At 34.6% G+C, this 72,089-nt stretch overlaps 1 protein-coding gene across 1 annotated transcript; it reads right to left on the reverse strand.

Annotated features, from left to right (window-relative positions):
• Positions 1-15,159: 15,159 nt before the first annotated feature.
• Positions 15,160-36,565, reverse strand: LOC107968061 (uncharacterized). Its single transcript, XM_063792646.1, has 7 exons — positions 36,283-36,565; positions 32,582-32,654; positions 30,998-31,057; positions 25,312-25,374; positions 24,580-24,711; positions 19,083-19,140; positions 15,160-15,289 (listed from the first exon to the last, which is right to left on the reverse strand). Exons 1-5 carry the CDS (start codon positions 36,325-36,327, stop codon positions 24,617-24,619), a joined length of 336 nt encoding a protein of 111 aa, XP_063648716.1. The 5' UTR covers positions 36,328-36,565; the 3' UTR covers positions 15,160-15,289; positions 19,083-19,140; positions 24,580-24,616.
• Between the last annotated feature and the right edge of the window lie 35,524 nt (positions 36,566-72,089).

Here is a 72,089-nt window from a genome sequence, read left to right on the forward strand (position 1 = left end):
ATTATCTTTTTTCCATTGAATTTCCTTTGCTCTTTTAAAACTGAATTTTCTATCATATACACACACTGTAATTCACACTAAACCACATCCAAAATACTCTTTAAATTGTTGAACATCAATCCAGATATTTTTGTGTGATGCAGTAACAAAAATGAAATAACAGATGGATTTGTAAAATGTGAGACTACTATTAATTCTCTAATATACACCCATGCATCACTCCATCACTTATCCTTAGGGATACTTTCTGAGAAAATGTGTCCATAGGCAAATTTATTCTTGTGTGAACATCACGGAGTGTACTAACAGAAACCTACATGTTACAGCCTAATAAATACCTAGATGCTATGGTATAACCTATTACCCCTAGGCTACAAAACTGTATAGCATGTAGGCAATTGTAACACAGTGGTATTTGTGTATCTAATCATATCTAAACATAGAAAAGCTACAATAGAAAGATGGCATTATAATCTTATGGGACCCCTGTCATATATTTAGTCCATTGCTGGTGAAAATGTCCTTATGCAATGCATAATTGTATAGTATTGTGTCAATTAATAACCATATGAAATGAATGAAGGTGCATCTCTATCCCAATATTAACTTAAAATGAATTCTGGAAGTATCAAATTTGCATGAATTTTTGACAATAAAAAATTCCAATAAATATACTTTAATTATATAACATATATTATGTTTATAACATATATAATATTTATATGCAAATGATATATATTATTATAATTTTACTCCATATTTATGACATATTTATTCAGTGGTTACTTAGCTTCTATGATGTGTAAGGTGCTCTGCTAAAAATGCAGGTTGAAGGAGATAAAATTTAAAGGTAGAAAATATTGTTTCCCTATGAAGTTTTATATACTGGTAAGGAAGACAGACATTGATAAAAAATCACACATATATATCTAAGGTATATAAATTTTTAAAATAATAAATAAGGAATGTAAAAATGCAATTTTCTTAATTTTTCTATGATTGTATGTATTTGTCTATAAATTCTCCATTGGTTCTAATGCACAAAAATGAGCAACTCATATCTGGATAAATCTGGTTAATGAAATGTCATATGTAGTCCTAAATTAATTTCAAACTTTTAGGTCCTACTTTCTCTCCTTTGAATAGATGCTTAGACAGTGTCATGGGAAGGCTGCATTCTCATTCCTCGGCATCAGTCATTGCAAATGGTCCTTGATTTGTCTCACCAGTCCTGACAGCCAATGAGATGTAACCATGTATACATTTGGTCTCCAGCTTGACGTACTCTTATGTTTTGTGGAGATTCTTGAAGGTCCATCTACCTGACCTGATTTATGAGCACCAAGGAACACTGGGACAAATGAAAGAGGGAAAGCATAAAACAAAATTCATATAATAATAACCTACTTACTGGTCCCTGTTATATAGCTATAGAAGGTAAGAGCCTGGGATGTAAAAAAGAGAAGGCATAGAGGCATGTAACACAGGAAGTAATTCTTCACTGTGGGACCAAGGGATTAAGAGAGACGAAGAAAGGCTTCCCTGGGAAATTTTTGATTGAAGTGTAATCTGAAGAATAAGTAAGTTTCATCTAGTCCAAAAAGGAGGAGATGGGAAGGAAATATATACAATTCTATGTGGGGAGAAGCATCACACATGCAAAGGAATAAAGAAAAGTACATAGGTTTAGAATTGAGATTTTGTAACGAGTGTAGAGTGGTATTTGAGCAAGCTGAAATTGAAAATGACTTTATATTTCATTTAGAGACCTTAAAAAAAGACAGACACTTTTAATCAAATAAGTATTTTGGCCTCCTTGACTTTTCATCAAGAACTATTGTATTATATATGAATAATCAGATTTGAGTTTTAACTCTATGATGTTGACAAATTTTGGTAGTATTCTCTTGTGGAAGGTTGATACAGGTCTTTCTTAAAGCATGATATTTAGCCTTCAAGTTATTTATGATTTTCTGAAATTGTTATTCAAAGGCATCAGTTTATGAGGTCCTTGATTGTATACCCTGTGATATGGTTTGGCTGTGTCCCCATTCAAATCTCATCTTTCATTATAGCTCCCATAATTCCTACATGCTGTGAGAGGGACATGGTGGGAGATAATTGAATCACAGGACGGGTTTACCCCATACTGTTCTAATGGTAGTGAATAAGTGTCACAAAATCTGATGGTTTTATAAGGGGTTTTGTTTTCGCTTGGCTCTCATTTTCTCTTTTTGCCTTCCACCCTGTAAGACATACCTTTTGCCTTCCACCACGACTGTGAAGCCTCCATAGGCATGTGGAACTGTGAGTCCATTAAACCTCTTTTTCTTTATAAATTACCCAGTCTCAGGCATGTCTTTATCAGTAGCATGAAAATGGAATAGTACAGTAAATTGATACTGGGTAGTAGGGTACTGCTGTGAAGATAACCAAAAATAGGGAAACAACTTTGGAATTGGGTAACAGGCAGAGGTTGGAACCATTTGGAAGGCTCAGAAGTGGATAGAAAAATGTGGGAAAGTTTGGAACTTCCTAGTGACTTGTTGAATAGCTTTGACCAAAATGCTGATAATGATGGGGACAATGAAATCCAGGCTGAGGTGGTCTCAGATGGAGATGAGGAACTTGTTGGGAACTGGAGTAAAGGTCCCTCTTGCTATGCAAAGAGACTGGCAGTACTTTGCCCCTGCCCTAGAAATCTGTGGAAATTTGAACTTGAGAGAGATGACTTAGGGTATATGGTGGAAAAATTTATAAGCAGCAATGCATTCAAAAGGTGACAAAGCATAAAAGTTTGGAAAATTTGCAGCCTAATGATGCTGAAGAAAAGAAAACCCATTTTCTGGGAAAAAAAATCAAGCCCTCTGTAGAAATTTGTATAAGTAAAGAGGAGCCAAATGTTAATCACCATGACAACGGTGAAAGTTTCTCCAGGGCACTTCAGAGACCTTTGCCGGGGTTGGGGGGCCAGTGATATGGTTTGGATGTGTCTCCATTCAAATCTCATCTTTAATTGTAGCTTCCATAAATCCCACATGTTTTGGGAGGGACCCAGTAAGAGATAATGAATCATGGGGGCGGTTTCCCACATACTGTTCTCGTGGTAGTAAATAAGTCTCATGAGATCTGATGGTTTTATAAGGGGTTTCCCTTTCTGCTTGGCTCTCATTTTATTTCTTGCTCGCTGCCATGTAAGATGTGACTTTTGCCTTCTGGCGTGAGCTTGAAGCCTCCCCGGCCAGGTGGAACTGTGCTCCCATTAAACTTCTTTTTCTTCATAATTTACCCAGTCTCAGGTATGTCTTTATTAGCAGCTTGAAAGTGGACGAATACACCCTGTAACCAAGAAAAAGTAACACTTGCTGGAGCATTCAATCCTTTTGTACATAATGACGTTAAGTTGGCCCCAAAAGACTCATAATTATGACACAAGCAACTCATCAACATCAGAATGTTTTGGGTGTCTGGTAAAAACAAATAAAAAAACAAAAAATCATCCCATTGACTATGATTATTTAAACTCTAACAATATTTATTTATTTATTTATTTTATTAGAGACAGGGTCATGTTCTGCCACCCAGGCTGGAGTGCAGTGGTGTGATCATGGGTCATTGTAGCCTCAAACTCCTGGGCTCAAGCCATCATGCCACCTCAGCCTCCTGAGTCCCTGGGACCACAGGTGCCTGCCACCATGCCCAGCTAATTCTTTTTCTGGTAGAGATCATGGCCTCACTACATTGCCCAGGCTGGTCTTGAACTGATAGCTTCAACCGATCTTCCCTCTTGGTCTTCTTGGGTTGCAGGCATGAGCCACTGTGACCAGCACCATCTAAAAACAGATCCATCAACAATAGTTTGTGCATTTTCTAAGACTAGTGAAGTCTGTTGACATTGAGGATTACATTCTTTCCCTTAAAATGTTAACTATAATGTCATTGGTCAAAAGGTAACCATCAACAAATAACTTTGTTGGTTTAAGCATCCTACTGGGCAGTTTTTATAAAATTAATGCTTTGCTATTGTGTATTTGTAATCATAACTGAGATGGGTTAAGAAAACTTCCAGAAAATATAAAGTTTTATTCCAAGAAGGACACTGTGCACTGGAAGACTATAGCTTTTAAAAAGCATAAATATAAGTATTCCCTTGTAACTCCTAATTACCTTAATTTGAATTTAACGCTTTCCTTGGTGTCCTCATTCCTGCTAAAGTTTCTTCGAAGCTGGAATATATCATAATTAACAGTCTTATTCATGCATTTCATGTGTTTTCATTGTGGGAATAAGGACCTAAAATTCCTAATTAGATGAACACAGTCTTTGAAAGTGGTGAATTTGGAATGACTCTTCTATTTGAGGTGGCACTATTATTTCTAATAATAACATTAGCTATAATCACCATATTACTCAATACTAACATGTGACTCTTTTTTAACGTCAAATAGCTTAACTTTTCCAATTTTCTTTCTATATGAAAACATTTGTATTTTCCTGCCAACCATATTAGACCATGTATTTATAATATCACTCTTCTAGGACTGATGCCTGCATGCTATTATCATCTTGTGTCCTTGTCCCTAATAAATGTTTCCCTGTGGGAGCCGCATAGCACTCAAAGCTGCCTGCAGTCTTTCCAGGAGGCAAATAATTAGCCATGGAAATAATTCCATTCCAAAGGGAATTCAAATTAGCTACAATTCTCATGCATTTCTCCTTGATGTGAATGAATATCATGTAAGTTAAGCCAAACTGCTTCTATTGGATTTAGTTCTGAGACTTCTCTTATTGTGGATAGAAAAACTCTAGCCACTGAGAATGGTCTTAATCTGGGATGAGATGTCTTCATCTAGATTCCGTGATTTTTGTCTTAAAAACCATACTACATTAACTACATACATTAAACTTTCAAAGACAGAGCACATCAGACTACCTAACTCATGGACTCATTGTGGAATTAATTTTAATTGCTAAGTAGTCAAATTAAACACATAAATAAAAATTACAAATGTATATATATTCTCAAATGTGAGTTGATGGTTGCCTGTCTTACCTCTGGCCTAATTTGATATCAAAATCTGTTAATTTTGCCCTCCTCAAGATACACACACACATACACACACACACACACACACACACATATATGTATAAATTCTACTGGCTAAATTAATCCTTTCTCTTATGAAGTCCCTACCTATGGTAGCATGTATTGTAGCTGCTTTGTACTTTCCTCTGAAGGTGACAGATTGGGTATTTATTACTGTTATTACTAGATTTGCAGTGTTTGGCCAAATCTTCAAGAACCCACTGGTTCCATTTTTTTTTTCTTTCTTCCCTTTAAATTGTTATTCTTTTTTCTAAATCCCTTATAAAAATTTCCTATCCTCTGCTACCTGTGCAACACATACTTCACTTCCTTGACTTCTGCCATTGAATTCCGACATTCCCCTGTTTTGGGTCCTATATCGCGTATGTGACTAACTTTTCCCTTGCATCACTAGCTTCTCTGTTGGGAATAAACTCAGTTTATGGTGCGTTCTGATGCCCCGTGTCTTTCTGAAGCTTCTTCTCACCCTTCATGTTGTAGAAGAAATTATTTATCTAACCTACAAGAAAATCTAGCTTTTGGATAGGAAACATCTAAGTTCTCTGTAGTTCCACAAAGAAGACAGTTCTCATCAAGAAAGTGAGAAAAAACTTTATTTATATGCTCTCTGTTTCTTTAAATCAAAGTAGCCATATATCAAAGGCTGTTGGCTGACATAGAATCAGAGAAACACCAACTCAGCACTTTTATCTTTAACTCGTTACTGCTCACTAAATAAGAGTTGTGTAATTATAAGTCATAACAATATAGATAATCATACATATAGAGGAGTAAAATAAATTAAGTTAAACTTTATAAAAATGAGGCAATGGACCTAAAACTCAGTATGTTCCGCTAGGCTTTGTATAGCTTTCTTTTGGTTTGATTTAAATGAGTTTGTGTCTCTTAGATGAACCCACAGGCCAAATAGTGCTAGGTGTCTCAATAACCACCATAGGAAGTTTATGAAACAAATTTCAAGGCAAGAGCTGTAATTACCACCAAAAAAAAAATGGCTATCAGTAAAGACTATCTCTTCAATGGAAATGTCTTACTTCCTGTCTTTCTTTTTCTCTCTCTTCCCCACCTGCCACGTAAGTGTGGGCATCATTAATGCTGTTCACAATACCTCCAGCACTCTTTAGTCTAAGCACATGCAGCACAGAGTGGCTCACCTCCATGCCCTTTGAAGTTACAGGGCCTGTGAGTCTTACTTTGGCCATGCCTGACTTCTGGACATCGCCACAAGAAGCAAATGGAATGATTTTCCATGTAACTTTTTCTCTGTTAGTGCAACTAGAAATAGAACCACTCAAAATGATAGCTTTTCCATGAGTCCAGGCCATGGAGTGATGACAATGACTTGGAGCAGAGGCCCCAACTGAACTTCAGTGGTTAAAGATAAACGTTAAAAAAAGACAATTAAATCATGACGAAAATGAGAAATTTTCAATAATATGGAACATTAAAATATTTGTATTTTGTCAATCTCTCTCTTTCTAAATATATATATATTTATTATATAAGTGTGTGTGTATATTTATATAATAAATATCACACATACCAAAATCACATATACCCAAATATATACACACAGATGTCACAGGAATATCATATATAGTATCTATACTAAGTATAGTAATGTTGTGGCTTTTTTGTTCCCATAGTTCAGTGAGCAGGAGGAAGTGGCACCCAGTGGCTTCTCCTCTCTGGTTGTTTGGCGAGCAGGAGGGACTATTACAGCTCTTTTACTTCCTCCACCTGTAGCTTGGAGAGCAGGAGCTCTTTCACTCCCACAGTTCGGTGAGTTCTGGGTTCTTGTCTCATGACGAAGAGGAATAAGGTACATGGACACCAGAGAGTGAGTAAGGCAGAGTAAAATGTTATTAAGTGACAGAAAGAAAGCTCTCTGCAACAAGAGGATGTCTGAAAGTGGGTAGCCATCTGTGAGGCTAAGTTTGGGGTTTTTATGGGCTTAGAGTAGGGGAGTGCATGCTTATTGGTCCGTGGGTGGCCTTGGAAAAAGCACCATTCAATTGGTTAAAAGGCATCATTCCAAACGAACTAATGAAGAGATAGTGGGTAAGATGGGGATAGAAGTTCTCACTCTAGTTGTGGAATCAATCTGGATCTGGCAGCTCGGTTTTCAGGCTTTAATTTGTCCTTGGCTTGAAGGTCGGGCTTCACTAGGAACCCATCCATGTCTACCTAGGAATTTGCCTGTTTCTTGTCAGTGTCAATAACATAATAAAAAGCTCTTTCAGATAATAGAAATATTTTTCCAAGGAAATAAATATTATTCTCCAATGTAAATAAAGGAAGGTATTGTATCATATGAATGTATTCTCTTATAATTTAATGATTACTTATTTGTGTCTTTGTTTTAACCTATTTGACTTTTTTCAAATATTTGTGACAATAAACAATATCTGATAAGCATCCCAGCTTCAGAATATTTTCATAAAACATCATTATTTTCTACAGAGCATAAGTTTCTGTGTGTAGAATTTCTGAGTCATGCATATAAAAAATTGTCTCATATGTAAAAATAAACCTATTTTTTAGTGTAACAATTTACCCTTTACTAACTGAATGAGTTTTTACATTTTTCTGCATTCTTACTGAAAATAAGAATTAGTTTTGTTAACTGTTTGCCAATTTTACTAATAATTTTAGATTATTGAATTCATTTGCCTGTATTTAATAACTATGCCTGTATATGCATTTTTATATTTTTATTTATTATATGTTTATATATTTATATATTTTGTCTACTAGATGTAGTACCAATATAGACATGTGTTCTAGTTTGGCCAATATAGTTATGTATATCACCATTCTTCTGGGGTGAGTCAGTGAGAGGAAAACTTTCTTGCTTCGGAAAATAAAATATTGAACCTCCCTGGATGTAAATATATTGAATCATATAAATCTGTATGCTGATATAATATACACAGTCAACCTCTCCCTTAAGGCTATAAAACTGAGATATAATGTAAATTGTGTTATCAATAAGATATCTTTAACTGTCTCCAGGAGATTTTCTGAAGACAAAAGTAGTTTATATTTATGATAGCTGTTAAGATAATGTCATATTTTTATTTGATCAAAACTAACATTAAATTTGTCAAAACTGAATTTGAACTCTTCATAATTATTATATTTGTGTTAATTTTTTGTATTTAAATTTTAGTCATGCCAACTATTTTCTCCAAAGAGAAACAATAGCAACTATAAAAGTCCAGTAGTGTCATCTAATAAACTGCAAATCAAGTCATTTTCACTATACCAGTAGAGATAGGAACAAATCAGTTATTAGAATAACTGATTTCTGACAATGGTTTTTAGATTTCCAGGTTGTGATTATCTAATTCATGTTTCATCTATGAATATAATTTGAACTAGAGCATTTGAGTTTTAGAAAAATAAAATAAAAATTGAGATACATTTCAGTTATTACAGATGTGTTTGCAAAACTGTTTGGAAAAGATAAATGAAACAAAGGTTGAGGTAATTAAAAACTTGATTTGAAACATGAATAGAATTAAAAGGGTAGGAGTTGCTTATATAATATAAAATATAACCAGACCTCAGATCTGAATCTTCATCAAAGATCACAGTCCAGAAAGCAAAGTTAAAGTCAAAACTATTTTCTTGAATTAATTAAATGTGATTAGGGGGAGATAGAGACATAAATAAATTAGATAGATAGATAATCAATAAATTATAGATATATACATAGAAATATCATAGATAATAGAAATAATTTTTCTTTTTCAGCCACTTCCTTTACTCAGCATGATTACTCTTTTACTTCTGTTATACCTCACCCCCCTGAAAACCACCGCTCCAGCTGTCAGCCAGCATTATCTCTTTGCCTTTTTTTTAATCCCCCTTGCTTCTGTTCTATAACACTTGAAATAATTTGACTCTTAGGACAACACCTGCATCAGAGTTAAGGTATGAGAAGAAAGTAATTGGGCCAGTCAAAATCCTCTTTTGCAGTTGGATCACAGAGGCCATTAATAATGGCTGTTCTATTTCAGAAAATAATCCCTTAAGTGGGAGTGAAACTGAGATTGTTACTTTATACCCAAGGAAATTTCTCAGTATTGCCAATATAAAAAGGTGGAATAAATATTTTATATTCTACCTTTAGAGTCCAACGTGCTCTTTTATTGAGGACAATGGATCAGAATTGGCAATATGAGAGCAAATAACTTTTCTAGAGGAAGAACAAACTGCTAAGCAAATCAGAAACTGGAATTTTAGGAAACTTAGTTAAATAATTGCTTTATTAGTACTTAGATTTTAAAACATCTATGAGAGAATGGTATATAAGAAATAAAATAGAAATATAGAAAAATAATTAATGATTGGGGAAGATACCCTCATGGGTGTACTAGTCTTAATAGAATAAGCTATGCTGAAGTAATAAGCAACTTGTAACTCTCAACAAACTAACAAAAGTGTCTTTCTCACTCACACAGAAACTACTACAGACTGAGCCAATCCTGGGCATCTGATCTCAAGGTGCTGACTCAGAGATCCAGAATGCTTCTTTCACAGCTGCATAGCCTTCCTAAAGAAAGTCTGAAGGGCATTTCTTTTTTTCATTATAGATATGAAGTGCATTTACTCTGCTCACATTTCCATGGCCTGAGCTAATTACTTGGTCTCATCTAAATGGAAAAATATGATAAAATATAGTTTTCTATGTGTAAAGGATGGAGGAATATAAAACAATTTGGAGTAAGTATACAGCATAGTAGCTACCTACCAAGATGGGATTCTATTGCTTAATTATAATATGGGTTCATACAAGTATAAAAATCTCAATTTTCTATAAAACATATATATAAACAATATTACATTTACATGTTAAAATATCTATAGCAACTTCTGAATGAAGGAATTCTTTGTGGCTTCTTTTATCTCTCTTGAGCTGTTTGTGCATGATATTTTAAATTTTTGAATCTTAAATAAGCATAACGTGCAAGTAATTAAAGTGTGCTTAAGTTTTATGTGTATATAAGCATATGTGTGTATGTGCATAGAGAAACAGAGAGAGAAATAAAAAGAGAAAATACCCTTATTTTCTTCTATTTAATTTACTACATATGAATGCAAACAAATGTTTTGCATACCTTTATTTGTTATATTCTGGAAAACTGCCTTTTCAAATACATAGTGGTCTATAAAAAAACTGTTTTTTTTGTTTTTTTTTAACCATCAATAGCCTACTCAATTCATTGATTTATCTAGCTAATATTTATATATGCTTTTTTTTTTTTTTTTTTTTTTTTTAGACAGAGTCTTGCTGTGCCTCCCAGGCTGGAGTGCAGTGGCACGTTCTCGGCTCAGTGCAACATCCGCCTCCCGGATTCACACCATTCTCCTGCCTCAGCCTCCCAAGTAGCTGGGACTACAGGAGCCTGCCACCACGCCCAGCTAATTTTTTGTATTTTTAGTAGAGACAGGGTTTCACTGTGTTAGCCAGGATGGTCTTGATTTCCTGATCTCGTGATCCACCTGCCTTGGCCTCCCAAAGTGCTGGGATTACAGGCGTGAGCCACCGTGCCGGGCCACATGTCTTCTTTGTGCTAGGCACTGTTCCAACACTGAGGGTTTCACAGTGGGGACAAAATTTAAGAGTACTATGGAATTTACATTTGTAGCAACAGAAAGACAAAAAATAAATGAGAAAAAAATCAATAAAATAGAATGCTCAAAGTGTGAATGAAAGAAGTAAAACCGGTAACAGAAGTGCAAGGGTGGTAGAGGGAGGAAATTTAATGTTAAATAGTTTGACAAGAGAAGGTCTTTCCATTAAATTGATTTCTGAGTAAAGAATTTATAAGGAAGTCTGAAATGTAGATGTCTCTAGGGAGACCATTCCAGACAGAGAAACCAACAAGAAAAACAAATATCCTGAAGCTGAACACAGGCGAATGTTCCGGGAGTAGGAATGAAGCCAGTGAGGCCAGAGGGGAGAAAGTCTAGAATTAGAGATCAGCGAGGTCAAGCATGTGGCAATGTATTCTCTGAGATCTTTCAAGCCAGAGCAGTGAGTTTGGCTTTCCATGAAGGAAAGTCATGGGAGTGTTTGAAGCAGAAAAAGAGATAATATATAGTCTACTGAGTCACTCTGGCTGCCGTGTGGAAATATATGTTAAACAGGGCCAAGAACAGAAGTAAGTAGATCATTTTGAGGCAAGAATCGATATAAGAGATGATGCTCACTCCAACTAGAATAGTAGCAACAGAGACGGTGAGAAATTGTCAGGTTATTGATCCATTTTGAAGGGATAGTCAAAAGAATTTGCTGATAGAACAAATTTAGAATGTGAAAATAAGAATGGAACTCCCCTTTACCTAGAAGAGAATTTGAGGAGAGATTTGAGACATAAAATCAAGAGGCATTCTGTATATATTGTTTAGAGGCCTCATAAAATAACTAGGTGAAGGTGTTAAAAAAACAACTGTGTGTTTAGGAGTCTGCAGTTTCAGTAAGAGAGATTTTCCCCGAGACTAAAATAATATCCATTCATGCTTCTTTTGTATTTATTATATCCTAGGAACTGTTTTGTCTACTATATGTATGAGTTTTTAATTTATACAAAATTCCCATAGGTACTATTATTATCAACATTTTACCATGAGAAGGCTAAGACATAAAGAAATTAAGTATTTGTGCCAAAGACAAAGAGTTACTAACTGATAGAGCAAATGTCTGTGTGTCTATTAACCCTGCTTATTGTCTCTCTTGGTAATTAATTATCATACAGCTAACATTTAAAGCCATGAAATTAGGTGAAATCCCCAGGGGAGAGTCAGGGAGAATGGAAGAGTTCCAAGGAGGGGTGAAAAATAACATCTTATGAGAAAGAAAACAAGCCAGGTTGTGCTGTCTTGGAAGCAAAGACAGTATTTCAAGAAGGATTTGATCATGTGTATGAAATTATGCTGATAGGCTAAATTAGAAAGGCTTCTGGTTGGCTTTGGGGCTTAACTACATGGAGGATTTGGGGAACCTTGATGAAATCAGCCCAGTGAAGGGACAAGTGTGAACTTCAGAGAGACAAAAAATGATGACAAGAAATAGAGATGACTTTTGAAGAGTTATTTTGGAAGCAGAACAATGGCAAAGAAGGGTGGTTGGATCAAAAAAAGATTTTTTGTTTGCATACATTTTAAGTTAGAAAAATATGGCACTGTCTCTGCACTTTGCTGACGTAGAGTATATAAGCACAAGTGTAAAGAGGTGCTGGGAGTAGAGAAAATTATCATGCTATTTGGTTTATTAATTCAGTGAATGAGAAAAACTCATCAGCTTAGGGTAAGTCAAAGTTCTGAAGCTACAGGAAGATAAATGAATAGGAGAGATAGTATATATCTACTGTCAATGAAAAGAGTCAAACTATATAAAATATTTTAAGAGATTTATTCTGAGCCAAATATGAGTGATCATGGTCCGTGGAGGTCCTGAGAACATGTGCCCAAGGTGGTAGAGGTACAGCTTGGTTTTATATATTTTAAGGAGGCATGAGACATCAATCAAACACATTTAAGAAATACATTGGTTTGGTTCAGAAAGGCGGGACAACTCAAAGTGGGGGCTTCCAGCTATAGGTAAATTTAAACATTTTCTGGTTGACAGTTGAGTTTATCTGAAGACCTGGGATCAATAGAAAGGAGATGTTCAGGTTAAGATAAAGGTTATGGGACATGAAGTTTTATTGTGCAGAGGAATATCTCACATAGCAGACTTCAGAGAGAGAGCAGGTGATAAAATGTTTCTTATTGGACCTAAAAGGGTGCCTGATTCTTAGTTGGTTATCTCATGGATCTGGAAAGGAAGGAAGGAAAACAACGGGGAGAGGGGATTCTCTATAGAAGTGAATGTTTCCCACAAGAGACTTTACCGGGCAATTTCAAGATATGGCAGAGAAACATGTTTTGGAGTAAAATATTTTGATTTTCCTCCTTGTGTTGCCAGAGTCAGATTGGAAAGTAAGTCATGATATACAGAGTTAAATAAAACCCATCTGATGAGAATTTAGGGTTTGTAGGGCTTAACTCCCCAGACCCATTAGATGGGAATTTGGGCAAGATTGAAAAAAAATCAGAACTTGGTCCTCACTACTGTGAAAGTTAGGCCACATTAGGGTCAATTTCACTCATAATAGGAGAAATGCAAATTAATACTACTCAGAGATGTCATTTACACCTGCAGATGGGCCCCATCACAAAAGCATGACAATACATTACTTTTGGGGAGATCTATCTTACATTGACATTGGGAATAAATAATGGTTCAACCCCAGTAGAGATAAATTTAACAATATCTAGAAAACATATATGTTCATTTAGCTCTTGACCCAGCAAGCCCACTTCTATGAAACATTGTCAAAAATGTAAGAAGGCTTGGGTCTAAGGTTATTTACTGTGGTATAATTTGTAATTACAAAAGTTTGGAAATAATTCAGGTGTCTGTGAGTGCAGGACTAGTTGAATAATTTATAGTTCATCCACATACTGAAACATTCCGTAGCTTTAAAAATGAAGAAAGAACATCTCTGCACTGACTGGAAATAATCTGCAGAATGGAATATAAAATGAAAAAGGCAAAGTGCAGAACAATAAGTACTGCATGCCACTTTTTCTATAAGAAAGAGGAAGAGAAATGTGTATATGTATTAACGTGTTCACTCATATACATATATATTTGCTAAAATAAGTTTTAGAAAAGTAAATAAAAATTAATACAAATGCTTTCTATAATCGTAGGGAAAGACAAGGATGGAAGGCAGAGATATAATTAGAACCCTCATAATAATTCTTTTTATGTAGCATTGAATTTGATAATTTATGCATATTTTATATATTCAAAAAATAAAATTTTTATCAAAGGGAATAAAGGCAGACAGTAAAAGAAAAAGGGAATTAAAACAGAGTATGCTGCTAAAGTTTGAAATTTTTAAAAAAAATTCTGCTAAGTAGGTAAAAATATTTTAATGAAGTTTTAATTTGCATTTCTGCTATTTTGGCAAAATTGAGCATCTTCTTGTAGGCATAAGACTCTTTTTAACTTTTTTTAAAAATGTGATGTGATTATTTATTCCTTTTTGCCCATGTTCTGTTATGTGTTGTTCTTGATTTTTAGGAATTCTTTTTATATCAGGGATGCTAACCTTTTCTCTGTGCTATAAAGTACAAGAATTTTTTTTCATCAGTTCATTTGATTTATAACTTTGATCATTTTTTGTTATGCAAAATAATTATATAGTGTTAAAGTGTATCAAAATTTATTTTATTGTTTTAGAATTTTGAGTGTTAGGAAGTTTTTCCTAACTTCCTGTAAATATTATAAGAATAAATAACATAATTATTCCTATAAACAATTATGTTATCTTCTAGTCTCTCTACAGTTTCTCTCTCTCTCCTACCTTTCTTCAAACATTGTGCCATAGCAAAAATTGTACTGTCTGAAATTACACAGACAAGGAAGACTTATTCCAGGCTATTGCAACAGGGCAAGAGGTTCAACTTCACTAAAACAAATGGATGAAGAGTTTCTAAGAATTGAGGTAGAGATGGCATAGGGCAAGAGGATCACAGGCTGTTTGTATTTGCTAATTGGTCTTACCCTCCGCCCCCTGCACGACCCCACCCTGCCCGCCGACACCCATAAAAAGTAAACTGTCTTGTATATTCATGACAGGAGGTAGTTTTGCAATTTAGTGCAAGGGGATCACAGAGGTCAAGCTCCTACTCTCCCAAGACATTGGGAGGTAGAGATTCCATCTTTCTTGATGATTACATTTCAAAGAGATGGCTGCCAGGTATTTGAGGAAAAAAAAAGTCCTGATTACTGAAGCTAGGTAAAGGCTTTCTAAAAGATTTTCACATCAAATGGGCAGAGAAAAAGATTATAATTACAAGTTTTCTAAAGTAAATGTTCTAAGAACTTGGTGGGCAGGGGCCTAGAGCCAGGAAGTCTGGCTGAAGTTTATTCTTGCTTAGGGAAACATTAGGGGCCTCTAAGTCACTTCCTTTCTTCCAGGCTACTTACCTTTCTTCTCTTTGTCATTTAGACAGGTGGTATATAATCCTTTCATAATTTATCTTGATATACAGATAGATGATGTTTGACTGCTGCAACTGGTGCTCATCTGGGATCTAGAGGCAGATATCTGGGATCTGTATTAATGGAAACTTTTTCACAATCTCCATGAAATAAACAGCTGCTTGCACACATGATTTCTTTCCTACTACAGTACTGATTTTTCACAAATAAAAGAAAAAGAAATAATACTTTATAAGAACAACAGCAATAAAAAAGAAACAATCTCCCTTATTTTTATTTGAATGAATATGTTTTGTGAAAAGCTGTTTTGTATTCAGGTGGCTATGTAATCCTGTAATTTCTCTAGAAGTTTTCAGAATAATTTCATACCTTCTTTCATTATAGGTTTCCAAATGCATAATAGGGATGAGTGAGCTTGTGAGTTTCTTTAATATTTATTTGAAAATTTAGTGATATAGAGTTATAATTGATCAATATTACCTTCTCTGAGGAGTAATTTAGAGACTAAATGCTATACATTAATTGTGGATTTGTTAGAATAAAATCCTCTGGATAACACAGAGAAGCAACAGATGTATTACCAAAAGTAAAAACTTTTAAAGAATACAACAATTGAATTAACATAATTCTCAAGCTTTTAATTTGCTTTTCTCTCCTTGAAAGCATTCCTGGCCTTGATATATCAAAACATCATCACCCCATCTACCACTGTATGTTTTATCAAAAGGTCAGCACAAAATGCATAAATAATTTAAATGCAGAATTTATTTTTAAATTGCTTAGAAATACAATTGCTGAGAAGTTATGATACAATGCTTTATAGCTACCCAACTATTTTTTAATGCTTTAAGCATCACTCAAAAAATGAGAAATACAATAACTTTTATGTTTCATATTGAGTTGACTTTACCTGAATAAAAGGGGCAAGCCCTTATCCTTCAGCAAGCTGATTTGAAGAGAGGACTCAGAAAACAATACTCAGAGATAGAATGAAGTGGCTCCCTGAATGTTTGCTGCCTTTAAACTCTAATCAATTTATAGAAATTAAATCACTGCCATGCCTTTCTCTAGACTAATATTAATAGTCAGACAAAATGGAAATAACAAGAGGCATTATACAAAATTATATAACTATTGTATTTGTTTGCTTTATTTTATCTACAAATAAAAACAAGCTAGTATTCATATAATGTGAAAAGCTGTTGTTTTTACGTGTGTTTTAATGCTTTATAAGAGCAACAAAGAAAAACATTTCAGGGCTGTAAAAAACACCTTTTTTAGTGTTTAGAAATTATATATATTTTGGCCGGGTGCGGTGGCTCACACCGGTAATCCCAGCACTTTGGGAGGTCAAGGCGGGCAGATCACCTGAGGTCAGGAGTTCCAGAACGGCCTGGTCAACATGGTGAAACCCCGTCTCCATTAAAAATACAAAAATTAGCCGGGCATGATGGCGGATGCCTGGAATCCCAGCTACTCGGGAGGTGGAGGCAGAAGAAACACTTGAACCTAGGAGGTGGAGGTTGCAGTGAGCCAAGATCATGGCATTGCACCCCAGCCTGGGCGACAAAGCAAGACTACGTCTCAAAAAAAAAAAAAAAAAAGAAGAAGAAGAAGAAGAAGAAGAAAAAGAAGTTACATATATTTTAAAGATACACAAGCCCACATAAGGGAGCACCTATAGGCCAATGATGAATAATTTGAGCATCAAAAATAATGATGAATACTATTGAGCAAACACTGACTATATAAAAAGTTATGATATTAACTCAAAAAAGTAGGAAAAAAAGACCAAAAACAAACTTATAAACTATCAAAACAAAGCATTAGGTTTTTTTTTGCCTTTCCAAATGGTCTTCGTTGACGAGGGGAAAATCTTTACTGAAGAATTATAACTAATAAATGTAGGATAAATAATAGAACTAGAAAGCCACGGTTATCAACGGTAATGAAATGATTGAATCAGGCAAAGAATAAGGACTATAAAATTATGACATGAAAGGTTTAAAGAAAATCTTGCAGTGGAGCTATTTGCAGTCCTAACCACTAAAAATAGATTTTGTTCCTCTGGATGTGGTGCTAAACATGAAGCACCCAGAACAACCTGTGAAGGAAGTTTGCCAAAACTTCTCTGAATCTCATCACATTTTAAGGATAACTTATTATTTATATAAAGTGAAATGACCCCTTGACGAATCAAAGTAAAAAGTATGATGTGGGATATTTTAAAAGAAAACATAAATTTATTTGCAATAAATTTATGATAGAAAACAAATATGTATACCTTGTTAGAATCTAAATTTGAGCAAATTACTTGTAAAAATGTATTTTAAAGACTATCAATAGTATTTAATTTTTGGCTATTTCTTCTAAGACACCATTTCCAATGTGGGACTCTGGTTCCTGTGACCAGAGGCTCTGTTTCAGACCTTATTCACAAAGAATTGTGTCTGTTTCAACCTGTTTAGAAGCTACCTGAAGGACTGACACAAGTCATTTGTCTTTGGTTTTTCTAACTTGAAACTCACACTGGACCACAAAGCAGGGGACATTTCCCAAAAACATTGTAAGGCCAATGAACAAACTGCAGCCACCTGGGGCGACATTACAGTTGAAGCATACAATAGAACATCAAAAGCCTTGGAGGAAAAATTTGGGGGGAGGATTTCTTTGCAAAATTAGGCCATTCAAAAATGCCTGATTATATGGGGTATAGAGAAAGCCACGTGCACACCCAGAGCATAATGTATGCACACAAAAATCCTGAGAAGACTCTAAGCTTTCAACTTTAGGTAATCTCTAGTCTCAGTGACAGCAGAGTTATAAACTGCCTTACTAAGTGTTGAAGGCCCCAGCATATACTATAAGCAAAGACTGAGATTATATTTGTTGTTTTGTTTTTGCTTTCTTTTCCTCTTCTCTGTCTCTCTCTGTCTCTTTCTCTCTCTTATTTTAATTTTTCCTCTTGTGTTGCTCAGAGAGAAATCTGTTAAAAACACTAGTTGAACACACACTAAAGAAACAGAGACATCAGAGACCACACATGACAGAAAATACAGACTATATGACAAAAAAGACTTTATAAAAGTTACTAAACAAGTAACCATCTATACCTTATGAAAATAAACAACAACAAACCCTAAAGAAGGGAAAGAATCTGACTTCTGAAGCTACCACATTATAGTATTCAAAATGCCCAACAAAAACAAACAACAAAATCAAAGGCATACAAAGAAAGAAGAAAGTGTTGCCACTTTGCAAAAGAAATGAACAGAAACTATCGTTGAGAAAGTATAGACATTGGACTTACTGGACTAACACTTTAAATCACCTGCCTTAAATATTCTCAAAGAGCTAAAAGAAGTCATAGATAAAGAGCTAAAGAAAACCCAGAGAACAATGTATTAACAAATAGAGAATATTAATAAAGAGACCAAACTTTAATAGAAATCGAACAGAAATTCTACAGATAAATATTTTAAGAACTAAAATGTATAAACATGCTACAGGGTTTTGGTAGTAGAATTGAGTAGTCAGAAAGAAGTATCAGAGAAGTTGAAGACAGGAAAAATTTAAATTAATGAGTCTGAGCAGAAGAAAGAAAAAGGAATGAACAAAGTAAACAGACTAGGTGACCTGTGGGGCACTATCAAGCATGCCAATATACGCATAATGAGAATCTCAGAGGAAAAAATGGAGAGAAGTGGGAAGAAATAATATTTGAAGAAGTAATGACTGAAAATGTCTCAGATATTTAAAAAGACATGAATTTACACATCAAGAAGCTCAGTGAGGTACATGAAGAATAAACATAAAGATATTAACATGGTGACACGTTATAAACAGATTGTGAAAAGCCAAGGACAAAGATGGAACCTTGAAGGAACCATGAGAGAAGAAACTCACCACGTGAAAGTCATCATCAATAAGATTAAGGCCGATTTCTCAACAGAAGTTATGGAGGCTGGAAAAGAGTGAGAAGACATTTTTAGAGTGCCAAAAGAATGAAAAAAACTCACCCCAAAATTCTATATTCACCAAAAGTATTCTATATCTGGCAAAATAATCCTCCAACATAAAGGAAAAAGGCCTTTCTAAATAAACAAAAGCTAATAAACTTCATTTGCTAACAGAATTGCCCTGTAAGAAATACTAAAAGGTGTCCTTCAGCTAAATATAAATGTCTATTATTACACTTCTAGTTTGCAACTCGTCTTTCTATTTCCTACATATTTTGAAAGACAAATATATAAAACAGTATTTATAAATTTATATTAATGGGTACAAATTATATAAAGATACTATTTGTGACAAAAAATGTGGGATAGATTTGTATAAGAGCACAGTTTTTGAATGCTATTGAAGCTAAGTTGGTATCTATTTAAAGTAGATTGTTATGAATTTAGAATTTTAATAGTAATCCCTGAGAAAATATCTAAAATTTGTTTGCAAAAGGAAATAAGAAGAAAATCAAAATGGTATGGTAAAATCTATTAAACATAAAAGAAGGCAGTGATGTAGGAAATGACAAAGAAGGGATGACAGAAAAAACCAAATAACAAAATGGCAGAAGCCCCTTGTTATCAGTAATTACTTTAAATATAAGTGGATTAAACTCTCCAATCATAATACAGAGAGAGGCAGAGTTGATATAAATAACAGTCTTTTAAATTTAGATCCAAAATCACAAATAATTTGAAAGTGAAAAATGGAAGAAAAAAAGATACTCCTTGCAAATAGTAATCAAAGGCAAACTGAGTTGGTTATATTAATACGATACAAAATAGACTTTAAGTCAAAAGATATTTCAAGAAATAAGAAGAGTATATATTGACAAAAAATGAATCCATCAAGAAGATGTGACAATTATAAATGTATATGCACCAAACAACAGAACTCCCGAAACATATGGGGCAAACATTGACAGAATTGGAGGGAAAAATAAGCATTTCTACTAAGAAAATGGGGAATTTAATACACTGCTTTTAATAATGGGTAGATAGAAGATGAATAATAGAGAATGTGAGAAATTCTGTAAACTAGTGAGACCCAAAAGCCATATACAGAACACTCTCCCAGTACAGCAGAGAGTACATTCTTCTATAGTGCACATTATACAGTCTCCAGAATATTTCAGGCCATAAAATAAATTTCAGGGAATTTGAAAATACTTAAATCATGTAAAACATAAAAACAAAAACACAACATATAGAAACATGGAATGCAGTGAAAGCAGTTCTGAAGGGAAATTTAAAGCACTAAATATTAAATTTAAAACTACAAAGATATATCTCAAATCAATAACTCAACTTTACACCATGGTTACTAGAAAAATAAGAGAAAACTAAACCCAAAACTAGCAGAATGATGGAATATTAATAATTAGAGCTGAAACAAATAAAATAGGGAATAGAAAGAGAATGAAACACAAAATTGGCTCTTGGAAAAGGTCAAAAAACTGGCAAAACTTTAGCTTTAAATACAAAGTAAAAAGAGAGAATACACAAATAACCAAAACCAGAAATGAAAGTGAGGCCATCCCTATTTATCCTTATAGAAATATAAAGGATTATAAAAACAATTATGAACAAATGTACACCAAACTTGGTGACCAAAGAGCAATAGACAAATGTTTAGAAACACACAATCTACAAAAACTGGATTATGAAAAAACAAAATCTGAAAACCTGTGAGAAGAAATTAGATTTAACCAGCAATAGTAATAGTAATAATAATAACTTTCAGCAATGAAAAGTCCAAGATCAAATGGTTTCACTCATGATTTCTACAAAATATCTAAAGATGTAACACCAATCTTCTTCAATCTCTATTTAAAAATTAAAGAGGAATCACATGTACTAGCATATTCTATGATGCCAGTATGACCTATACCAAATGCAGACAAAGATATGTCAAGAAAAAAAGACAACCAACCAATAGCTCTTGTGAATTTCATGCCAACATCCTTAACAGAATACAGGCAAATGGAATTTAATAGCATATTTTAAGTATTATACACCATGAAACAAGTGGGACTTATCCCAGTAATACAAGGGTTGTTCAAATAGAGAAAATCAATCTAAGTAATACACACATTAATAGAACTAAGGAACATTTTTAAAAGAAAAAAAATTTGACAGATTCCAACACTTTTTATGATAGAAAAAAAACTCAATAATCTAGCAATAGGAAGGAATTTTCTTAACAAGATACAGGACATTTATGAAAAACTCACAGCTTACATTATGCACAAAGGTGAAATGTGGAAAGCTTTGCCCCTAAGATCAGGAATAAGATAAGAATAACCTTTTTCACCACCAATATTCAACATTGTATTAGAAGTTTGCCATATATATATATGAAAGTAGGCAAGAAAAAGAAAAAAAATGGCATCCCAGTTAGAAACAATTTAAGCTGTTTCTACTAGAGATGACATAATTTTATACACAGAAAATCCCAAGAAAAAAACAAAATACTACTAGAGCTAATAAATGAGGTCAGTTACAGAATAGTTTCAATACACAAAATTGTGTTTTGCCACCAATCAATCAGCAATCTGAAAATAAAATTAAGAAAACAATTTCATTTATAATAGCTTGCAAAAGAATAAAATACCTAGGAATAAATTTAACCAAAGAGATGAAAGACGTGTATACTGAAAACTCTGCTGAAAGAAATTAAAGACAAAAATAAGCAGAAATGTTCATAGATTAGAAGACTTTATAAAGTGAGAATACTGCTAACATTGAGCTACAGATTCATTGTAATCTCTATTAGAAATCAAACAGCGTTTTTTACAGAAATAGAAAATCTGTACCTCAAAGTCACGGAATACCAAGGGACCCTGAATAACAAAAGCATTAAAAAAGAAAAGAAAGAGCATTCCTATTTCCTTGATTTCAAAACTTCAATAAAACTACAGTAATCAAAACAGTGTGGTACTAGTATAAAAACAGACATATAGATTAAGGGAATAAAATTGAGAGTCAAGAAATAAGCTCATGTATCTTTAGCCAATTTATTTTTGACAAGCATGACAAGACTGTTCAATGAAGAGAAATAGTCTCATCAAAAAGTAGTGCTGGGGCAAGTTGGTATCCACATCCAAAAAAGAAAAGGTTGGACCTCTACATCACATTATGTGTTAAAATAAGTTAAAAGGGATCAATTACTTAAATATAAGAGCTAAAACCTTTAAAAAATTAGAAGAAGACAGAAGACGTTGTGGAGGCAATAAATCTTCATGACCTCGTGTTTGGCAATGACTTCTTAGATATAACACCAAAGCACAAGCCACAACTAAAAAGAAGATAAGTAAGACTTTATCAAAATTAAAAATGTTTGACTATCACAGGGCATTTTGAAAAAGTTGAAACTGCAACCTACAGAATAGGAGAAAATACTTGCAAATCATGTACCTAATAAAGGTTTAATATTAAGAGTATATAAATAACTCTTACAACTCAATGATTTGAAGACAATTTTAAAATGAGCAAAACTTACATAAATATTTATTCAAAGAAGATACACAAACAACCAACAATCACATGAAAAGATGGTCAACACTCAGGCTACATATAGATGATCCTCTAAAATAGTGTGCTGAGGCAGAAGGTAGACACAAAAATCATACATTGTATGATTTCATTTGTATGAGATAAATAGAATAGGTAAATCCATAGAGACAACATATTGGTTAACAGAAGGGGCAATGGGGAGCAACTGTTTAATGGATATAAGATTTCCCTTTGAGGTGATGAAAATATATTGGAACTGGACAGAGGTGAAGACTGTACAACAGTTTGAATGTACTGCATGCCACTGGATGGTTCAATTCAAAATGGCTAATTTCATGTTCATGAATACCAACTAAAAAAATGGTGTCATTATTTGGAGTGACAGAGTGATTGGGCCACTAGGCCTATTGTACACTACTGGATTTTTATAAAACTGAATGTATATAGCTGCACACTCCAGAATGGCATAATATTTAACAGTATGCTAATTCTCTGTATCCCTACATAGCCATTCTCTCTTGACAAAACAAATCAGGGAGTTGAACAACAAGGCTAAGAAACAAACAAAATCCAAGACGTTGTTCAGATATAAGGTTAGTTTTCTCACAATTTATTATATATTTCATTTTTATAGAAATACTGATGCAAGGAAAGAAAAAACATATTAAGCCAAAGTAGTTTTAGAGGTGCATGTGTGTAAACTTGATGTAGTGTCCATTTGATAGTGACTAACATGATATTACATAGTTTTTTTGCCTCTTCACCCATCATTTTATCTGAAATTTCCATTTTAGTCATTATATTGTGTTAATGTTTTAGTTGGCCAATATATACCCCCTCTTTATCATCCAAGGTTGGAATCAGCTGAGCAATACATACTAAGGTTGATTGGAGGAGGAGGATTACTGCCTACCCCACTAAACATCCACAGCCTAATCTCTAATAACCTGTAAATATATTATTTTATATAGTAACAGGACGTTGCAGATATGCTTAAGTTAATGATCTTGAAACAGGGAGGCTACATATGGATTATCCACATAGAACCAATGTAATCACATGGGTCTTTGAAAGTGGAAAATATTTCTAGACTGTAGGCAGAGAAAAAAAGTGTGACAATAGAAGCAGGATAAAAGAGCTAGCCATGCAACCCACTGTTGCTGGCTTTGAAAATAGAGGAAAGTAGCCACCAGACAAGGGACTTAGACAGCCCCCAGAAGCTGGAAAATACAAATAAACAGATTCTCCCTTAGAGCCTTCAGAAGGAATGCAACACTTGCAACACATTTTAGAATTCTGATTTCTGGAACTAGAAAATTACAAATGTTTGTTATTTTAAGGCACTAACTCTGTGGTATATTATTATAGCAGCAATAAGCAACTTATACAGTGGGTACATAATCATGAGAAATACGGCAAAGATCTGCTGGATACTTTATCCCTGAACTAGTATATTCAATAAGGTCCCTTTTACTACCTGGCAGAGAATAGATTGAGATACTCTTGCAACACATACTGACAAGCAGACAGGTGTTTCAAGAAAAAGAAAATTTCAATACCAAAATTGTCCAGTTCATTTTTCTAAAGTTAATATGAGCAGGTAAAATTTAGAAGTATAACTAAAAATGATACTTCAGAATTAACACTGTACACTTTATATTATGTCCTGTGTCCAGTAATAGATAAAGTTAAACTATTCTCCATTAGTATTCTACAAGATTAAAGTTCATTAATGAATTCCATGTTGCCAAGCATGATTTCATATTTCTGATTTCTCGGTTTCAAATACTGTTTGACTTCCTAGAAACATTAACACAGTTGATATTTCTTTTTTGAAACAAGCCCCTTGTTTTCCCTGAAGCACTCACTCTTCATTTTCATCTTACCTCTCCAGCAACAACTTCATTATCTCTGTAGGCTCATTCAACTCTCCAAACTCAGAGCCTGCCTTTTTCTTCTTTCTTCTTGAAATCTTATCCATTTGCATGACTTTATACCTCCTCTGCATACAGATGACTCTAAAATAAAAGTAAAAAAACTATAGGCCATATATTTGACATCTATATTTGCTTATTTACTTTTCAATAGACATTGTCCCTTGCATGTCCCACAGATAAAACGCACACACATGCACAAGCATGTGCACACACACACGTCAATCCATTCCTCTTGAGCATTTCCAAATGAACCAGAATTCAAAAACCATACTCGATTCTACTCTATCACCAACCCCCCCCCCCCCTTCCCCAGTGGCTAATCTTTCAATGAATTCTTTTATGTCAAAATTTTCTATTTCCAAAATTTTTCTTAGTTCCATGTACTTCTCTCTATTTCCATACCTTCTTAACAGTCCCAGGCACTTCATCTTCTACTTAGACAACTGAGTGCTCCAAATTATCTCTATAATTTCTTACTTTTTATTAATAACATTCTTCGCATTTCAATAAAGACATCATTTAAAAGTATTTATGAGGAAAGTTTAATCCACATCCAGATTCTACTCCTCCTTTTCCCTTTAAAAAACATTTTAATAGCTTTCCTTTAAATGTAAAATAGCATGTAAACCCCTTTATAAATTACAGTCTGCAAAGCTCTGTAGAAATCTGGACCCTGCTTACCTTCCCATCCCATTTCAATTCCTACCTCCCTGTATTCCAGATAGACAAGCCACTTTTCAATTCCTGAAAGTGAACAAGGTTTTTCCATTATTAAACCTTAACAATGTTCAAATCCTTTGCTCAGAAGGCTCTTTTTTGCTTTTTATTTTTATTTTTCAAGTATGAGCCTAAATATTACCTTCTTACTGGTGTATTTCTTAATATTCTTCATAATAAAACACTGAATTATCTCTATAATGAATATGCTTTATAATTTTTCAAATATTTAACATTTTTGTTTACTTATTTATCGCAAGGCTCCTCTTCCCCACGTCACCCCATCCCCCATGCTATGAACAAACTGACCCTTTGTCCTTCATTTATCATTTTATGCAACACAAGACATTCTTAAGTACACTTACAATAAATGTTTTTCAGCAAAGGAATGAGTGAGAGGATTATTTTATTGATTAGTTAGCAGGAGGAAGGATCCAGGAGAGAAACCTATATAGTTCTAATGGAGATAATGGCAAAAAAAAATATTTGAACTCCGGAAAAAGCTAGGCTATGTGAGATACCATGCTAGAGATCATGGGTGGGGTAGAGAGGATTTTATGGGAACCCCAAAACAAGAGTTCAAAGTTAGTGACTGACTTTGAAATCCTGAAAAATCCATGTAAAAACATTAACAAACTGCCTTAGATTGAATGATTGCATTTCTCATATAGAATAAATTCAATTTTTTCCTCAAACTTCATACATCTAAGAAAAATGCTAATAGTAATCTATTCCAATCTAATGCTAACCTAAAACTAATATTATATTTTTCTATCAACTCATTCTTCCTTTCTTTATTTTTTCCCCTCTTCCAGTTGTTCAGAACAAAAATTTTAGGGTCATCTCTTACTCTTCTCTTTCTCTGACCTATCAGAGAATCTTGTTTGCTCTGCAAAACACAGTTAATGACAATGTAACAGTCACCACAAAACTTTATTAGGATATAGTAAGAGAGTAATGGACTCCTCTTTCTTATAATGACTATTCTGAAAGAGGAGTCTGGCTGGACCGTTTTATTTTCTTTTGAGGAATATAAGAGCCTGAAACTGTGCAAGGACCTGACAGTCATCTTATAGGAGGGAAGATGAAGCATCCCAGGTGTCCTCCTTGCCCCAGCTTCACATATACCATCAACCAAATTTGTTTCAACCAATTAGGAGATTCCTGGATTTGCTGCCAGTGTCCTGGAATTGCAGCCAACCAGACATAGGATAGTCTCATTAACATTTACTGGAGCAGGTAGTAACCTCCACTAGATTTGAACGTGTAAGGATTTGGATTCCATAGTTCATCTCCCAGAACTTGCAGCAGGTTAGACCATCAGGCTCATCACAATAGTTTCATTCATCACACACACACAAAAAAGGTCCCAGTTTTTCAATGAATGCATTAATCACTCTTAGATCTCATTCTTTGCTTTTTTTTTTTTTTTTTTTTTTTTTGCCACAATCCACCCTCCACTGTCACACTAACTATGCAATACTGGTTCTCGAATATCCTTGCTTCCCTCCTTGTCACACTCATATAATTTAAAATTAGGACCTAAAGTGGTATTGTTAAAACATAAGTTTGATCATGTGAATCCTTTTCTCTAAACCCTCTGTTATTCCCCTACCACACTCAGTGTCAAAGCAAAAGTACTTACAATGGACTACAAGGTCCTGAAAAATATGGTCCTGTTATCTCTCTGAACTCATCTCTTTGTAATTTCTCCCTGGCTCACTGTTTCTAGCCGCGCTGCTGTGTTCTGCATTGGCATTTGCACTTTGTTTTCCCTCTGCAGGAAACGCTTTTCCCCAAATATATGTAGGGCTCACTTCCTTAGACCTTTAAGTCTTTGTCCTAATTTTCTTATAATTTCAATTGTCCAAACATTGGACAATTTATCATCAGAAATAGTAATAAAACCATCATGCATTGCTGATCGGAGTGTAAAATAGAATAGTTTCTTAGAAAGTGAAACATATAATTACCATATTAACCCACCTGTTGCATTCAAGGTATTTACCCAAGAGAAATAAAAATGAATGTCCACAAAAAGACTTCCACTGAATGTGCAAGGCAATATATTCACAAATGTTAAAAACTGAAGCAGCCTAAACATAAACTGGTGTATAAATAAGCACAATATAGTATATTCATGCAATGAAATATTCACCACTTAAGTGGAACAAACTAGGAATACATTCAAAGGCATGGATAAACCTTGAAAACATTATGCTAACTGAAAGAAGCCAGAAATAAGAGTGTAAATATTGTATAATATCATTTACATGAAACAGAAAAAAACCTATGGAGAAAAAAGGCAGATAGGTGGTTGCTTGTGACTGGAAGTTGTAGTGAGATTGACTCTAAGTGGCCACAAAATAATGTTTTGGTATGATGGAAATATTTTAAAAGTGGATTTTGATGATGATTATCCAACTCTATAAGTTTACAAAAATCTTCAAACTTAAAATGGCTTAATCGTATGGTATGAGGTTGTATGGTATGAATTGCGTGGTATGAAATAATGCTATTTAAAAATAAATAAAGAGAAATCGTGATAATCAGTTATAATATTTGTATAAAAAGAATTCATAGTGATACTGAAAAGAAGGAAAAAAGGCTACTCTTTATAGAAGAACATCACGATATACAATAAATTATAGAATTAGAAAATATTTTGTAACTTTTATGTAATGATCAATTCAGGGAAGGATAACCAATGTGTGTTAAAATACATTAAGTCAAAGGGTGATAGAAAACCGGGAACACACATGATTTAAATACCCACAAACACTTACTAGTTACCATGTGGAGTGGTAGCTTTAAAGGGTTAATTATGGTGGCTCTTATCTTAAACAAAAGAAATGAATGGGGAAAAATGAGCCCAGTAAAAATTGCCTTCTGATGTATTGAAAAGTTTACAATATTACTTATATACTATCTTAACCAAAATGTTTAATAAATAATGATGAAATAATTAGACAAATCCGGATTACTGGGATATTATATAAGACTCCTATTAACAGATAGACCTCAAAATGTTATTGTCATGAAAAAAATACAATTTTAAAAGGAGCTACAATTTTAAAAGGAGTATTGCTGCTCTAGATCAAAATGGGACAAAGAGATATATCTTTAATCTTAATGCAATGTGGGATCCTTGATATAATAGAATTTAAATGACGACAAATTCTTTGTACCTCCTTCCAACAAGAGGCAGAACAAATTCCCTTTTCTTTGAACCTAGGTTGGATTTCTGAATTGCTTTGAATCATAAACTGAAGCAGAAGTGAAGCATAGCCATTCTCAGCCAAGACTTTAAGAGTCTAGGAATCTCTGTCTTTGCTCTTGGATCCCATCTGCCATCATATAAGAAAGTTCGGGCTAGACTTCTGAATAACTAGTAACCACATGGATATTCCAGCCTCGATCCGTCTCTCAGTTGACTGTAGCTATGTGAGTGACCCCCGACTACATCATGTGTAGCAAATGGACCAACCAGCTGAGGCTTGCCCAAACTCCGGACCAACAGAGTCATAAGAAATAATAAACCACTGGTGTTTCAAGCAACTGTATTGCTTTGTTTTAATGTAGCAAGTGATAATGACCATCTCATGATATCCTACACCAAGCAACAAACAAAACACAGCTGTCAATAATAATGTTGTGATACTAGGTTACATTGAATATTGGCTGGATATAATAAAATGTTATTTAAAATTTAAGGAGCATAATTATTGATATGTAGGAGTATATTCTTGTATTTAGGGGGTAGGGACTTGAAGATTTAGAATTAAAGAGTATTACTCTCTGTTACTTATTCTGTAATACTTCATCTAGGAAACAAAAGCATATATATATATATATATATGCTTTGAATATATATATATATGCTTTGAATATATATATATAGTCCTGCCAACACACAAGGCATACTTATTCATATATATATATATATATTCAGAGAAAATGATAAGCAAATGTGACAAAATGTTAAAAATTATTAATTTTAGGTGAAGATTGTGAGAATATTCATTGTACTATTCTTTCAACTACTCTAAAGTTTAAACAAAATTAAAATAAAAAGTGAGAAAATATGAATGAACAAATGAATATATTCCAGCATTAGAAAACTGTAATCTCTTTATCAGTGACATTTTATCTTACATCACTTTTTAAATTTAATCCACAGTTCTCACCAACCACTCCATATTCCCCTTTCCTGATTTTTTAAAAATAAAACTTATTGTCTGACAAACTATATATTTTTTATATATTGTTATTATAAATGCATTTAGTTACCATACATTTATATATTGTCTGTATTCCTCATTCCTGCCAGATTATAAACTTTATGAGAGCCGAGATATAAGAACAAAGATTTTTGTTTACTCTTATTCAATCCCAAGAGCTTAATAGCTGGTATATAAGATGCACTCAGTGTTCATTGAATTCATGCAACTTGACCTTAAAAAATAGTCTATTTTATAGTAATAGTGCCATTATATTATTAGAATAATAATTTATTCTAATATATTATCGGGTTATACAACAAATAATATTTATTTCAGAACGTCTATCTTAAGAATCATCTAAAGTACTTTACATATATAATTTATTAATATTAAGAGCACTCAAAGATAAGCTTCATTCCCATTTTCAAAGGAAGAAATTTAGACTTGGAAATTTTAAGTGGCTCAAAGTCATACATATAAGAGAAAGATTTTTAAGCACTAGTCTTCTTTCTTCCAAACAGGCAGTGTTCTCAGTTCTTATTTAGAGCATGTTTTGTCTGGATGAAAATTCTCATCTTTTCTGAAATACATAGCTTTGGGTGAGATTCATTAAGATAGGTGATGGGAAGAATCAGGCTGATTATATAGAATCTAATTTCTAAAATACAATAGCATGTGAGGATTGGTAATACATTATTAGTCTTTACACATTTCTGCGTTTTAATTCAATTTTATTAAAATATGATGAGTCAATAAAAGAATCAGAGTTTTAGAGCAAAAGAGTATGACTTTAATCAAGCAACATTATATATAGCCCATCTGATGTCCACTGAAGTTAGATATGATGTGTTACATATTCAGTAGAGTCATTGAAATTCACATGAACAAAACAATTACAAATAAAGAATCCAAGATGACAAGTTAAGAAGCAAATAACAGAATTAATTGGGAGGAAGTCTGCTATTCGAAATACTTTTTCAGCAAGAGAGATTAGTTCTTGAAAAAAAGCAAGCAATATATTTGAAAAAATAAAAAGGTCTTAATTATTGGAATCTAGACAGTCATCTGAACCAAATAATCTGAAGAATTGGCTGAGAGCAACTTAGCTAATTGAAAAATTAACCTTTAATTTTAATCAGCAAATGTTAATTTGTTATTCAAACTCATTAAATTTCTGTTGCAATTCTAAAACAACCTACCAATTTGTAGATATAATAAATATATATTCAGATGATGTTTTACCTCATGCCAACACACAAGGCATACTTATTATATACACAATGTTTTACCTATGAATGAAGATAATACCAGTACTTTGACAGTGACAGACATTATCCATTTATCAGTCTTACAGTAACAAATGATAAACATTCTAACCAGAGTCAAGATGAAATTATACAGCTACTTAAATAGTTCATCCAAATTACCTTGCCAGATGCCATGTATTTGTTGGTCCAATAAATGATGTGCTAGAATATACAGCGGTTCTATACATGATTGTGAAGAGAAATTCAGAGTTAGTGTGCTGTGGAAGGAGTAAAAATTATTGTAGTAGTAGACATATGACTAAATGGAAGATAGAAAATTAACATACAAAAATCAGTTGTGCACTAACAACAAACTACCTAAAAAAGAAATTAAGGGCGGGGCGTAGTGGCTCACGCCTGTAGTCCCAGCTACTCGGGAGGCTGAGGCAGGAGAATCGCTTGAACCCAGGAGGTGGAAGTTGCAGTGAGATGAGATCGTGCCACTGCACTCCAGCCTAGGTGACAGAGCAAGACTTCGTCTCAAAAAAAAAAAAAAAAAAAAAAAAAAAAAAGAGAGAGAGAGAGAGATTAAGAAAATCAATTATATTTATAATTGCATGAAAAATATTTAATGAATTTAACCAAGGAGATAAAAGATCTGTACACTAAAAACTGTAAGACATTGATGAAATAATTTGAAGAAGACACAAATAAGTGAAGAAATGTTCCATATTCATGGAATCAAAGACTTAATATCGTTAAAATGTCCATAACACCCAAGTGACCTACAGAATCAATACAGTCCCCATCAAAATTTCTTTTCTCTAGAAATAGAAAAACTCTTCTGAAGTTTGCATGGACCCACAAAAGACCCCAAATGGCAAAAGCAATCTTAAGGAAAAGAAGAAAAAAACCTGGAGGCATCACACTCCCTGATTTCAAGTTATACTATAAAGCTATATTAACTTAAAATGTATGATATTGGCATAAGAACAGAAATTGTAGACCAATGGAACAGAATAGAGAGCCCAGAAAGGAATTCAAGCATATATATACAAATAATGTTTGTCAAGGATATTAAATTCCATGTTATGGTACCCTAGATAGAATCCTGGAACAGAGAAAGAATATTAGGTAAAAACTAAGATAATTTGAATAAACTATGTATTTTAGGTAATAATAACTTACCAAAATAAATCAATAGTGACAAATGTGACACACTATTGTTAGATATGAATAATAGGGAAAACTGGGTGTGGGGTATATAAGAATATATATACAACACAATGTTGTGTGTGTGTATCTATCTACATATATCTATATCTATCTATATATATCTATATCTATCTATATATCTGTATATATACACATACATATATCGTGGAATACTACTCAACCACAAAATAGAATAAAATTATGTCTATTGCAAGCAACATGGATGGAACTAGAGGCCATATCCTAAGTGAAATGATTCAGAAACAGTCAAAAATCACTTGGCCTCACTTCTGAGTAGCAGCTAAATAATAGGTACACATGGACATACAAAATGAAATAATGGACACTGGAGACTCTGAAATGTGGGAGGCTGAGAGGGGTATAAGAGATGAAATACTACCTATAAGGCACCATGTTCACTATTCAGGTGATGACTGCAGTAAAAGCCCAGGCTTCACCACTATATGATATACCCATATAACACAACTGCACTGGTACCCCTAAATCTATTAAAAAAATTGTAAAAGACAAAAAAAAAATTTCCATTACCTTGTCGGGTGTATACGTCTGTGGTTGTTGATATCTTTAATGTATTTTTACTTGATAAGAATTGCAAGTGTATCTTAGGGAAAATACAACAGAAATATTAAAATACAGAATAATTTTAAAATAGATATTATTAAAAGATTATACAAAGATTTTGATACTTAGAGGAGACACACAATTTCTCTGTTGCCATATTAGAAAGAAAATAGCACTTTCTCCAGATGTTGTTATGAAACCAACCTAGCATTAACTTATGAAAAAAAAAAGTGGAGGAAGCATATTTTGATAAAGTCTTAAAAATATAGGCATTCTTTGGTAGCTCACAAACCTTTTGCTCCCTGATTTGGTACAGAGAACATACTATAGGGTTACAATCTCTGATTTGAATCTTTAAATATAATAATGAAATATTATTACTGAAGTACAATTATATTAATCTGAAGTATGGTCATATTTTTCTTTCTTAAATGACTTTTTTTTCAATTGAAGGAAAGCTAAGCATACAGTATAACAATACTTTGGTAAAAAATTATTATAGCTAATATGTTTTGTAAATGCTTGGAAATAAAATACTCTGCCCCTTTACATTTAAGCCACAATATTTTATGTCATAGGATCCATGTTATTTGCAATAATAGCAACAATATTTACAGCAAGATAAAAATTGGGGCCCAAAATATCATTCAAGCTTTGTTCTAATACATTATTACTATTGATACCTAGGTGTCTTTAGCATATTAATTATAATTTTTTTAAATATGGTTTTCTCATCTGCTATATGGTGGTAATAGTGTCTGCTTTCTATACTTCATAGAGTGTTATGAAGTAAAATGAGATCATGTATGTGAATGTTTGTGAATTATGAACTGAAAAAGCACTAAATTTATTTTTTTCCTTTTGGACTGTGTTTTCCTTTATAGTGAAAGGAAGAAATTGAAATTCAGAAATGTAAACAATTATGAGAATAATAATAAATAGTTCTCAATTTACATTACAGAATTTAAATTCCTGAATCCAAGCTGTCACATTCTCCTGAGTGTTTGATTTAGTTGAATGGCAGGACTTTGATATCTGGTGTGACACCTTCTATCTTTTTATAACCAAGCAAATATTTATTGACTTATTGCAAATGATATCTAGACTCTTGATATTTAAAAATTAACATGTTTTGGCCAGGTGTGGTGGCTCATGCCTGTAATCCCAGCACTTTGGGAGGCCGAGGCGGGCGGATTACCTGAGGTCAGGAGTTCGAGACCAGCTTGGCCAGCATAGTGAAACCTTGTCTCTACTAAAAAATACAAAAATTAGCTGGGCACGGTGGCAGGCGCCTGTAATCCCAACTACTCAGGAAGCTGAGTCTGGAGAATGACTTGAACACAGGAGTTGGAGGTTGCAGTGAGCCAAGATCGCGCCATTGCACTCTAGCCTGGGCAACAAGAGTGAAACTCCTTCTCAAAAAAAAAAAAAAAAAAAGGAAAAAGAAAAAAGGAAACGTGTTTTACTTTAAAAGAAGGCACTAGTATTTACTATTAATTTGGATGTACAATATCTGCAATAAAGCATATACAGTAAAAACAGATAAGTAAATAGGTAGATACAGGTAAATGAAAGAAAGAAGGACAACCATACACATTTGTATTTTCTTACACATGTGCATACTGATTGTGCACATCTGTATGGATAATTATGTACTAGGAATAAGTAAGTTGCTCTGTATTTGTAAGCTTCATTCCTAATTTATTATTGATAAAAGTAGGCCTTTGGGAAAAAAAAATTATTTGGCATTTTAGATGCCCACTGAGAAAATGAGGATCAAAGAATCTATTTACAGTAAAGAAGGGGGAGGTAAAAACTAATTAGTAATTATAGCCTATAAACATTTACAAATTAAATCTTCTTTGTAGACTTAATGTCTTATGATAAAAAATGTTCAGTCAGATGTTCCTTTTAAAGAAATACTGTTAAACAAGAATATTTCAGTACCACATTCAGATTCAATTATTTTAAAATAATTTAAGATCAATCTGTAGCAAGATTTTCATCTAGAGATTTTTGATAGTTAACCAAATGATTTGGTATCCTCTATCTATTTTATAAAGTGTTAGGCCTACTGTCGATAATCATTGAGACAGTTTCTCCTAGTGTATAAATGATTCATTTGAAGGAGGTTAAGTGCTTTGGGGAAACTTTATTAACTTTTCCAGGAGCCAAGGGTATCATTTAACAAATGGTACTGGCTCTTCCCATCAAAAATGGCCCATTACACCCAAGTCATGTATCATATGTCAGGTAAATATAGTACTTATTTTGTTGATTGAGCCAGAAAGATTAAGAACCTTTCCAAAAGAGGACAAAATGAAGCATTAAAGAACTGGGACCAAAAAACGAGGCAATTGCCACCCTGTAGTGCTTAGTAAGTCATTAGCTCACATTCCCTTCACATTAGTACACTTCACTTCAGCACAGTACCATATCTCACAGCATTTATCAATCCACAAAGAGAATCAAAGCAGTAAGAAATGTGCTCTTCATTGTCGATCAGAAAAGCCAATTACAACTTCTATTAAATCCCTGTCTAAGTCAGCGAAGTGCAAAGCAAGCAAAAAAGTCACTTCTCCAGTGTATGCCTTTTCAGGAAGATTTGACAACTTACAAAGAATTATCTGAAACGGATGATCACGATCATTATGTGTCTATCATACAAGTGTTAAACGGCTGTGTACTACATACATACTGTAAGAATGAGGAAGACATTTTTAAGAATATTGGCTTAAAATGATTTTAGTAGCCTCATAACCTCATAAGCTGATATTTTAGACAATCTTGTCTTTTAACTTAACCTAGCAAACACAAGTACAGCTTAAGAATTGTTTTACCATTTTAACTTCTGTACTATATTAATCTATATTGTAATAAATTGATTTTAAACAAAAAATAATTTTTATATTAAAACCCATATACTTCAGAAACTCTGAAATTCCACAACTTCTGATACAAGACTCTAAATAATATAAAACCAAATAATTACATTTGTCATTTAAATTATGCAACAAGTTGAGACACGGAAACTAAACAATAATCTAATTAGTTCGATGTTGTAACTTACTGTAAGAAAGGCAATGACTTTGTATATCAATTTTATTATTGTTGAACAGGTTTACATAATATACTTCTAGGAAGTAAAATTCAGTCTATTAGTTGTATTTTCTATAGATACCATAAGGAGCATGATTTTGAGTTTATGACTCACAAAATCCTGATTCTGACAGTTTTTTAGTAGATAGTAATTAATAAAGTGACAACTGACAAATAGGAACAACAGAAATCTTGATATTTAAGTTGCATTTCAATTTCACTTCTAAAGATCATGAGTCTGCTTTCCTATTAAATTCATTGCTTTTTATGACTTTGAAGAAGATCTCTTAGAGTCATGTCAAATTTTGCAATTTGGGGCAAAGACCATGCCAGAATTTATAGGACAAAAAGTATATCATAAAGGTCTTGATAGTAAGTTCTAAAATTTTAATGAGTATAAATACATAACAACTCAGACATGTCTAGAAAAATTTTATCAAACCAACTTATCACTCTCTCATACCAAAAGAGAATCTTTTAAGTTATAGGCTTTGTATCAGTTGTAATTAAAATATCATTGTAGAACTAGTTATGAGAAATTTTAATCAGAAACAATTAAATCCTCTCACATAGATACAGAGTTCCACAGTCAAATAAAAAATCAGATGTGTCATATACTCATTTGCTCTGTCAGCTTGGAAGCCTTAAGAGAAATGACAACCCAGTAGCAAAGAACACACTTAGTAGTCAGATCTTGGTTTCCAATGTCATTCTCCATAAAAGAAACCAGCGACATTTGTAGAAATGGCTGATTCTATGGTGGAGCAAGAAATACACACAAGTCTGGAGCATTTCGTAGTGCCAGAGTAAGGACGTGCTGGGAAAAAAAGAAAAAGAAACAAAATACATTAATGGAGATATGTCTAAAGATCACAGGAGCCAAAATCAGCTCTCAATGGCCAATGCTGAACATTTTGAGCAACAAAATCAAGTAATATTGGATTATAATCCAACATTTAAACACACACACACACATCCATGATATAAATTAAATTTGGAATAAATTAATGGGAGAAAAGAGACAAATTCCCCATGAAGAAGAATTTAAAATAATTAGTGTAGATATTCTACCATCAAGAATGAAGAACATAACTACACACTTCTAAGGTGTAGGCTGCACATAGAGACCTGCAAAAATACAATATGAAAAGAAGGCAGAAAAAAAATAAGAATGACTTTACAATGGATAAACTTGACAACACAATCTCAGTCAGGTAATCAAGGTCAACATCAACTGTCAGAAATCATGTTGATAAAATGTACCTGGGATAAAGTGTGATGAAAAAATGGCACTTTACCTCTGTGGTCTTTCCTATAAAGTGTGATCTCAGTCTTATCATGAGAAAAACATGAAATAAATTTCAATAGCAGGGTGACTACAAAGTAGGTAACATTCCTTAAAACTGTAAAGGTCGTCAAAGACAAGAAAAGTCTATGAAACTGCCAGAGCAAGGAGGAGCCTAAGGAGACAAGACAACTGAATGTAATGTGGTATTTCGGATAGTCTTCTGGAATAGAAAAAAGACATTATGTAAAAACTAAGCAGGCCAGGCACAGTGCCTCACACCTGTAATCCCAGCACTTTGGGAGGCCAAGGCAGGCAGATCACCTGAGGTCAGGAGTCTGAGACCAGCCTGGCCAACATGGTGAAACTCTGTCTCTACTAAAAATACAAAAATTAGCTGGCATGGTGGTGGGCACCTGTAATCCCAACTACTCAGGAGGCTGAGACAGGAGAATCGCTTGAATCTGGGAGGTGAAGATTGCAGTGAGCTGAGATTGCATCACTGCACTCCAGCCTGGGTGACAGAGCGAAACTCTGTCTCAACAACAACAAAAAAACGGAGGAAATATGGGAAATTTATGGATGTTAAATATTTATGTATCAATAATAGTTTCTGAATTATGCCAAGGTATCATACTAAAGTGAGATGTTAATGATAGGGAAAACTGGGTGTAGAGTATATGGGAAATCTTTGTACTATATTGTCCAAATTTTTTTTCATCTAAAACTATTTTTAAAAATAAAGTATATTAGAGATGGAGAAATGATAATGTGTGAAAATGTTCAGCCCATGTACTTCATAAATATAAGTTCAAGAGCCGGACATGGTGGCTTGCACCTGTAATACCAACTACTCCAGAGGCTAAGGCAGGAGGATCACTTAAAGCCCAGAAGTTCAAGACCAGCTTGAGCAACATAGCACAGACCCCCATCTCCAGAACAATTTTTTGGGGGTTGGGGGAGAGGAGAGAGTCTAGCTCTATTGCCAGGGTGGAGTGCAGTGGCATGATCTTGACTCACTGCAACTTCCACCTCCTGGGTTCGAGTGATTCTCATGTCTCAGCCTCCCGAATAGCTGGAACTACAGGTGCATGCCACGACATCCAGCTAATTTGTGTACCTTTATTAGAGAGGGGTTTTGCCACGTTAGCCAGGTTGCTCTATAACTCCTGACCTCAAGTGATCCACCTGCCTCAGCCTCCAAAAGTGCTGGGATTACAGCTGTGAACCACCGTGCTCAGCCTAAAACAATTTTGTAAGAACAATTATCCAGATATGGCATCAGGTGCCTGGAGTCACAGCTACTCTGGAGGCTGAAGGGGGAGGATCAATTGAGCCCAAAAGTTCAAGGCTGCAGTGAGCTTATGATCATGCCACTGCACTCCAACTCGAGTGACAGAGCAAGACCCCATCTCAGAAAAAAAAAAAAAGTTCATGGGACTAAAGAGTTTTTATATTATGCCTTCAATAATTTCAGTGGGTATCCAATAGTTACCAAAAAAAATGTAAGTTTGGACTTGATAAATAATGTAACTCAATTTTTTTGTATTCTACAGAAATGGAATTATTTTCATCAATGTATCAATTAAGGTCTGCACACATTTAGTTAATTCCACCCCATATCAAATCTCATTTAAATAGTAGTTAAGACTTATAAAGTGAAAGAAATTAGTAACTAGGGAATTGGAGGAAGGCAGTAGATTAGATGTTTTGACATAACTATAGAAATCTTGGAGATAAATAGCAGAACTGTCCTTTTAGCAGAAACACGTGGCAGCTGACAGTAGAGACAATCATTTTATTCAGCAGATAACAAAAACAGGAGTTGGAAGGCAGCGCAAATCAGGTAAGAAACTATCTGGACGTAATATAATTAACTCTAATTATAGAATTTCTGCACTGTTCACCTCTTCCCTCTTTGAATTGCAACCGCTTTATTTTGTTTATGCTAAAACTTGAGGAATATTTTCTATAAAATGATGATAGTTATATGCTTTAGTAAAACTAGGGTTTCTAGTGTGGCTGACAGGGTCACAGAGTAATGTCAACATTTTCTGCCTTGAGGTGGGAGGAGCTCAGTGTGCATGCTGCTTGTTTCTCTCTCATGTAATGTAGATTCTGTCCAGTGAGCACCCACATGCGCATATGCAGTGTACAGTCAAACCTTACTTTCAACTAAGAATCTTGATGAGGAAATAAATTTATAAAATAACAACTTCAGCGAACGATTTAGATGAATCAACATGGTTCTTCATTCAGAATAATTTAAATAGAATATAAGGACCAAATAATGCATGACATTGAAATAAAACAAAACAAACAAATGAAAATATAACAGTCCAACTGACCTTCAAGGGAACCCAGATAAGACAGGCCCAAAAAATAACCTTAGAATTCCCTGTTTTCCTAATTAGTTTACTCAGAGATCTGAGGAGATACTAGGGAGACTGGGAAACCTTCACTGTCCTACTAGTCGTAATAACTACTAGTGTTTACTCTACGGAGCAGTATTTGGCAGTGCAGTCATGAGTCGCTTAACAACAGGGTTACGTTCAGAGAAAGGGACCCTTGAGGAAACTGTCCTCGTGGGAACATCATGGGGTGCACTTACATAAACCTAGATGACACAGCCTACTACACACCCAGGCTACATGGTATAGCCTATTGCTCCTAGGCTACAAACCTGTACCACATATTAGCGTACTGAATATTGTAGGCAACTGTCACACAATGGTAGGTATATGTGTATCTAAATATGGAAAAGATAAAGTATTGTATAAAAAATGGAACACTGTAGTAGGGTATTTACTATGAATGGAAGCTGCAGGGCTGAACGTTGCCTTGGTAGAGTCAATGAGTGAGTGGTGGAGTGGTGGCTAAATATGAAGGCCTATGACATGACTATACACTACTGTAGACTTTATAAACACTGTAGACCTGAGCTACGTTAATTTTTTTTAATGATTTCTTATTTTTTCAATAATAAATCAAACTGTAAATTTTTTATTTTGTAAACTTTAAATTTTTTTACACTGACTCTTTTGTAATAGCACTTAGCTTAAAACACAAACACACTGTATGGCTGTACAAGAGTATTCTATTTTACACCCTTCACCTGTAAGTTGTTCTTCCCTTTAACTTTTTAAAATTTTGTTTTAAATCCTTTTTGTCAAAAACTAAAACTAAAACACACAAATTAGCCAAGGCCTACAAAAAATTGGGATCATCAATATCACTATCTTCTACCCCCACATCTTGTCCCACTGGAAGGTCTTCGGGGCAATAACATGCATAGAACTGTTGTCTCCTATGAAAACAATGCCTCCTGGCCAGGCATGGTGGCTTACGCCTGTAATCCCAGCACTTTGGGAGGCCGAGACAGGAAGATCATGAGGTCAGGAGTTCTAGACCAGCCTGGCCAACATGGTGAAACCCTGTCTGTACTGAAAATACAAAAATTAGCTAGGTGTGGTGGTGCATGCTTGTAATCCCTGCTACTCAGGAGGCTGAGGCAGGAGAATTGCTTGAACCCAGGAGGCACAGGTTGCAGTGAGATGAGATCATGCCCCTACACCCCAGCCTGGGCGACAGAGCAAGACTCTGTCTAAAAAAAAAAAAAAAAAAGAAAAAAAAAAAAGAAAGAAAAGAAAAGAAAAAACAAAAAATAAATCCCTTCTTCTATGATATTTCCTGAAGGATCTGCTTAAGGTTGGTTAGCAGTTAACTGTTTTTTAATATAAGTCAAAGGGGTATACACTAAAATAACAATAAAAATTACTAGTATCGTAAATATGTAAAACAGTAATATAATCATTTATTATTATTATCAAGTATTATGTATTGTACATAACTGTATGTGCTATACTTTTATATGACTGAGAGTTGAGTAAGTTTGTTTACACCAGCATCACCACAAACACATAAGTAATGCATTGTGTGATGACATTACATCAGCCATGATGTCACTAGGCTATAGGAATTTTTCAGCTCCTTTACAATCTTATGGGACCACCATCATTTATGCAGTACATCTTGACCAAAACATTGTTATGAAAAATATGATTGTACATAGAAAATTACATAAATGTTTACTCTTTGACTCAGAAATCATATTTCTAGGGATTTCCTCTCAAAAACATATAAGAAAAATATGGTGACACGATCATAAGACTGTTATATTATTTGTAATAGCAAAAAAATGGAACCAACACTATCCCCCTTAATAGGAGACATTTTAAATAAGCTGGATAAATTCCTTACAAAAATACATGGGACATTAAAGAGCAGTCAGACAGAGCTCTCTACCCTTCTCTGTAGTAGTCTCCAGAACATTTCATTGTTAAGAAAAAATCCAGCAAGTTTAAGAAGACTATACAGTATGCAAATATTATGTAATAAATTGAGAATGTAATGTATAAGGGTATATATGTATGTTTGTGTTTGTATAGGTGTGTATTAGTTTTTCAGAAGAAATCCTTAAAGGATAACAAAAACATTTACAAATGGTTTCTGACAAGAAAAGGAAAAAAACATGAGGATAGTCACAGGGATGGAAGCTAGGTCTCTCAATTTTATAATTTTGAGTTTGGAACCAAATAAATGTTGACCTAATTAAAATGATTTTAAAAGAAAACAATCAATCCCCCAGAACAACTTTTAAGACCAAATTTGCCCATATGTATATTCAGTTGGTATCATATTAATACAGAGAAGAATTAATTCCACTGGTTTTTAAACACATAATTTTGACAGTATTTTTTTTAGTAAGAGATATCTTAAGAGGGAAAAAAGAATCCTACAGAAATTTAAACTGATATTTCAATGGTATAAAAAAGAACATAATAAATTATGTTAAGGTAATTAGGAAGCAAAATTTTCAATGTAAGAAAAAATACAAATATAAAATGAACAAAATTAAGTTAAAATCATATAATATTTAATTTGATTTAGAAACATTACTATAAACTTGCTTTATTTTTCTCTGTCTTAAAAAATATATTTCCAGTTTTTATTCCCAGCTTTCCTTCCAAGCACCAACATGCTTTCAGCACAGGTCATTACAAGAAACAGTTCAGAGTAAATAAAATTCTGAATATCATCAAGATGGTGGACCAGAAGCAGCTCAAGTGCACCACTCTGATGGAGAGAAAAATAAAAGAGCTAGTGAACACTGACCCTACAAGCTGCTCCGCTAAGAAACCTCATCAAGATCTATCAAGGCAGCAAGGGGACACAGAGAGCAGAGAGGAGCAAAGCTGTGCAGCAGCCCATCTGGGGTCAATGCAGAGCCAGGAGGAGATCCCAGCACAGGAAAGGGTGAGTGAGGGAGAGCCTCACAGGGATTCACACTCTCCACAGGGACCTGCGCAAGCCTGGGAACAGGAGAATACCCCTGGCCCACCATGCTGCTAAACTGAGGAAGAAAGCCACCTGGAGTTTTTGCAGAGGCAACTGTCAAGTCCAGCAAGACTTCTACAAGCTATGGACTCTGAAACAGATTGGCACCAGTGTCATAGCCCCAATAGAAGTTGCAGTCACAGTGCCTGGGAGCAGTAAGATTGTTCCACCTCCAATAGCCCTCAGTGCCAGCTTTAGACCCAGCAGTTCCACTTCTGCTTGAACTCAGTCTGTGGCTGCAGCCTCCTGTTGCCCCAGGAAAAACCCAGACAGCAGGACCGGTAACTCCACCTGTGGCTAGAGCCACAGGTGTTAGAGCTTCCAGCCTAGGGGACTTGCTTCTGCCTGAATTCTGCTGAGGCACACAGGTTCCTGTTGCCCTGCGAAACACCTGGAGTGCAGGGTGTCTGTGCCTCTCCTAGCCATGTGAGGCACGCCTGCTTCCAGCCCAGCTGTCCTGCTTCTGCCTGAACTATGTGAGAAGGCAAAACACTGTGTTCTCCTGGGAAGCACCTTAACAGCAAATTTAGCAACATTATCCATGCCGCAGCTCCTAGCCAACTGAGATTTGCTGGCTTGGGTGGTGCCCAAGCAGAGGGGAGCCCTCACTCTTGGATCAGTGAGAGAGGTGAGATGCCCAGCTTTGCAGGCTCGTGAAGGAGCAGGCTGTGCCTCCCTCTGCAGGGCCAATATGGCAAGCACACAGCCTGTCTGCCAACCACGGCCCCTGCATGAGGGAGCCCTATGGACCAGAACACTCGACAAAAGCAATGCAGGCATGGAACCAGTGGTCAGAGCGAGCTCCTCCAAGTCCCAAGAGTGGACTAGGTAAGAGGGCCATCTCTTTCCCTCTCCACCACAGAGCACTACTTCCAACCGCACCAAAACACAAAAGAGCTATGCAGCAGGATAAGAGTTAAGCTGCTGGCTAACACTCTTAAGCACCACCCACTGGACTGCAGCCCAAAATACAACACCAAAATATTTTGCCAGTATATAGTGCCTTTAAAAATTAAGGCAAAGGCTTCCCCCAGCACCTCACCCCAGCCTACACATGCGCAAGTCACCATGTCGCCGTGGGTGCTGGCACACATGAGAAAGCACAGATCCCGCTGCCATCGCCCTGACAAAATGCTTTGGCTGGCACCCCCCCATCAGAGTGTTGCTGCCAACGGACCAGGAAAACCTCAGCTCCTTAAGCGCAGCAGATTCCTAACCTCGAGGGGCCAGAGAATAAAGCCAGATACCTGGTACCAACCTTCCAGAGTTAGAGCATGCAGCCCAGGAATGCTGAGCTGAGTCCTCTGAAATCTTCCAGAATCAAAGCCAGTTGACTGAACCCACGTTACACCACAATCAAACCCCCAAGGACATCAAAGAAGATAAAAGCAAAAATACCCATCCAAAGGAGAGCACCTTCAAAGACTGAAGGAACATCAGCTCACACAGATGAGAAATGACCAGGGCAAGAACTCTGACAACTCAAAAAGCCAGAGTGTCTCTTAACTCTAAACAACTGCACTAGTTCTCCAGCAATGGTTCTTAACTAGGCTAAAATGACTGAAATGACAGACCTAGAATTCAGAATAAGCATGGGAATGAAGATCATTGAGAATTAGGAGAAAGTCAAAACTCACTTAAAGAATCCAAGAAATACAACAAAACATTACAGGAGATGAAAGATGAAAAAGTCATTTTAAGGAAGAATCAAACTGATTATAGAGCTGAAAAACAAACTAAAATAATTTCATAATACAATTAGCAAGCATTAACAACAGAACAGACCAAGCTGAGGAAAGAATCTCAGAGCTTAAAGACCAGTTCTTCAAATTAACTCAGTCAGACAAAAATAAAGAAAAATAATTAAAAAGAATGAAGGATTCTTCCAAGAAATACAGGATTATGTAAAGAGACCAAATCTACCACTAACTGGCATCCCTGAAAGAGAAAGAGAAAAACCAAGCAACTTGGAAAACATATTTGAGGATCTCATCCATGGAAATGTCCCCAACCTTGCTAGAGAGACCAGCATTCAAATTCAGGAAATGCAGCAAACCCCTGCAAGATAATAAACAAGAAGGACATTGCTAAGAAAGAAAAAAAATATTAAAGGTAGATAGATAGAAGAGGTAGGTTTTAAAGAGACCCCTGAAACTATTGCTATGGAATAAAAGATGAAATGCTCCTGATTACTGTAAATACAAATTTGCATGCAGGATTGTGTAAAGACAATGCCAGGTTGGACTGCCAGAATGAGCCAACAGCGCATGATGTGCTTCCCCCTGCAGAGAGCCTATGAACGGACATGCAGTCAGGGAGGTTTCACATCACCAAGATTCCTATCCCAGAAAAGCAGATGCTCATAGCTCTGGGAATGGAATGCAATCCTTGTGGAGAGCCTATAAACGGATGCATGGTGGGCACCTGTCCATATGGATAAGATAAGGCTATAAATGCCCTCATCTTGCCACGGCTCTTCTAGGCCTCTTTAGGGTTAAGGCATACTCCCTTCTGAGAATTTCTGGTCTAACTGGTTGCCTAGCTTCACGTCCTGTTTCTATGGATTGTTTGCAACCAGCTTTTGCTGCAACTGTTACTGCTGATTAATATCTTGCTAATCATAGGTTATGAAAGACTATGTTTCTGTTTTAAGGCTCTGTTAGAAATTACTGATGCACACACTATATTGTAAATTCTTATCTCTGTATACTGTACTTCTGCATATAGATGTTCTGTTAAAGAATTACTTCATCCCCATGTGACCATCTCACCTCATAATCAAATGACCCTAAATCCCTCACTAACCTACCCCCGCCCTCACTAAACTTAACAATAAATTCTGGTATATCCAGTGCATTTGTGGCACCGCAGGACCAGAAGGTGGTGAACCCCCTGGACCCAGCTTTCACTATCTTGTGTGTGTCTATTTTTTCTCGACCTGCCGATCCACCTGGGAGCAAAGAAAAAGCCCCATTGCATTGTGGGCTGCTGGCCAGATCCCGCAATAGTAGGTCACCTACAAAGGGAACCCCATTAAGACCTTTTAGCAGAAACCCCAGAAGCTGGAAAGGATTGAGGGTCTGTATTCAATATTCTTAAAATTAAAATGAAACAAAACTGTAAGCAAGAATTTAATATCCAGTCAGACTAAGATTTATAAGTGAAAGAGAAATAATATATTTTTCAAACAAGCAAATGCTACAGGAATTCATTATCACCAGACCTGCTTTACAAAAGGACCTTATGAGAGTGCTAAATACGGAAACAAAAGACTATTACCGGCTACCACCAAAACACCTTAAGTTCATGGACCATTTACACTATAAAGCAACCACACAATCAAGTCTGCATAACAGCCAGCTGACAACACCTTCAAAGAATTAAATCCACACATATAAATATTAAAATTGAATATAAATGGGCTAAAGGCCACAATTAGAAGGCACAGAGTGGCAAGTTGGATAAAGAAACAAAACACAATTGCATGCTATCTACAAGAGCTCTATCTCACATGAATGACACCTATGGGCTCAAAGTATAGGGATAGAGAAAAATATACCAGGCAAACAGAAAACAAAAATAATGTGGGGGTTGCTATTCTAATTTTAGACAAAACAAAATTTAAAGCAACAGCAATCAAAAAAGACAAAGAAGGACATTACATAATGGTAAAGGGTTTAATTCAACAAGAAAACGTTACTATCCTAAACATACATGCACCCAGCACAGGAGCATCCATATTCATAAAAGAAGTTCTGAGAGACCTACAAAAAAACTCAACACTTGACCAATGAACCTAAGAGACATCTACAGAACTCTCCACACAAAACCAACAGAATGTACATTCTTATCACTGGCACATGGCATATACTCTAAAATTGACCACACAATTGGCCATAGAACAATTCTCAGCAAATTCACAGAAACTAAAAACATACCAACCACACTCTTGAACTACATCACAATGAAACTAGAAATCAGTACTAAGGCAGTCATTTCTTAATTACATGGAAATTAAACAACCTGCTCTTGAATAACTTCTGAGTAAACAATGAAATTAAGGCCAAAATTAATAAATTATCTAATGAGAACAAGGATGTAATATACCAGAATCTCTGTTAAAGCAGTGTTAAGAGAAAATTTTATAGTGCTGAATGACCACATCAAAAGTTAGAAAGATCTCAAATTAACAACTTAACATCTCATATAGAGGAACCAGAAAAACAAGAGTAACTCAGTTCTGAAGATAACACAAGACAAGAAATTACCTAAATCAGAGAAGAACTGAAGGAAAATGAGATGTGAAAAACCACGCACAAGAACAAGAAAATAATAAGTTGTTTGTTGAAAGAATAAAAAAAATGGATGAACTGCTAGCTAGACTAATAAAAAAAAAAAGAGACAAGATCCAAATAAACACAATAAGAAATGACAAAAGGGACATTACCACCAACCCCTAAGAAATACAAAAATCCCTCAGAGACTATTAGGACCACATCTATGCACACAAACTGGAAAACCTACAGGAAACAAATAAATTCCTGGAAACATATGACCTCCCATTATTGAACCAGAAAAAAATTGAAATGCTGAACAGACCAATAATGAGTTTCAAAGTTTAATCAGTAATAAAAACCCTACTAACTTCCTGGTGTGGTGGCTCACACTTGTAATCCCAGAACTTTGAGAAGCCAAAGCTAGAGGATCACTTGAGGTCAGGAGCTCAAGACCAGCCTGGCCAACATGGTGAAACCTCGTCTCTACTAAAAATACAACAATCAGCCAGGCATGGTGGCAGGTGCCTGTAATCCCAGCTACTCAGGAGGCTGAGGCAGGGGAATTGCTTGAACCTGGGAGGTGGAGGTTGCAGTGAGCCAAGATCACACTGCTGCACTGCAGCCTGGGCAACAGAGAAAGACTCTGTCTCAAAAAAAAATAAAAATAAAAAGCCTACCAACTAGAAAAAGACCAGGACCATACATAGTCACAGGCAAATTCTACCAGACATAAAAGAAGAGCTGGTACCATTCCTATCAAAACTATTCCAAAAAGTTGAGGAAGGATTCCTCCCTAACTCCTTCTATGAGGTGAGCATTATTCTGATACCAAAACCTGGCAGAGACCCAGCAAAAAAAGAAAACTTCATGCCAATATTTTTGATGAGCACAGATGCAAAAATCCTCAACAAAACACTAGCAAAGCTAATCCAACAGTACATTAAAAAGCTAATCCACACTTATAGAGTAGGCCTTATCCCTGGAATGCAAGGTTGTTTCCACATACATAAATCAGTAAATGTGATTCACCACATAAACAGAACTAAAAGCCAAAATCACATGATCATCTCAATAGATGCAAAAAAAGTATTTCAGTAAAATTCAACATTTCTTCAGGTTTAAAACTCTCAAAAAACTAGGTGTTGAAGGAACATACCTGAAAATAATAAGAGCCATCTGTGACATTCCCACAGCTAACATCACATAAAATGGGCAAAAGCTGAAAGCATTCCTCTTGAGAAATGGAACAAGACAGGGATACCCACTCTTACCTCTCCTAATCAATATAATACTGGAAGTCCTGGCCAGAGCAATCAAACAAGAAACAGAAATAAAAGGCATCCAAATAGGAAGAGAGGAAGTGAAATTATCTCCATTTGTAGTTGATATAATTTTAAACATAGAAAACCCCAGCATCTCTGCCCAAAATTAACAACTTCAGCAAAGTTTCAGAATACAAACTCAATGTACAAAAATTAGTAGCATTTCTATATGCCAACAACAACCAAGCTGAATGCCAAATCAAGAATGCAATCCCACTGACATAGTCACAGAAAAGAATAAAATTCCTAGGAATACAGCTAACCAAGGAAGTAAAAGATCTAGAAGTCAGTAATGACACAAACAAATGGAAAAACATTCTGTGCTCTTAGATAGAAAGGACTGACATTGTTAAAATGGCCACACTGCCCAAAGTGATCTTACAGATTCAATGCTATTTTTATCAAACTACCAATGACATTCTTTACAGAATCAGAAAAAAAAAAAACTAAAATTCATATGGAACCAAAAATGAACCCAAATAGACAAAGCAATCATAAGCAAAGAGAACAAAGCCAGAGGCATCACATTACCTGATTTCAAACTATACTATAAGGCTACAGTAACCCAAACAGCCTGGTACTGTTACAAAAACAGACACATAGATCCATGGAACAGAATACAGAACCCAGAAATAAAGCCGCACGTGTAAAGCCATCTGATCTTTGACAAAGTCGATAAAAATAAGCAATAGGGAAAGGACCCCCTATTCAATAAATGATGCTGGGATAGCTGGCTAGCTGTATGCAGAAGATGGAAACTGGACCCCTTCCATACACCACATACAAAAATAAACTCAATATGGATTAAAAACATAAGTGTAAAACCAAGAAGTATTAAAAACCCTTGAAGAAAACCTATGAAATACCACTCTGAACATATGCCCTGGCAAAGATTTCCTGACAAAGACTCCAAAAGCATGAGCAACACAAAAATTGACAAATGATATCTAATTAAACTAAAGAGCTTCTGCACATTAAAAGAAACTATCAACAGAGTAAACAGACAACCCACAGAATGGGAGAAAAAATTTTAAACTATACATCCAACAAAGGTCTAATATCCAGAACCTATGAGAAAATTAAATTAACAAGCAAAAACCAAACAACTCTATTAAAAAGTGGACACAGGACATGAATACACACTTTTCAAAAGAAGACATATATGTGGTCAGCAAGCATATGATAAAACTCTTAACATCACTAATTAGAGAAATGCAAATCAAAAACACAATAAGATACCATCTCACACCAGTCAGAATGGCTGTCATTACAAAATCAAAAGTTCACAGATGCTGGCAAGGTTGAGGAGAAAAGGAAATGCTTATACACTGATGGTGGGAATGTAAATTATTTCACCCCCTGTGGAAAGCAGTTTGGTAATTTTTCAAAGAACTTAAAACAGAACTGCCATTTCACCCAGCAATTTTACTATTATGTACCCAAAAGAATATATATAAATAATTCTACTGTAAAGACACATGCACTTGTATGCTTATCACAGCACTATTTAAATAGCAAAGACACAGGCATCTAGATGCTCATTAATTACAGACTGGATAAATAAAATATTGTACATATATACCATGGAATACTACACAGCCATAAAAAAGAACAAAATCCTGTCCTTTTCAGCAACGTGGACAGAGCTGGAGGCCATTATCCCGAGCCAAATAACACAAGAACAGAAAACCAAATACCATATGTTTTCACTTATAAGTAGAAGTTAAACAATGAGTCCTCATGGACACAGGAGAAAATAAACACCAGGGCCACGCTAAGGGTGGACGTTGGGAGAAGGGTGAGGATCAAAAAATTACCTGATACTATGCTTATTATCTGTACACCAAATGATCTACACCAAACCCCTATGACATACAACTTTCCTATATAACAGATCTGCACATGTACCCCTGAAACTAAAATTAGAGTTTAAAAAAAGAACAAAACAAAACCAACATATTTCCTAGTTATTTTCATTGATTATATATAAAATCATGAAAAACTTAATAGTAATGAACACCCTTAGTGAACAAATTGTGGTTGCTGAATATTGTTTACCGTGCAATAAACTAAAGCTTTTTAGAGAAAGGGTTGATTCCAGATCTGTGGAAGGAAATATGCATAGTAAGCTTCAGACATGTTGTTGCAACTAAAAGCAAAGAAGCTAATATTCTGGTGTTATGTGTAAGGGACATAGGAACTAATATGAGGGACCTAAAGATAAAATAATTTGAACATCAGAAAGATTAATAAATGTAATGGATTGAAATACATCAGATATGTAAAACATCAATGAGTTTATAATGATACTCCCATTTGTTGATTGTTAAGGCACCAACTCATTATTTTAAAAATTGATGAATTAAGAGAAAGAAGCATTTATCATGCTCTTCCTTTATAGACTGTATTTAATATATCCAAGTAGTTGGTCTGGGAAATTTCTTCTTTCACATCCAGGGAGGATGTCTGAAAAATTTCTTCATCAATAATTTCTTATAGCTATTAAATGCAGAAGAAATAAGAGAATTAGAGTACCATTTTGCCATACCTCAGGAAATAATTAGCCATGTTCGGCCATGGCTGGCTGTTAAAACCATTAGTTGAAAGTTTGAAGTGGACCTTATAATAGATGAATCAGGTGACAGTGGGAAGGCACATGGTATTAGTAGATCAATCAGGCTGACACTTGAAATCACTGATTAATTTTAGCATCACAAAAAAATAAGATAATCATTTAGCCTTCTGACTTAAGATAAGAAGAAGTACATAACACTATGCAGGATAATTTTATCAACACAAAGGCAAAAAATAGCCTCTATATCTATTTTAGTCTTTGTAGCTAACTATCAATTTAGAGCATATTTGATGAATAAGGAAACATAATGAACAGTAACTGCAGAATGTGATTATCAAATTTCAAAATATGAAATATTTCAACAAATGAAAATGACACAGATTTTCAAAAAATAAATGGCAAAAATTAAAATAGAAGAGAGCAACTATTATAGAGTTAAAGAGTCTTATGAGAAATATATCCTGAATGCAAGTGTGTACCTTGTTTCATCCCTAAATCAAGTGAAGAAAAATAGATATACATTTTTGAGACAAATGCAAACTGAGCATGACCTGGTTATTTGGTTCACAAAACTATTAAGACATTGTTGTTAATATTGTTGAGTGTGATTACATTTTTGTTTATTTAAGTCTACCTGTTAAAGATACTTACAAAAGTAATTTTCTGTGAAATGATAAATGTGGCCTTTTTAGAGCTTTCTTTAAATAGCCCAGAAAACCCCAAAAACAACAACAAATGAGGGATTGAGAAACAGAATTAAAAAAACAGCAAAATATTCAAGCCAGGGAATGGAATAACAGAGTAAAATTTATTACTCATTCTTCTTTTGATAATTTTTCATAATAATGTAATACAAAACTAAATCTAAATAAACAATACAAGTGATCCTCAGACAAACACAGTTTCATGGCACATGAGATAACCTTAACATTTTCTAATTAGTTTCCTCCGACAGATGCCCGAAGGTATTTTATCTGTAAAAGAATTGCTAGAAATCAGGGGAAACACCATGAATGCAGGAATAATTGATTTAATAGGAAGCTTGAAAGATAAAATTAAGAAAAGTAAGAACACAATGCAAAAAGAAAACAACAGAAAACATGAAGTTAAGATCACGGAGGTGAAAATCCAGGAGTTATATCTACAAAGTGCAACAAACATTATTGGTGGCCCACCCAAAAAGTTGTTCGATTATTTTCATCTAATTAATCAAAAAAAAATACAAGGAATTGGTTGGCTCAATAAGAGGTCTTTAAGCTGTTGACAAAGGGCAAAGTAGCATATATGAAGAAAGAACCAGATGTAGATATAGACAGATAACAGTTTAGAACACCAATGATAAAGATAGAATCACAAATTATTATGAAAAGAAAATTTAAAAGTTTACCTATAAAATTTTGAGGATCAGATTTACTTTTGACCTTTTATTCATAACACAGAGTGCTATGAGAAACTGGAGTGATGCCTCCAAATATGAGGGAAAAAAATTTCAATCTAGAATTCTATATCTAGTCAAATAATCATTCAAATTCAAGAACACAATTAAGGTTTTCTTACACACAGAGCTCCTGAAGAATGTTACTTCCTCTGAATTCTTGATTTTAAAATGTGAAAATATATTTCAAGGAAATGAAAAAAAAATCAAGAAAGTGTGAAAATGGACAAACTTAGAAGTACAATAACAAGAAATTCTAAGGTGACAGCCATATAGCTAGAAATGACTAGAAAAAAAATTCCAAATTCGTGTGGAGAATCAAAGCATTCTAAGAAAATTATATCCAAGGATCATGATTAAGACCTGGGGTCACACCTATGACATATTGAAAGAGGCATATTTTCCTCACTCAACAACCACACACACACACACACACACACACACACAATTTTCCTCACTCAACAACCACACACACACACTCTATTTTCCTCACTCACACACACACACACAGACACACACTTCCCAGACAGAAACCATAACAATAAGTAAAGAGTCTGAATATGAAGCAAAAGCAAATATGTTATTACTTTAAGGAATTGTTGAAATGCAGAGAAAGATCATTTGTGCCAGGCATCCCCATTTTTACCCCTTCCCCAAATTGATCTTTTTCTATTTTTTTTCTTCTTTTCTCTATCCTGTTCTGTAATACAGAAAGCCAACCTCATGTATTGCATTATCTGGGCTTTTGCTGATTAACTTCCAGCTGAATTTAGTTAAGAGACATCAGCAGGACATGGAGACAGGAGAAAGGGTGGGGGCTATTCTTTTTTCCCCATTCTCAATTCCATGGGCTATAACTTCTGGAAGAAGCTACCCCTCCCACAAAAATAGTTCCAGTCAGGCTGCTCCTTCTCCACAGCTCCAGCTAATATTACTAACGTTACCACTTAAGCAACACTATTTCCATCCATTGCCCCTCCAAGACTAGAATGGGAACAGCTTCCCAATAGTCTCTGGGAACTTCAACATTATTTGTTGCTTCCCTTAACCTAGTTCACAATTCTCTAGATCATATCTTCATTAAATATTCTTTATTCATCTTACTTAAATTTGTTTCTTGTTTGACCATTGAATAGTACAAAGGTTAGTATCAAGGGTGGCCCCAAGAAAGAGTTCTTCAAGATAAAACTTTGGCCCTGAATTACTCATGTATTTTATGCACCCTCAGTGACTTCCTTGCTGAAGAAAAAAACGGCTCACCAGCATCTTTGACATGTAGAATCCCAGTTATTCAAATTATCACCACTGGTGGGGAGGATGAGATCACACTTAGAGGGCAAGACTTTGGTTGACCAAGTTGCATATATGTGCTGTAACATTGAAACTACTACAAAGCAGGTAGGATGCACTAGCTCTTTTTGACTGTTAGAGCACTAGCTCTTTCTGTTAGAAAGAAATTTAAAATAATTTAACATCTTACACTCCAAATCTAAGACAAAGGTAGAGAATCAAATGTCTTCTATGCCAGTATTAAAAGAAAAAAAATCTCCTTCCTTTTAGACCAGGTAGACAGACATGGCTGAAGATAAAATCCCAAACATAATTTTGAGTGTAATGAAATTATAATGCCAATTAAAGGCACACCTCACTAAAGTTAACATGATATTGATTTTGAAAGATTAGTATCCTCGGATTTATAGTTGAGACATTTGGTTAGAAACAGATTAAATTTAATTTCCAAATCATCTTTAAAATTCTATGCATATGGAAGCAATCTCTCATTCCTTTTCTGAAGAAACATGCTCACCCCAGCATAAAGATATTTCAAGGATTTCATCAGGAGCATTGACTCACAATGTGAGTGCCCATTCTACTCAAGACATATTTTATCACTTCTCTTTGCCTCAGAAGTCCTAATGAAAGCTAATTCCATCATGGCCCAGAGTGAAAACTGCAATGTCAGTTCTGAGAGGATGTAGAGTACACTAAGAATTGTGGGATCTAGATAGATTGCAGGATTCTAGTGTGGTATAGGGATTTGATCCAGAAAGATTAAATATGAGATTGGGTCACATAATCAGTTGGGACTTGGGATTTACTGTGTAAGCATGTTTGGTTAGGTTATTGAAGCTTAAATTCAAAAGTAGCCCAACAGTTAATGAGCTTGAGATGCCAGAACTTTCTTAGAAAGGAATATTAATCCCTCAGCGAAGGAACAGAAAAATCCTTGGAAATCTTTGAGGTGGCTGATTTATTTAAGATGAAGTGGAGAGATGATGCCTTGGAACTGATTTCCATCAACCTCTGCAACAGCAATGGGCAGGTAGAATTACTTAGTTTCAGAAATTATCAGTTGGGCCACAGTTGCCTTTGTAGGCCAAAGCAGCGGAAAGGCAACTGCAGTGTTCTGGCAATCAGGTTTACAGGTCAGTGGCTAAATCATGAGTCTCTAGGAATCAGAAATTCAGGGCCTCCTTTGCAGCTGCCAAATATAAGATGTTTCACAAAGGCCTTGATTGAGATGTTGCTCATTCTCAGTAATAATGTGTGAAATTAAAATAATATCCCATTCATAAGCATTATATTGTCAAAATTTTGAAATTATGCAATTTCAAGCTTTAGTAAATTTGTGGGAGTTGTACACTCTCGCATATTGACAATTGAAACATAAATCTGTATCATATATTTAAAAGAATAATGTGATAACATTTCTGTAAGTTAAAGATATATCTAAAGTTAAAGATACATGTATATACACACACATATAAATACTTGTGGATATGAGCAGAATTTTATAGCAGCCAACAAATAAAAGGAAATAAGTATCTATGTCTGTTTGCATAAACAATTATTATGTATCAAGTCTAACAAGTTCATACAGCAATTGAACTTAAAAATGCAAATTCTACATGTTTCATGGTAAACTAATAACAGCATGCTTACTTTTTTTAGTAAAACCCGGATTTTTAAATTATACAGAAGATATTACATGCATGTACATTTTAAGAAGTAAAAGCACTAATGATTGTTTATCCATACTTGTATTTGTACTACAAGTATAAAATACATGGATGGGACTGATAAACATCAACTGCAGGACAGTTCCTTTGTCTGGGTAGGCAGAAAGGGAGTAGAAGTTGGGAGATGGATTCAAATGTTATCAATAACTTTTCCTTTAAGAATCATCAGAAGTAAATAAAAATTTAATGTTTGGTGAATCTAGTTAGTAGTAAATGGATGTCTTTTATGTATGTTGTTTCATGTGTCCTACCTGTTCCCTTTCAACTAAAGCCACCCTATTTCAATTCTCTTTACACATCCCTGTACCACTGATGAAGCCTCTTACTTGATAACGTGCTGCTTATTCCTTTCTCTCTCACCCATCCAAAAACATATCACCAAATTTTCATTTAGGAGGATAAACCATTTCCTTTTATGGTCTAACACAAAATATTGGTGGTAGCACTCGTGATTTTTGTTTTCGTTGTTGTTGTTTTTGAGACAGTCTCTCTCTGTCGCCCAGGCTGGAGTGCAGTGGCGCGATCTCAGCTCACTGCAAGCTCCGCCTCCCAGGTTCACGCCATTCTCCTGCCTCAGCCTCCCGAGTAGGTGGGACTGCAGGCGCCCGCCACCACGCCCGGCTAACTTTTTTCATATTTTTTTAGTAGAGACGGGGTTTCACCGAATTAGCCAGGATAGTCTCGATCTCCTGACCTCATGATCCGCCCTCCTGGTCCTCCCAAAGTGCTGGGATTACAGGCGTGAGCAACCGCGCCCGGCCAGCACCAGTGATTTGAAAAGAGAAATCTGATCTATAATTAGTATTTTTAAAATATTTCCTTGTTTCAACAGAGCATTTATTAAGAAGACAACTAGTATTGAAAAGAATCTTGAAAACATAGGCTTGTATCTCCTTCATAAGTTGTTTTATTAATATCTTCATTTCTACTTAAATCTCTATAGTTTGAGACTCGGGAGGAAGAAAAAGGTCAGGAAGAAAGAGTATGAGATGGTGTCTGGGGTGTGTGTGTGTGTTTATTTAAGACAGAAACTTAAAGCAATTGGGTCTTGTCCACTAGAAAGGCAGACAGCAGTTCTTTGAGTTAAAGTTAACTTTGGGTAATGGGATCAAAGTATTTTCTCAACCTCATAATATGACACAGTGAGTAGTCTATCTTCTGGTTAAAAACCTACCTGTGATTTTTTTAGCCTTGACCATAGGCAATGACAAAGGCTTTACCTGGCAGGCTTCATAAGAGGAAGCTGGCCTCCCAACACCAGCCTTGGGGTACAGCCAAGGCATTGCAGTCTCTGAAGGGAGTTACAGTCAAGGACTTGAGCCCTTTCCTACCATGCTCTTTACACATATTCACATTCCTGGGTCTTTTTATCTGAAACCTAACACCTAGGTCGGCTTCAGGCCCATTGGCTGAGGCCTCCATATCAACGGGAAGGAGAGGAAAACCTTAAAGGCACTTTCCCCGTTTTCACTCATTACTCAGTAATTTTCCACCCCTTAATCCCCCACCCTCAACTACAGGGTCTATGAAACTGTCAGAGCCTTTGTTTTTGGTCTCCCTCAACACTTAGAAAGACACCATGTCTGTGCTGATCTTCCTGACTTTCCCCTGGTGTGCCTTTCCACGGGGCAAAATTGAGTAGAGGGAGTCTGCATTATCCTCAGTTTTAGCCTTTTGCTTACACCATAGCAATGAGTGAGTAAAGGCTTAACTCTTTTACCTTTTGGCTTGTTGCTTTAATTGGCTACTCTGTCACCTGACAGTTCAGCATGCTCTCTCTCTCTCTCTCTGTCTCTCTCCCCCACCCCTCTCCCCACCCCCCCACCCCCCCCCCCCCGCCCACACACACACACACACAAACACAGCTCAGCTGAGCTCCTGACACATAGAGGTCAGTAGGGTGAAGGGGAGGAGCATCTATTATCCTCATCGTCAGGGCCTCCCTCCTCATTTTTCTTCTTTGCACTCAGTCCCCTTAAGATAACATTCATATTGTTTTCTATTATTTCCTCACAGTATTAACTTGTGGGCTCTTTCTTAAATCTCTAATTTGCAGGATAAGCTTTGGAATATTTTGATCAATTTCCCTTTCTCCTGCCATTTTATATTATTTACTAAAATTTCTGTATATTTTCTTTTCTATATCTTCTAACAAGTGTACAAAACTTTTCATCTGTATTTTAGAGTAACTTGTGCTTTCCCGAAAAATAATCCCCAACCATAATCAATAATACTCTTGTAGTCCAAAACCTGAAATGGAATCCTCAGGTGATTTCGTGCATGGGAAAACAGGTCCCTGAATAATGGAGATTTTCCCGAGAAAATGTTATTCATTATATTTGTGGATTTCCTACAGAATTAACTGAAAACTTCTCTACCTAAAATTTAAGGAATGCTATCATGTGACCCCATTCTACCTTGTAAGTTTTTCCTTATAATTGTACATTACATGTAATTTAGGCTCCAGCAAAACAATTACAACTGGACTCAATTTTTTTCCAATCTTTAACCAATTGAATTATAACTGAACGTTAGGACATGACTCAAAGATCTTCTTTCAATACATGTTTTCTCTTTCAGCATGAAATCTCACAAAATATGTATATGTTTTATATTTATCATCTAAATTGTGTCTGTTATTTTGGTGTTCATTAAATTCTCTCTACTGGATTTTAATATCCATTACAACAGAAACTGGATCTTGCTTTTCTACCCCCTGTATAGTCAAACACAATGCCTATCACATTGCAGGTGTTCAGCATATATTTTCTGAGGTGCAAAGGAAGTACTAGTGATAAAGGAATTATCGTTTCAAGTGGAAAAATTAACAGTAGTATATCTCAAATGGCATTTTTTTGCATAACATGGCTTAAGTTTTGTAGGTAAAGGGCGATTGTTATAATAAATAGCTTATGAAATGTTAGGGAAAATCCAAACTATGAAGCGCAGAATTCCAAAATGAATTAATACACAAATTAAAGCTCATAGTTAAATCTAGTGATAACTATTTGTATTTGGTCAAAATGGAAGAAAATGTTTTCAATATGTTTTATGGATTAAACATATCATGTAGTCACTATTATATACAAGATACTTATAGTTTTATAATTTTTCTTTAATCAAATGCACCTTCATTCTCAGATGGCTTGTTTTTGAAAAGTCAAATATTGAATGAAGATATAGGTATCTAGGATCTTAGAACTCTGGCAGATGGTAGGTAATTTATGATTTTGTGGATGGGTGACCATTTGTCAGAGTAATGATACTCTGTAAAATCACAACATGAAAAAAACTGAAGGGAGGTAGTGGATGCATTCGAGAATAAAAGCTTTTATAACTGCTATTCTCTAACAGTGCATGGGAAAAAAAGAATTTGAGCATGAACATGCCATTTTGGTTGTCTCTAGGTTAGGCACCAAAAGGACTTCTGCAGAGTATGAAGATTAGCCTGAAAATAGAGATGGTCTGGCTCAAGGGTTTCCAATTCTGTTTTCAATGGCTTTGTTCTTTCCAGTTCTCTCTTATCTGGTCCAGCTGTTCTCTGCCTTCCTTCTTTGTTCTTGGCTCCTCCCCCAATTAGAGAGAGGTCATTGGATAACAGACAACCTGGGCAAATCAGTATGGATCCTTTATGGTTTCCCAGGAAACCTTTCATGTCCTCTGATTTCAGGAAAAACTTTTCTGTGGAGTATTTTAAAAGATAATTTGAAGTCTATTTTCTCATGTCTGAAGTCTGAGACATTTACAACAGTCTCTCAAAGTAAAGTTTCATTAAGTGTTAGGTATTAAGACATTAGTTAATAGTCTTTAAGAATTGCATTAATAGCATTCCACAAGAGCTAACTATGTAGATTTGTATAAGAAGGAAGGCATTAACAGGAGCAAAACTAATTTACACATTCTTATGTAGAATCAAGTTGAGAGTACAACAATCTTTCACACAGCAAGAAACATTTATTAAAATGGAATACAGAATTTTACTTACCAGTAAATAGCAACATATTCATTCTCCCACGTATTTTCAACCTTACTTCAAAACATCTTTCAGATCTACACCAACTTAACAGGAAACAATTAATAATTTTGTTCATAATTTCTATGCTTTTTCATACTCGAAATAAAGCTAAATAGAAACTTCATGGATTAATTCGGTAAGTATACTCTTAATCCCACAAAGCTATAACTCTTAGTGGATAAATTATTATTTTGTATATTCTTCTCATATTTGAAATATTCCATTTTATTTAAAGGTATATGTTATGCCTCAAGTGTCTGAGACATATCAAACAATATTTTCCTGAAAACAAATACATAATATGCAAATGATAAAATGGAATTTAATTCACCTTGTGTGTTCTATGCTTGTGGAGTCATTAGGCGTATGAAATAGAGAACTCATTCTCAATGTTTAAGAACTTTCAATCTAGTTAGGAAGACAATTCATACAGTTGAGAAACAATTATTTTCAAATTTTGCTTAATCAATCAATACAGTATTGGAGAAAAACCTCGGGGTCTTACTACTCTGATGATAGTTTCTTTTGGTGTGCAGAAGCTCTTTAGTTTAATTAGATCCCATTTGTCAATTTTGGCTTTTGTTGGCATTGCTTTTGGTGTTTTACACATGAAGTTTTTGCCCATGCCTATGTCCTGAATGGTATTGCCCAGGTTTTCTTCTAGGATTTTTATGATCCTAGGTCTTACATTTAAGTCTTTGATCCCTCTTGAGTTGATTTTTTTGTAAGGTGTAAGGAAGGGATCCAGATTCAGTTTCTCCATATGGCTAGCCAGTTTTCCCAACACCATTTCTTAAATAGGGAATCTTTTCCCCATTGATTGTGTGTGTCAGGTTTGTCAAAGATCAGATGGTTGTAGATGTGTGGTATTATTTCTGAGGCCTCTGTTCTGTTCCATTGTTCTATGTATCTGTTTTTGTACCAGTACCATGCTGCAAAGCTGGAGCCATCACACTACCTGACAACTTGTTTTAAAGTTAAATACACTTAGGAAATCAAAAAATTCCATTTTCTATGTATCTACCTAGCAGAAATGAATACATCTATCCACACACAGAAAATATATAAATGTTTATAGCAGCATTATTTACAACACATAAACAAAAAGTGTAAACAACCCATATTTTCATCAACAGATAAAAAGATAGACAAAATGAAATATATGCATAAAGATACTAGGTGGTAAGGTGGGTTTAAAAATTAAATGATAAAATCAAGCTTTTATATAATAGTTTTACAAGTTCACAAGTTTTGATTAAGAATAAATGTAGAGTTTTACTTTGGTTCAAATTAAATTTCATTAAGTCAGGATCGGAAAGAATAAACTTAACTCCAAATCATTTGAAATCTACATTAAACCTGGAAATTATGTAACAGGAACAATGAAAGTCATAGCAGATAATTATTAGAAACTAATAAATTTTATTAAAGAAATATATTTCTTAAAGAAGATAAACATTTTAAAGGTTAAAAAAGTTTTTATTTAGAAGAGAAGTCACCTAATTTCAGAATTGTTTTATTAAAAAAAAAGAGGATCAATTGCTTTATGTTAGAGAAAGGCAAAGTTCAGTTCAGTATGAAGAAGAATTTTCTGTCAATTTGTACTAGCTAGACAAGAGAATAGAGTGTTCAAGAAAAAAAAATGTAAGAAATGATAAAGAAGAAATTCCTCACTGGGTTTTATTAAGATCTATCCAAGTACTATATATTATTTTATAATTTGATTTTTATTATGCATTTTATGTACTTCTAAATAAAAACCTGCAAACACCTAAATAAGATACTGACAGTACCAGCTTATAAATATCTTGTATTTAGATCTCTTCATTATTATTTTTAACATTAATTTTGGTATCAGGGTCCACAGAATGATACCTTTAGGAGCTGGTAAGGTATTTAATAGTATTTGCAGTACACAGACTGATCTCTAATTGATGGTGCACCTCTCTTATCTCCTACTTCTTTATTATAGCTCAATGTGTTAAGCTATCAGGAAAGCTTCTAATCTGCTGTCAGATGCAACAAGCCAGACAACCAATCTTGCGAAATCAATAAACTTAACTATGCATGCAGTTCTGAGTCAGTAGTTTCCCATCTGAGTGAGGTCAATTAAAGTGAGCAAACTTTAGGACAGGTACTTGATAAGCTAAGCTATTTTTGTACATATTTGTGATTGTGATCTAAATCAGATGTCATTCAAAAGCTTTTATGGATGTTGACTGATAATGATGGAAGAAGAGAAATTCTCATAAAGTGTGTGTTTGTATTGGACTTAGAAATAATTGCAGTTTTCATTTTGATTTGTTTCATTTTGGTGGAGTGGAGCGAGAAAGGTATTTTAAGCAAGTAGGAAACACTTGATAAGAGGAAAGAAGAAACAGGGAAAAAAGCAGAAAGATTATTTAAGTAGAAAAAAAAGACAAGACAGATTAGGTGATGAGTTCCAATTATTGGAAGCCTTTTTGTACGAGGTGGAACAAAAGTTTGAGCAACATTAATACATGTAGAATTTTTTTGAGTCATATGTACGCAAATACATAAACACCGTTTTCATTCTTCTTTTTGTGTTTCCCATTTAACAAGATAATATGCGAGTGAGGCTAAACATTTTTAATATTCAAAACTGAAATCAACAGTCCAGCCATCATTATTAACTTCTAAATGTGCTCATACTAGTGGTGTAAACTGGTTATAAGAGTATTTCTCTTGAATAATTAGTCTTCTTAACTCATTTACATGTAGTGAGAAAGCATCATTTACATTTACTTAAGATCACTTTTCTTTTTTTCTCCTTCTGAAATGAAAATCAATCATGCACAATTAATAAAAATATTGGCTCAAACTGCATGGCAATATTTGGTTATCAGGTAATTAAATACTTCAGAATGTACACATATTAATATTTTCGTCAAAATAAAAGAGGCATCATCTAAATACACCTCGTTCATTATCTGGGTTTCAAGAAACCAGTTTCAGAAACACTGCTTACTTAAGTGAGAGGATCAATAGTGTTGAGATGTTTTTCTTTCTCAATTGCTAAGCTATCTTTGATGTTGGAGTCTTCTCAAATCTTTTGTTTTGCTGAAAGAGGTAATAAACTAAGCATAGTACCAGAGTTTCTGCAAAGGTTTCTTCAATTTCCATTGCCCCAGGCAACCCACGAGAGAAACTATAGTATGTGAAGGCAAGGAACAAGCAAGAGAGAAAGAAAAGTTTTGGGGAGTCAAGAGACAGTGAAAAGGGCATTCATCTCTAAAATATTGAGAGAGAAGGACAGTTTTTTTGTTTGTTTGTTTTTTGTTTTGTTTTTTTTTTTAGACGGAGTCTCTCTCTGTTGCCCAGGCTGGAGTGCAGTGGCGTGATCTCTGCTCACTGCAACCTCCGCTTCCCGGATTCAAGTGATTCTCCTGTCTCAGTCTCCAGAGTAGCTGGGACTACAGGCGCCCGCCACCACGCCCAGTTAATTTTTTGTATTTTTAGTAGAGAGGGGGTTTCACCGTGTTAGCCAGGATGGTCTCGATCTCCTGACCTCGAGATCCGCCCGCCTCGGCCTCCCAAAGTGCTGGGATTACAGGCGTGAGGACAGTTTTAAGCACTACTGCAGGGCTTATATATTTAATTAAATTCCTTTGTTGGTTGGTTTTAAAAGGTTTTAGTTTTATTTTTTACTTTTTGTTTTTTTTTCCTTTTGGGGAGTTTGACTTGGGTCTTAAAATTTGACATGAGAGTGAAAGACTTATAGAAGCCCAGTTTTACACAGGTTATATATGTATATATATATTTTGATTACATAAACTGTGACCTATGTCTGTTTATTCAATTACAAATAAACGTCTTTACTTAGCTTATGTTGTCCTTGGTGTCCCACAAACTGCCTTCCACCCCATTACTCATGAGTCAGATCCACATTTTTGTGCCCTCATCTGACTGTGGTTCTCTTGCTCTCGTTTCATACAGAACACTCAGCAGGTACTAGGACTTATTACACTGTTCTAGTAAATATAAACCTTGTTGTACCATCTTCACTGCTTTTTTAAAGTTACCATTCCATCCTGATTTACTATCTGTTTCATGTCTTTCTGTGTCACAAGAAACACCATTTGTCATCTAAATTATCTCTTTTACCTTAAGCTAAAGCCACAAGCAATACCATATATGATAATATTTTTCCTTCTCCTTAAGCCCAAATCATAACATTTCCTAACCACAGACATATGCATACCAATATCATCTCAATGACATTTAAAATACCTAGTGTTCAGAGTTTATGCTTCATTCATTTTTGTGATTTACACCATAGCTAGTTCAGTGCATGGTAAATAGAAATGCTCAATTGGTACTTATCTAGTTAGAAAAATGAAATTTTTCTAAGTTGGATGAAATAACAATATAATAATAGGCTTTTTTGCATTATGCACTATTAATATCTCTGTTTAGTCTCTTCATAAGGGAATTTTTTCAGTAGTTTATGATATTACATATCCAATTTTAAAATATTTAAAATTTCCAGAATTTTAGCTGGAATCTTCTAGTAAAGACTTTTAAAATCCACTCTTATTCTTATAACAAAACAGTTGAAAGAAAAGAAAACCTTTATATTCAAAAGTAAATAGCGGCCAAAAGTGGTGGCTCATGCCTGTAATCCCAGCATTTTGGGAGGTCGAGACAGGTGGATCAGTTGAGGTCAGGAGTTCAAGACCAGCCTGTCCAACATGGTGAAACCCTATCTCTAGTAAAATTACAAAAATTAGCTGGGTGTGCTAGTGCACAGCTGTAATCCCAGCTACTCAGGAGGCTAAAGCAGGAGAACCGCTTGAACCCAGGAGTCGCAGTTTGCAGTGAGCCCGAGATTGCTTCACTGTACTCCAGCCTGGGTGACAGAGCAAGTCTCCTTCTAAATAAAAAAAAAATACTGTCAAATTATAAAACATATCTGCTAACCCTGTGAAAACTGCACAAAGCACAGGTCACTATCAAAGGGCTGCAGCTATTTCCTGAGATCTCAGTTAAATTGCCCTAATCCTTTGACATAGGCTCTTTGCTCTGGGACACTACCAGGGTTAGAAGAAAAGGAATATGGTGACTGTCAGATCTTAACTAAAGGGTCAATGACCAAGGAAGGACATAGGTTGTCTGAAAAATTTAGGTGATAGCTACAATATACGTATCCATACATAATGAGTGAGAGACAACAGACACAAACTAGAAGGTTATGTGCCTCCAACTTACTTGTCAAAATTCCGCTGGTTCTTCAATTCATAGTTAAATAGTCCTTAATAACTTAGATTAATCACAAAGCAATTCATAGGAGCTGTGCATGGATGTAAGAGAAAAAGGAGGAAATCAACATAAGCAGAAAACAGCTGGAACACAGAATAAAAGTAGAATGACTCAAGGAAATATAGAATGATCTCAAAGAAATTGTCATACTCTTAAATAAATTATAGCTGATGCAGTCCTACTTTTATAAAGTATAAGAAAGATACATGGTTTTACAGAATAGGTAGTCAGTAAAAAGGAGGATTGGAAAGTGAGCCTATCTTCAGAATGAAAGGATAAATACAAATAGAAATATCAGCACATTTCAGAAATGCTTATTTCATTAAGTATAATAAATAAACTTTCCAAAAATATCTTAGAAAAATGGTGTATAAGACAGAAGGGATAACAAAAGAAAATTGAAAACGATAAAATCAAAATGAACAGATTGAATATAAAAGATGTGAAGGGGGAAAAAGAGATAAATTCATACCTACTATTGTTCCTGAAAAGGTTTTAAAATACAAGATTGGAATTTCTTTTTCTTTTTTTAGTAATACTTCTTATTTCTGGAAGTATAATTTAGGAATGAGTATCATTTGAAAAACTAAAGTGTCATTTAATTTTTCTGTTAAAATAAAAATATTATTGAACTATTATTTTAAGGATTTTAATTTTCTTTTAAGTGTTAATATAGAGAGATTTTTAGAATCTAGTCTGTGTTTTTTATAGTGCTTATTTTTGGACTGTTGGAGTCTAGATAATTTTAAGCCTTCTTCATTTTCTTTATTACTTGAAAAATGTGAAGAATTTAACATTTTTTAAACAAATAAGTAGTAATTCTTTTAAAATGCAATTGCCATTTTAACAAGTACTCTCTTAAGAGACAGGCACTTATTTTCTGCTAAGATCTCAAGAATATTTTAAGATTTTACTTAAACCTTCTAGGTGATTTAGTAGGAGACTTTAAGACTTAAAACTTTTTCTAGTTAGTTGTTGGATCTTGTCATACTTATACCCTACATTTAAAAAAATTACTAAGGTATTGCTAAACAATTTAAAATCCACAGACATTTTTAATTGTCATTTTTTCCTACATAATAATATATAATAAAGAATAAGAACATATGACTGTGTCATATGGACAAATACATAAAATAAACAAAAACACCAATCGTACTGAAACTATTACAAAGATCAAAAAGGAGGGAATCATTCCTAAATCATCCTATGAAACCAGTACTACCCCAATACCAAAGCCAGGAAAGACATTAAAAAAACAAAAACAAAAACTGCAGTTCAATATCCTTGATTAATGTAGATGTAAAAATGCTCAACAAAAATCTAGCAAACCAAATCCAACAGCACCAAAAAGATAATTCACCTTAATCAAGTGGATTTCATCCCAGAGATTCAAGGGTGATTCAACATACACAAGTAAATAAATGTGATTCAATTCACCTCATAAACAGAATTAAAACAAAACCATATGATAATCTTAATATATACAGAAAAAAACATTTGATAAGATCTAGCATCTCCTTTATGATACAAACTCTCAACAAACTAGGCATGGAAGGAAGAGACCTCAAAATAGTAAAAGCCATACACAACTAACCCAAAGCCAACATCCTACTGAATGGGTAACCATTGAAAGCATTCGCCCTGAAAACTAGAACAAGTCAAGGATGTCCACTTTGACCACTTCAATTCGACATTAGTTCTGTAAGACTTAGCCAGAGCAATCAAGCAAGAGAAAGAAATGAGCGCATCCAAACTGGAAAGGAGGAAGTCGAACTATCTCTGTTTGCTGATGATGCTTAGACAACCCTGAAGACTACTCCAAGAGACTCCTAGATTTGATAAATGAATTCAGTAAAGTCTCAGCTTTTAAAATCAACATATACAAATCAATACACCAAAAACAAGCAAGCTGAGAATCAAATCAAAAACTCAATCACATTTACAACAGCTGCAAAAATAAAATAAAATACCTAGAAATATATTTAGCTAAGGAGGTGAAAGATCTCTACAGGGGGAACTACAAAACCCTCATGAAAGAAACCATAGATGACACAAACAGAAAAACCTCCCCATGCTCATAAATTAGGAAGAATCAATACTGTAAAAATGATCATACTGCCTAAAGCAATCTACTCTCTCAATGCAATTCCCGTCAAAATACCAGTGCCATTTTTCACAGAATTAGAAAAAAAAAAATCCTAAAAAAATCCCAAAACTCATAAGGAACCAAGAAAGAGCTCAAATAGCCAAAACAATCCTAAACAAAAAGAACAAATCTGGAGGTATAACATTACCCAACTTCAAGTAAACCAAGGCCAGAGTAACCAAAACAGCATGGTACTGGTATAAAAACAAACACATAGACCAAGGTAACAGAACAGAGAACTCAGAAATTCAGCCAATACTTACAAGTAACTGATCTTAAAGCAGATAAAAACATATTCTGGGGAAAGGACATACTATTCGATAAACATTGGAGGCAAGATTGGATAGCCACATGTACAAGAAAGAAACTGGATCCCTGTCTCTCACCATACACACAAATTAACTCAAGGTGGATGAACAACTTAAATCTAAGACCTGAAACCATAAAACGTCTAGGAGAAAATCTAGAAAAAACTCTTCTGGACATCAACCTAGGCAAAGAATTTATGACCAAGACCCCCAAAGCAAATGCAACAAGAAAAAAATTAATGGGACCTAATTAAACTAAAAAGCTTCTGAACAGCAAAAGGAATAATCAACAGAGTAAACAGACAACTTAAAGAATGGGAGAAAATATTTGCAAACTCTGACAAAGGATTAATATCTAGAATCTCTAAGGAATTCAAAAAAAATCAGCAAGAAAAAAAAAAACAAATAATCCCATTAGAAAGTGAGCAAATCACATGAACAGACATTTCTCAAAATAAGATATATAAATGACCAAAACCATATTGGCCAATTTTCAAAAATATATTGAAAAAACGCTCAATATCACTAATCATCAGGGAAATGCAAATTAAAACTGCAATATGTCACCTTGCCCCAGCCAGAAGTCATTATTAGAAAATAAAAAAAATAATGGACGTGGCTGCGGGTGTAGTGAAAAGGGAACATGTATACACTGCTCTGTGAATGTAAATTAGTGGGAATGTAAATTAATACTACGTCTATGGAAAACAGTTTCAAAATTTCACAGAGAACTGAAAGACCTACCACTCAATCCAGCTCTCCCACTACTAAGTTAGTGGAAAAGAAGCTAAAAAGACACCTGCATGTTTGTGTTTATTTCAGCACAAAGTCCAACAGCACATCAGACCTTTACTTCACCATATGGTTCTTGTTCAGGGATTGTGCCAGTGTGTGACTGCTTTTGACAGTCTTATGGAGTCAAAAGTGACTCTATCTTGGATGTTAATCCAGCATGTTGACTTCTGATTAGCCCAGTCCCATCTATGCCTCCTGACTTTTATTTTATTTCCTGTCCTCAGTATAAGAACATGTGAACTTTGATGTTATGGGACAAGTTACAGACTATTACACATAAAGTATTTTGCCTGTTCTAGCATTGTCTTTAATTGTCTCTATAGAGCAGATACACACTTTCTCTATGGTAGATAAGCCTTGTGCCTGGAGAGTAATGGAGCGGGGAGGCTGGAGAGTAATGGAGCGGGGGGTGTCTTGCAGCCACCCAACACCATGCTTCTGTTCATAAGTTCCCCAAATAAATCACGCTATAGCAACAAATTGGGTTCGTCTGCTTCATCCTTTGTTTTCTTGGCTCATTCTGAGTTTGGGGGCCTTTTTGCATATATGGCCCTGTCATAAAATAGACTTTCACAAGAGGAGCAAAAGGCTCTCAAGTGGGTGCAGCTCTTGTGCTTCACCGACACACTGCTCTGTGAACATGTGGGCGTGGAGGACACACTTTCCATGCAAGCTTTACTGTTATGTATAAGTTAATTCTGCCTAAAAACAAAGGAAACTAGCCTTTCCTTTGTGGCTTTTTGTGGAAAGCAACCACAAAGCAATTCAATTTTAATTAACTGAAAAAAGGCAAAAATGATTATTTTTTTCATATTCTAGAACCATGTTAATCTTTGTTTTCTTTTATTTTATTAAAGCATTCACTTTTACACTTGAAATGGAAAATAATTCTCAGCTATCAAAGTCATAATCAGAAATAGTGGTGTATTCCTTGGATAAGCCCACGTTCAAATGGCCTAAATTAGTCATCCTAGAGTTCTAAGAAATCTCCATTTATTATTCTTTCTTTGCTGTTATTCTGTCCATTAAGCATCTCCCTATATAATTTTTGAAAATGTGCCCTCCCTTGTGAATATTCCAGTCTAATTTTGCAAGTTACATTTTGAAAATAATAGAAAATTCCTACAAATAGTAAAAATGTATTTTTTCTTAATGCCATTTTAAAGATTTCTTCCCCCCTTAATTAGTCAGAGACTGTCTGTATTAATTTTCCAGAACTAAATTCAAAATGGGATTTAAAACTATTGAAGTACACTTTCTACCAACTATCAGTCCATTAGTCATGTATATGCCATTATATATTTTCCAGTAAAAATCTCTTTCTACTGACAATCATATTGAATAAAACCATATCAATAATGAGGAGTACGGTTTCTTAAAGTAGAAAAAATATCTTGATACAAGAACACATCACTTTGCCATTTTCAATCGTCTCTTTCCTGACTCTTACTAAACTTTAATTATAATAGAGTTAGTTATTCCTCGAGGCTCACCAATGCCATTTGAATGAAAAATTCATTAAAGAAATTTCTAAAATGTCACTTGCTTTCAAACTTCAATCCATGTGCTGTGGAGTTAACCGAAGTAAGTCATTTCAAAATACGTACTGCAGTAACTTTTGCAAATATAGTTTTATTGCCAATTTCTACTAATTCTCAATTTTCTAGTCCGATAATTTATAGTCCTACTTTGAAAAAAAAGTTACTTTTATCAATTGTATTTTCATTAAAATATATCTTAAAGCTTAATGCATATTCAAGCAAACTATGAATATGTCAGCATATTCTCCAAATATGTTAAATTTGAAGTCCACTGAAAAGTTCACTGCTATTATAACATATGAAATGATTGAAGAAGGGTGTATAGTAAGGAGTGGTCAGAAATAATATGTATAAATATAGATGAACCAAAATTTAACCAATGAAAGGCAAATACAATTCTTGAAATGCAACTTATTTGGAAACATGATTTTTAAAACAAATTATATTAATTCCAAATAATTATATTGTATTCATAGTTTGTAAAGCACTAATGATATTTGAATGTACCCAGGGGAAACCATCTCTTTTTAAATTGTGTAATTGTATTATTAAATACTTTATCCTTTGCTTCTTACATTGTATAGAAATTTAAGACTTTAGTTCCTGTATGAGGTTTTGTTTCCCATTTACTTCCTAAAGTAATCTTTCTCCTATATAACATCTTTCATTTCCAACCTGCATTATGTATAAGTATCATTTCCAACTACTCCATTAACCTTGATCCCTTCTAATCTGTCACCAGACATACTTCCAGGGAGTTATTTCACTGGTACACTTCTTAAATGACTAATGTGGCACTTAATCACATTTTATGAGGCTAAACAAAATCTCCACTTTGTATTTACTCAGTTAGTTTTCAGGATATCCAATGGGGCTGGGTAATTCAAGTTTATAGATTAGTATTTATACATAAGTTAACTTATTTAGTTCTCTTCACATGTTAATTATAATATTCTGTTATGTTATATTTAGCCCAAAATTTTTAAATGACTATATCTAAAAGAAAAATAAACAAAAAATTCCTGAAGTATAAACATAGTTAGCTGTTAATTTCTTCATTTAAAAAATTTTTCAACCAATTGTTTTTTTCCAGAGAAGGAACAATTTGTGTCCATTTCCCCTTCCTTCCTTCCTTTTTCTTTCTCTTTCTTTTTCTTTCCTTCTTTCTTTCTTTCTTTCGTTCTTTCATTCTTTCGTTCTTTTGTTCTCCCTTTTGTTCTCTCTCCCTTCCTTTCTTTCTTCCTTCCTTTCTCTTTCTTTCTTGCTTGCTTGCTTTCTTTTCTTTCTTTCTTTCATCCTTTCTTTCTTTCATCTTTCATGCCTGTCACTGCTTTTTACTGCTATGGTTTGAATGTTTTGACCCCTCCAAAAATTCATGTTAAAACTTAACTCTCAATGCAACAGTGAGGCCTCATGGGAGGTGTCAGGTTTTTAGGGGCTCCACTCTCATGAATGTATATTCAGGCAGCTTTAAAAATTCTTGTGGGAGTGAGTTCACTCTCTTCTGCTTTTCTGCCATGTGAGGGCAGAGCTCCTCCCCTCCAGAGGATGCAGCATTCAAACAAAACAAACAGAGAGATATGGCCCTAAGCTACTGGTGACTTGATCTTGGATTTCCCCGCATTCATAATTATCTGAGCCAATTCCCTTAATAAATTGCATCTTATCTATCTATCTGTCTGTCTATGTATGTATATATGTACGTACGTACGTATGTATGTATCTATCTATCTATCCTATTGGTTCTGTTTCTCAGAAGAACTCTTAATACTTTTACTAACTTACATTAATTTCATCTCTAAGGTAAGTTTTATATTCATTTCTTTATCAGAATATGTTACTTTAGTGGCACACCTTGATTATTTATTTATTTATTTATTTATTTGAGATGGAGTCTTGCTCTGTTGCCCAGGCTGGTGTGCAATGGTGTGATCTCTGCTCACTCAACCTCTGCCTCCCTGGTTCAAATGATTCTCCTGCCTCAGCCTCCTGAGTAGCAGGGGTTACAGGCGTTCATCACCATGCCTGGCTAATTTTTGTATTTTTAGTAGAGATGGGGTTTCACCATACTGGCCAGGCTGTTCTCAAACTCCTGACCTCGTGATCCGTCCGCCTCAACCTCCCAAAGTGCTGGCGTGAGCCACCATGCCCAACTAGACCTTGATTTTTATAGGAAGACTTCTGTTTTAGAATTATTTTTGTGGTGATCTTAATTAATCTTATCTTTCTTCATTTTTTTTTAAATTTTTTATTTCCATAGGTTCTTGGGGAGTAGGTGGTGGTTGGTTACATGAGCAAGTTTTTTAGTGGTGATTTGTGAGATTTTAGTGCACCCATCACCCAAGCGGTATACACTGCACACAATTTGTAGTCTTTTATCCCTCTCCCACTTCCCACCTGAGTCCCAAAGTCCACTGTGTCATTCTTATGCCTTTGCATCTTTCTTAATCTTAATCTTTCTTAATTCTATGGGTGCGTTCTCCACATTCTCCAACCAGTCATGATTCATTCAAACACAAACCATCATCAATTCATAATGCATATATCCATACTGAATCATGCTGAATAAGGGTAACAAAGGTTAAAGATATATGATCATTACCTTTAAGATAAATATTGTTAGAGAGAGTACTATGCTCACTGTCTGGGTGACAGGAAGAACTCACAGAAGAACTCTCTCTCTGCTCTTTGAGGCCCAAACCTCAGCACCATACAATATATCCTAATAAGTAACTTGGACATGTACCCTTGAATCTAAAATAAAAATGGAAATAAAACATTAAATTAAATAAAAAATACAACACAATGAAATAATCACAATGAGTAATTATGGGATCTATGGCAGAAATATATATAGGGTACAATGGACAGAAGAGTTCATTCTACCTTCTAATTAGGATGACAATGGGTACAGGAAATATTACCTGATTTGCAGTCATGAAAATTGAAAACATAAAAAACAATTAAATATTTATCA

The sequence above is a fragment of the Pan troglodytes genome, chromosome 14 (assembly GCF_028858775.2).
Source record: "Pan troglodytes isolate AG18354 chromosome 14, NHGRI_mPanTro3-v2.0_pri, whole genome shotgun sequence".
Taxonomy (NCBI): domain Eukaryota; kingdom Metazoa; phylum Chordata; class Mammalia; order Primates; family Hominidae; genus Pan; species Pan troglodytes.

Coding starts and splice junctions, on each gene's coding strand:
- LOC107968061 (XM_063792646.1), bottom strand. CDS start 36,327: ATGACACATCTGATTTTTTATTTGACTGTGGAACTCTGTATCTAT. Junction 32,655..36,282: donor CTGTGGAACTCTGTATCTAT/GTGAGAGGATTT, acceptor ATTTTCCCTAAG/ATACACTTGCAATTCTTATC. Junction 31,058..32,581: donor AGACGTATACACCCGACAAG/GTAATGGAAATT, acceptor AATCATGTATAG/AACCGCTGTATATTCTAGCA.